Genomic DNA, 57,575 nt, shown 5'->3' with positions numbered 1-57,575 from the left:
TGAATAAATAAATAAAATCTTTAAAAAGTAAAAAAATAAAAAATAAAAAGGGTTACAGAACAGTGGAAGCAGGATGACCTTAATTTTATAAAACTACAATACACACAATATATATGTGCACGGGAAAGAAACTGGAAGAAAATATATCAAAGTTCCAGGTAGCTTTCTGGGTAATTTTTTTTTTTAAGATTTTATTTATTTATTCATGAGAGACACATGCAGAGAGAGGCAGAGACACTGGCAGAGGGAGAAGCAGGCTCCATGCAGGGAGCCCGACGTGGAACTCGATCCCGGTCCCCAGGATCACGCCCTGGGCTGAAGGCGGCGCTAAACCGCTGCGCCACCGGGGCTGCCCTTTCTGGGTAATTTTAATTTTCTCATTGTGTTTTTCTGAATGTTTAATGAATAAGCATGTATGGCGATCCTAAATGTTAAAAGACATTAAAAAAAAATACAGTAGTGGCTGGGGCTTCCCAAAGGGCCTGGTGTCATCCTAGGGCTTGTCACTGGTGCGTGACTGCCTGCGCTCCCTGAGCCCGCAGCATCCCAGGCGCCCGGGTACTCTCCTGGATTTGGGGGTGGCCTTCACAGCCGCTGCCCAGTCCCCTTTCCCCGCATTGGATCCTAGCTGCCTGCCATTTGGCTCCAGATGGTGGGCAAACCGGTTCCCTCCCCTCCCAGATTCCCGGGGACGAGTCCTCTGAAGCTCCCTTGGGCTTGGGCCAGCAGCCTTTGGACTTAAGGGATTTATTGGGCAACGGCTTTACACAATCTTCTCTCTGCACCATCGGAGACGCAGCCCGCCTGCAAGGTCCTACTTGGCCGACAGGCGGTGCTGCGGACACAGGCGCACTCGGCCCCAAGGACCCTAGATTGCAGGGACCCTAACAGTAATTGCCTTGCAGGGCTACGTGAGGGCATGGGGACAAATCGACCACCCGCCGCCACCACGGCCATCACCACTCAGGAATAACCGTTTCAATACCAAAAGGGTAGGAAGACAAAATCTCCGAATAAAGGCAGTCCTCGGACCTGATTACATTTTAAGAAAAACTCCTCTGTATTATTCTTATTCTTGCCATTTCAACTCAGACCCATGAAAACGTGCCCCCAGACCAGCACTGGCCTTTGGGAATCCCTGCTCTAGCCAGGGGTTCTAGGGGTTGGCGGTCCCTCCGTCCCCCAAGGTCAAATTTCCATAAAGATTAATTTGCTTCTAATTAAGAACACCGTTCGGTTCCCAGCGTGCAGCGAGACACACTTACTCCATCGCTCCTCACTCGAGGCAAAAGTGGAGCCGCTTGCCACGGTCACGCAGGGCTCTCGCTCGCTCTAAAAACATACATGGGCCGCGTCAGTCCCCTGCCCACCCCCAACCAGTCGGCACAATGTCACCTACTCCAGGAAGCCACCTCCTTTGCCCCCAAGGCTCCTGGCACAAAAGGATCTTAGAGTACTTGTTCCGCTGTCAGTCCTCTGGGCAGACTGTCCCTTCAGCTTGTGTTCCCTCTTCGGGACTTGACTAAGGTCCCCAGTGAATCCTTGATTGATTTTTAAAGATTTTATTTATTTATTCATGAGAGACGCAGAGACACAGGCAGAGGGAGAAGCAGGCTCCACGCAGGAAGCCCGACGTGGGACTCGATCCTCGGACCCCAGGACCAGGCCCTGGGCCGAAGGCAGGTGCTCAACCGCTGAGCCACCCAGGGATCCCCAAATCCTTGATTTATTGATTGGCCTTGTTAGCAAACAAGCCCGGACCAGCTTTTTCAAAATCCTCCTTTAAGATCTTTGCAATAGGGATCCCTGGGTGGCGCAGCGGTTTGGCGCCTGCCTTTGGCCCAGGGCGCGATCCTAGAGACCCGGGATCGAATCCCACGTCAGGCTCCCGGTGCATGGAGCCTGCTTCTCCCTCTGCCTGTGTCTCTGCCTCTCTCTCTCTCTCTCTCTCTCTCTCTCTCTCTCTCTCTCTCTCTGACTATCATAAATAAATAAAAAAAAAATTAAATCTTTAAAAAAAAAAAAAAAGATCTTTGCAATAAACCCCGGAGATGCTGGCAGGCTGGTTAGAGTGAAAAAAAACAGCAGGAAGCCCTCGGACTTAGGGAACTGGGTATCTGGCAAAACTACATTGGGTTTCCTGATACTCTGAGGAGCCCCTGCTCCTTTGCGGTCACTCTTGCAAAAGCTCCTTCTGAGATGTACTAGCTCTGCCGCTGTTTACCAACAAACATTTTTTAAAAATGGACTTGAACATGTCCACGACCTATAAAAAGGAATGACTCTGTCGCCAAAGAAGACATTATTTTAAAAAAATTTTAAAAAAAGTGAAATTAAGGGGAAATGGAAAGAGAAGGCAAGTGTGCACAGAGCTGTGGTTGGTGAGTAATGCAAGCTGATTGATGCAAACAGCAGGGACGTGAAAAAATGTACAATGATTACGCTTTATTGGGCACTTGTCATGGGCTGTGTACCAAGCAGGATACTTGGCCTACACAAGCTCTTTTAATCCACACAACCGCCCTAAAAAGCAGGGATGACTAGCCTCCCAGTTTATAGGCTCCGAAATGTTAAGTAACTTTTCCAAAACCCATACAGCTGAGAACAGAATCCAGGTCTAACCGCAAAGCCCCAAATTAGCTTTATTTATTTATTCATGAGAGACACAGGGAGAGAGAGAGAGAGAGGCAGAGACACAGGCAGAGGGAGGAGCAGGCTCCATGCAGGGAGCCCTATGCAGGACTCCATCCCAGGAGCCCAGGGTCACACCCTGGGCCAAAGGCAGATGTCCATCCCGAGCCACCCAGACGTCCCTGGTGATATGTTGATTATACTTTCTAGGGGCTCCTGGGTGGCTCAGTCAGCCGGGCCTCCGACTTGGGCTCAGCTGCCCACCTGGGGTTCCTGGGATTGAGCCCTGAATCAGGGCTGAGCAGGGAGTCTGCTTCTTCCTCTGCACCCCCTACGCCCCCACCCCCCGCACCCGTGTTCTTAAACACACGCACGCTCTTCTAATAAGTAAAAACTTTAAAAATATTTATTTTTAATAATAGTATTATTTTTTTTTTAGATTTTATTTATTCATGAGAGGCAGAGACCCAGGCAGAGGGAGAAGCAGGCTCCCTGCGGGGAGCCTGACGTGGGACTCATCCCAGGACTCCAGGGTCACGCCCTGGGCCGAAGGTGGCCCTAAACCCCTGGGCCCCCGGGGCTGCCCAGTAATATTTTAATGCTGTTAACTAGAATTGAGCTCTTGACTTGGCACACAGGGTGCACAGAACAGGCCTGGATCTGAAGACTCCAGATCTCCCAGGCCCGAGGGCCCCGGCGGGCAGGCCTGGAGCGGAGACACACGGACCGCGCCCGGCTCCGTCCTAAATGGCCTTGGTGTTGTTTTTAGCAAACCTAAACCATCAGCTTCGTCTCTCAAGATCTGAGGAGGAGGGCAGCCCCCTCCAGGGCAGACCCTCTGGCTCTCCGGACACCGTCCTGCTCAGACGTGGTGAAGCTCCAAGGGCTGATTCCTTTGCTCCAGTCTTTTCCCAAGAACCAGTGACAGACTAATAATTTGCCTTTTAAACGGGCCGAGGGTGTTAAGAGGCAGCTCGCAGAAAAGGAAATGTAAACGGCCCGTGTCATTTTTTAGGCTTATTCACTCATTAGAGAAATTCAACTTAAAGCCAGGGAGACCTGCCTCGCGGGCGAAGCCCAGGAGGCTCCGTGAGCCGTGGGAGGCCCCGGTCGCTGCGGCTGCCCGAGACCGTGCTCCACTGGGGGGCCCAGCGAGCCCCGTGGTTGCTGCATGTGCTGCGACTGGGGGCTCCGCTCCCGGGAACCCATCACCCGTCCTCCAGGCTGGCTCCCGCGGGAAAGACAGCCGCCTGCCATCTGCTGCATCCAAGGACTGGGAAAAACTCAATGCCCTCGGTCCACGGGGTGACGAGGTACGTCCACGCGACCCCAAACGAGAACGGGGACGCTCGTTCAGTGGGACTATGAACTCTGCCGAACAGTCTAAGCGAAAAACCCAAGACACCGATGGTGCAGGAGGTCCCTAGGGAGGGGAGGTGGCTTCACTGCAGCCCCAACCCCCTCTGAATTCTGACCCATACGAAATACTCAGAAAAACAAAGCTAAGACACGCACTGAAGCTCTCCTTGTCTAGACGTTGACTTAGCTCCAGCTAAGTGAGCTGCTCCACCCACTCCGGCAGCAAGTCCTGCCCTCCGGAGCTCGGAGCAAGAACTTGGGGGCTGGGGGTGAGCCCCAAAGGGGAGAGCACCCTGAAGGTTACCCAGGCCGCACTTCCCCCCTCTGTCCACAGGGGGCGCCCCGAGGCCTGCTGCCGACTGATGCTGTCCGTCATTCCCCCCCCCCCCCCCCCCCCCCGGGACTTTGGGGACCTCAGGCTGTTGCCCGAGAGGCAAAGACACAGGCAGGCACAAGGAAGTAACATAAAATAGAAACTAGCTTTATTTCTCTGGAAGAAGCAGGGATCCATAGCCGGGGCAGCAACTTTGTTGGCAGATGCTGGCAGGAAAACACGGAACAGCACAGGGGAGGAGCTGGGTCAAAGAGGAAGCGCTGGTGTCCCTCCAGGGCAGCTGCCCCCTTGGTCTCCTTCCAACCCTGGGGCCTTGGGCCCTGGTCCCTGCCAAAGAACAATCTGGCACCCTTGCTCTGCTTCCTCAGCCACCTAGGGCTATTTCCAGGCACAAGATCCTAAGACCCGCCAAGTCCTATAACGTATCCATGGTGTGGCCACAAGTCACATTCTCTCCGACATCCCAATGCCCACCAGGAGATCCCTGGAAAAGGGCGCTGCCTTGGGGAGGGCCTGCTGGGTGCTGGCCCCCTTCTGTGGGGCCAGCACATCCTCCCGGCATGGGTCAAGCCTGGCTTCCCCGGCGGCAGACCCTGGGGACACTCTCCCGCCCCAGGCCCCCACCAGGGGCTGGCGCAGAGGCAGCTCGGCTGCAGGGCCCGCGGAGGCCGCCCCCAGGCCCACCTTCATAGGACTCCTTCCTACCCCTTGGCCAGGGGCACCAAGAGCTGATCCAAAGTTGCAGGGACAGCACTGGGTGAGGGGGGACGGCAAGGCGGGGCTCCCAGTCTCCTGCTGCCTTGGCCTTGCTCTGCCACTAGGAGCAGCAAGTGGCAGCAGGTCCTCCGGGCTGGGGGGAGACCTCCCCACCCTTGTCAGATGGACAGACTCAAGCGATTCCTTCAGGACAGACCCTCTGGCTCTCCAGACACCTCAGCGCCTACAGGAGGGGAAACAACCAGAAAGCCCCTCTGTCAAAGGTACAGAACGGCTAGTGCAGGTGGGCCTCCTGGTACCAGGCGAATCTAGCTATAGAGTCAGCAATAATTTTGGAATTTACCACCCTGGGATGTGTTCTATCTTAAAAAAAAAAAAAAAAAAAAAAAAGGACAGCAGTGCTGCTGCTGAGACGGCCAGAGGGCGGCGGGCACCCTAAAGCCTGAGGAAGCCCCCACGGGGCAGGGGCTCCTTGGACCCCCGAGTTCATCCGGACCAGGTGCTGAAACATCTAACTAAGCACGCTTAGAAGAAAGTGCTTTCACCCGGAACTGCCTGCCCCGCAGCGTGGGCCGCCTTCCCCCACCAGGCTGGGGACCCCCGGGGCCAGGAGGGGGGGTCTCACTCACTTGTGGTGGGCAGGGCCGCAGGAGCCCAGCAGGTGGCAGCCAGCCTGCTCCAAGTTCCAGTCGCACATCTCCAGCACTTTGTGGCACTCGCTTCGCGGCCGCAGACCCAACCCAAAGAGCTGCTCCACCTGAGGAGCAGAGGGTGGTGCCATGGGACACGCTGGGGCTGAAGGGCACCAGCCAGGGTGGGGGCAGAGGAGAGCCAGAGGCAGGATGGCAGGGAGGGGTCAAGGGAGGTGAGAGCGGCAGAGCCAGTCTTCAGGGTCCCTGAAAGCCAGAGTGGGTGGGAGGTGGGGGTACCTTCAGATACTGTGCAGCCCTCTGCACGCTCCAGCTGTGGCTCTGCAGGGCCGCCTGGCACTCCTCTGTGGTCACCCCATGCACCATGGCCTGCAGCTGGGCACACCCACCCACCTACCCGTCAGCACTGCCTGGGCCCATTCCTCTGGGGCCCTCGGGCCCCGCCCCTCCGCCCAGCAGCAGGGCCTGGTGCTCACCATCTGGACCTTGTCTGCCGGCCGTCCAGCCTCCGGCCCGTCCCCAGGGCAGCCCCTCTGTGGCAGCCGAGCAGAGGCCCGCAGGGCTGGTGGCCGGGGCCCCGGATTACTGTTGTTGGTGGAGAAGTTGGCCTTGGGGTCGGGGGCGGCCTGGGGCATCGGTCGAACGGTGGCAGTGGGGGCAGCAGGAGCCGGGGTGCTGGGCGGGGGCAGCAGCAGGGGCACGGGCAGGGGGGCCGGCTCTTCGGGGCTCTGAGCCTCACGCAGGAAGCGCTGATAGCGTTCCAGGTAGGGTGGGCGCTCGGGCAGCAGGTAGTAGTGGGTGCTGCTGACCTTCTTGCCGTCGCGGACAATGGGCAGGATGCAGGGACCAGCCCGCGGGCCGGGTGCCTGGATCACTTGGGGTGTGGCGTACTTGGGGTCTGAGGCGAAGCTCTGGGTGGTGGGCATGGTCTTCCCAGGTGAGCTGGAGAGCCGAGGTGGCAGCGGGGAGCCGCCGGGTAGAACCAGGGGGCTAGGGGTCCGTGAGCCTTGAGGGGATAGGGGCTCCCGGGGAGGCACCCGGGGAGGGGAGGCGGGTCCAGGCCACCGCCCTATCTCCTCCTCGCCTGAGGGGGCTGGAGACAGCTCGCCCCGTGGGCGGGTGGGCCTCGGGGGGATGGGCACGCGGGGGGGCACCTGGGGCTTGTCCTCACCCGCTGGGGCCGGGCCAGGAGGAGGGCTCAGGGAGCCAGCCGGGACCTGCAGCTGCCGCATGCACTCCTGCTGCAGCGCCTGGAAGATCTCTGCGGTCTGGGCCGAGTTGGGCGGCTTGCTCCCACCCTGGGGTGGGAGGAACAGATTGTCCTCCAGGGGAGGGAGCAGCTGTGCCTGCTCAGGCACAAAGGCGTAATTGGTTTCGCCCTGGCTGGGCCCAGCGCAGACCCCTGCACCCACCAGGGTGCTGTTGATGGAGCAGACCTCGAAGTCATCCTCGTCCTGGGCCACATCGTCGTAGGCAGGGGGCGGGGGCAGCGGGCGTGCGTCCCAGTCCACCACGGGTGTGGGGTGCAGGGGCCGGGGCAGGGCCCGCGTGGGGCTCTGCGGCGGGGTCTTGTCCAGTAAGGAACAGGCGTCCATGGCCAGCTGTGCCAGTGAGGGTGCGCAGGGCCGGGGGGTGGGAATGACGGGCTCTTCGCCAAAGTCTATGAGCGTGACCTCGCCCCCACCGCCACGACCCGCCTTGGTGCCGGGCACCCGAGCGGAGGGCTTCGCGAGCCACAGCCCACGGGTCAGGGCTGGTTTCCGGAGGCCCAGCCTCTTGAAGTCGCTGGACAGGGGGTCCTGGTCCTCACTCACAGGGTCGTAGGTTGGCTCTAGGAGAGAGAGGGAGACCCCACCGGGAAGGCAGTGTCAGGCAGGGGGATGGGGAGGAGAGACAAGTACCCTTCCCCGCCCCCCACTCCCAACGCCCCCAGAGATTAGCTCTCGGCTGCCAAATTCCTCCACGCACGCCAACCCTGTTCCAACAGGAGGACAGAACCTGCTCCAGACACTCAGTTCTCCACATGGGCTCATGGACCCCTGCCTCCATCTCAGCTAGAGCAAGCGGTACCTCACAGCCATATGATACCCCGACACACAAGGCCCTGAACACCCCAGGCTCCTGGGCCCCGGTTGGTAACCCCGTATCCCCACCCCATTACGGCACACCATTAGTGCAGGCGGGGGCCACAGGCAATCCCCCACCATCAAGGGCAACAGGAGCTGTCCTCGGAGAGCACAGAGCTCCTGACCAAGCGCCCTGAAGCCCCGACACGGCATCTGCAGGTCCCAGAGGGAGTGGGACCACGCCACGTGATGGTGGAGAGGCGGGAGCTGGGGCCACACACTTGCTCCAGAAGCCTGGGCTTTGGGGGGTCGGGGGAGAGGCAGGCATGCTGGGCCAGGTCAGCAGCCAAAGCTCACAGCACACACAGCACGTCCCCACCCCCCACCCCTGCCACCCCGCCAGCCCACCAGGGCGCTGTACCTTCCAGGAGAGGAGGAATGAGAGGAGAGAGGGGGCGGGGGCAGGGGCCAAGGCTTCGAGAGTGGCCCCACTTACTCTGAGCGAAGATGGCAGGCTGAGGTGGGCGAGGTGGAGGCTCCCCTGCAAGAAAGGCCATGCGGAGAGCAGAAGGGACAGAGCGGGCGAGACAGGGGAGAGAAGACAGCCGCCAGACAGGAGGGCAGCGTGGAGAGAGACAGAGAGAGGGCGGTGAACAGGGGCCGAGCCAACAGTACAAACCCAACAGCAATGGGAAGCAGTGGGGCGGCAGGATGGGGGGAGCCCGCGTTCCAGAACGACAGGCACAGGATCCGGGAGGTGGATGAGGCTCCTGGCCAGCGTGAAGCCAGCGGGGCGGTTTTGGCTCGGGAGAGGACAGCAGGCTTAGGGGGAGTGAGGAAAGGCAGGATCTGAGTGCGCAGGAGGAGAGAGGGGGACGCTGCGGCGGGCAGGCCAACACGGCCAGCCGGGGATGCCCACCTCAGCAGATGCAGCGGCCTCTCGTCTTGCACCCACAGCCAGCCGGAGCCAGGGCACAGCTGTCCCCCTGCAGCCCTGACCCCACTGTCCCAGAGCCAGGGCAGCCTGCTCCTGGGCAGCGGACGCATGAGGGGGCTCCGGGAGGGAGGCCGGGCTCTTACTTTTCAGCCTTCCTAGATGCTGGGTGGGCCGGGGGGTGCTCAGTTCCACGCTCAGCAGGTCAGGAGGGTCCATGGGGTTTCCCAGGTACAGTCTGTGGGAGGACGACCGGGTCAGACGGTGGGGCTGGGGGAGGCACGTGGAGTGGCCCCAGGGGGAGGAGATGCCCGGGGCCAGGCTGAGACCAGAACCCTGAGTGCACGCAGGGAACCAAGCCCTAAGCCAAGCCCCACCAAGAACCTGGGTCGGGAGCCCAGGACCCCCAACTCACGGCAGCTCCCTGAGGACCACACGGGCCGGGAGCCATGGGGAGGGCAGAGACGGAACTCCTGACCCCGACCCCTGCAACTGCCGTGGAACCCCAACCCACGCCTGGCCGTCACCTGCCCACACGTGCTCTTCTGACCCACCGGGCCCAGAGGCATCGGGCTGCACCACGCCGTCAGGGGCGCAGGAGGCCCCTCTCTCCCCCGCCAGGCGGAAGGGGGGCTGGGCCACCTGGCCTGCTCCCTGGTCACCCTCCCAGCCCTCGTGCGGACTGTCAGGCCCTGGCACTTAGGCCCGGGGCTGAGGAAAGCCTGGAGGACTGGGCCGGGCTGGCCGCAACATGCCAGGAGCGGGCCAGAGGGCGTCTACACAGCTCGCCCCTTCCCTCAGGCTCATGCTGGCTCCTGGGACGTAGGAGGCAGCAGCTGCTCTCCCAGGCTTCGCATTGTGGGGCGAGGGCGAGGGGGACGGCCTGCCTCCCTGTGCCCCAGAAGCCAGAGCAGAAAGGGTTGCCGGGAGCCCCCACGGCCAGCAAGGGGGCATGAAGCAGGCGCTCACTTGGGAGCTGCCGGGTGGCTCGCTGGGACAGGGCACCCGGGAAGGGACTACTTCTCTTCCTGTGTCCTCCGGATGCCCCCCAGGGACCTCCTCCTTTCACTTAAAGGACACTGAGCGCCCCCCGGGCCCCCCAAGTGCAGAGTGAGCAGGCAAGCAGGGCAGCTGCCAAACCTTCCCTCTGGAGTCTCCCCACAGGGAGCTCTTTGTCTACGCCCCCCCCCCCCCCCCGCCCGCCAGGACACAGCGGCATGACCCCTGGGCCTGTGCGCACCCCCAGGGCTTGACCCAGGAGGCTGGGTTTCCAGGACCGTGCGGGGTAAGCAGGGCCACTACCGCCCCAACGCCAGGGAGCGCGACACAGGCGTTCCTGCTGAAGCCCTTCCAAAGGTGGTTCCGAGACGGCACTCACTCATCAATCTTGTCGGGGAAGCCCCAGCAGTGGCGGGGGTCGCTGTCGCCATGTCCCGTGTGGATGAAGCTGTTCTGCAGCGGCTGACTGATGTCCTGGGCCGACAGGCCAGCCACGGAGGTCACCACGTTGCGAGGGAAAGGCCCCACACACAGCGTCCGCGTGTTCTGGCCGCGCCACCAGTAGTTCTCCGCCCTGCCCAACAGAGACCACGCGGTGAGCACCAGTGCGCTGGGGCGGCCCCAGGGCGTGGGACCCCTCTCCAAACCCAGCGGCCGCCTGGCCACCTCGGCACAAGGGGACCGGAGGGCGTACGGCCCGACACCAGGGTGGTCTGAGTGCAGGGCCCGGCTGGCCGCACACACCTTACCCTCAGATACCGAGGGGGGTCCCACAGCTTTTTCTACAGTTTACAGATCAGGAAACGGGTTCCAACAAGCAACGAGGCTTGCCCGGAGTTCCCAGACACATCGCAGCAGACCCAGGATCAAATTCTGTTGTTAGTCTGCAAGCCAGCTCCCTTCCTACCGAGCCCCTCACCTCCCTCCTCCTGGCAAGGCCTGGACCCCCAGCCTCTGGCCACCGGGCCTTGCTCCTCAGCCCAGGATCCAGGCATCCGGAGCTGGAGACGCCAAAGCAGCACGATGGCCTTGCACTAGTGGCCTCGCAGCCAAGCCCTCGGGCCACACTCGCCGTGGGCATGCAGCCGCTGGTGCATTTGGGAGCGCTCAGAGCAAGCCACGCCTTGCCATCACCACTTCTGTGTGTCCAGGGCCCTTCACAACCTTCGGGCAGGGGTGTGGGACGCCTGCCCTTACGCCTGTCCATCTCCCGGGGAACTCTCGTCTTAAATACGGGGTCTGGAAGAGGCCTAGCTTCCCAGTACAGCCGAACCACAGAAGCTCCTGCTCCTCACTTTGATCTCAGACACGAAAGCTCTGCTAATGTAGCCTAAGCCCGGGCCGGGGGTGGGGGCCGGGGCAGGAAGGGGCCCCCCAGACACTCCGAGGGGCAGGCTGCAGCTCCTGCGTCTGCGCTGGGGTCACCCACAGCTGACCACACGGGCAGGGTCTGACCGAGGCAGAGGCGGTACTGGCCTCATGCCGCCGTGGTGGGAGTGCACACACCCGGCCAACCCCCGGCCGCGCACCCTGAGCGCCGAGGGTCCCCTCCAAACTGCAGCCGGGCTGCAGGGGCCGAGGGGGGATGGAGGCCGAGCTCCTGGATCTTTGCCTGTGAGGGGACGAGGCCCCCGGGAGCGGCGTGACCTCCCACTGCCTGCCGTGGAGACCGCAAGTCAAGTGGAAGCCCACGAGCACAGCAGCGCTCGGGAAGCCAAGGGGGTGGGGGGTGAGCCAGGAGCCCAGCCTCCCCATACACAGAGCCGCTGACCAGCCCCCCGGGGTGGGAAGGGCGGGAGGCGAGGGAAGAAGGCAGGACGACACCCAGGGAGGGACAGCGCCCACCGCGAACGGCAGGGCCACTCCGAGGCGAGACGTCGGGCCCAGGGCTGGCTGGGGCTGCCGTGCTCCCCTGAAGCAGGACGAAGGCGGGCGCCCGCCGCCGGGGACCCTGCCCCTGCCCCCCCCGCCCCCCGTCCCCACTGGCTCCCTGGGTTCTGCGTGGCCCTCCGGGGACCCTCTCGGACACCCACTCGGGCCGGACGGCGGACTCTGCCCTCCACACCCCCTCCGACGTGCTCGCCAACCTGGCTGAGCGGCAGCGGAGGCGGCCGGCAGGTTCAGAGATCGGGCCCGCGTCCAAGGCCGGGGCTGCCCCGTGACCACGTCCTCCCTGTGGACCCTGAGCAAGGCCACATTGGCAGGTCACTGCCTCCACTCCTTCCCGAGCACAGCCGCAGTGTCACACTGGCTCCTCCAGACACGCTTCGGAGAGGACAGAGGCCAAACCACCTCCCTTTACTACAGGTGCAGCCGAGACAAGAGCCCCCGGGACTGCCTGCTGGGAGTCCCAACGTCACTTCCCACCAACACTTTGCTACTGGGGAGGGGGAATTGGGGGTTCAGGGCATGTGTAAGGGGGAGACACTCATGGGGTGTCCGGGGGCTCCGCAGTGGAGCGGCTGCCTTCAGCCCAGGGTGTCACCCCAGGGTCCTGGGATCGAATCCCACGTTGGGGTCCCTGCAGGGAGCCTGCATCTCCCTCTGCCTGGGTCTCTGCCTCTCTCTCTGCATCTCTCATGAATAAATAAATAAAATCTTTAAAAAAAAAAAGGGAGGGGAGACACTCTTGGGAATCACATCCCAAGCACACTCAGAAGCAGCATCCTCCCGACCAGGCTCAAACCTATCTCCTGAGACGGCCGATGCCGCCCTGAGCCACCCGCCTAGCCCCCAAGGTTGGGCGGGGGGACCAGGTGCCAGCGGCTCAGAAAGGCCTGAGGCCACCCTTGCCACCCGGCCTGCACTGGCCACACCCGCTCCCCCTCCACAAAAAGGCCAGAGTGTCCACAGCAAAGGGAGAGTCAGGCCCACCGTGGGCAGACACCACGACGCGGACAAGTCCCTGGGGGAAGAGAAAAGGACCCGCGTCTCCAGCACGGACTTTCTATTTCCTGCGGCCCCGTCAGTGGCCTGGGACAGGCAAGAGGTGGGTGGTACCTGGGAAACTGAGGTCTGGGCTGAGAATTGCCTAAGGCTGGCCCTGCTCTATCCGGGACCGGCTTCTGGAAATTTCAGCACTCTGTCCCCGTCCCGGCCCACGGCGGTCCAGTCCAGAAATGACTGGTAAATGTTGCTTAGACATTCTGCTCAAGACACTGCCCCACTCACTTCTGAGTGACCCAGGCGGCCCCTGGTTTTAAGGGACAACCTGGGCCCTTGCTTCCCCCCCACCTACCACCGGAAGCAGAGGCTCCGGGGACCAGGCCAGGCCAAGGCCCCGAGGAAGGATTTCAAATCCTCGGTCTCCTTTCTCTGGTTTTCTAAGAACAGAGCATGAAAATGCTGCCGGCTGCCCCAGCTTCCAAGTCAGACCCCCTGGAAAAGACCAGGTCATCATCCATCCCTCCATCTCGACGCCGCGTCACAAGCCCCAGGCAACATCTCTGCCTGGTGCCCGGCACCCTGAGAGGCACTGAGCCTCCAGAACCAGCCAGAGCTGGGGACCAGGGGGTCCCAGACTCGACCTGGAAACAACGCCAGCACCTCTGAAGCCAGAGGAGCACACGGCCGGTGGAGGAGCAGAAACGGAGCGGCGAGCCAGGCTGAGGAGACGGAGAAGCAGAGACGCACACACAGGAGCCAGACCCAAGAGACCGTGAACAGAGCCCGTCCACCGGAGGCGGGGAGACCGTGAGCCAACACGCACAGAGACGTCTGGGTGCTGAGGAAATAGGGGCCCCGCACCCAGGCCCACCCCCAAGGCCTCACCGGCCGCCGCGGCCTCTGGCCCCTCAGCTCCCCGCTCCGAGCAGCTCCAGGCACGCAAGCGGGCCCTGGCCGCCGAGGAGGAGCCCAGCGAGCCCACACTGGCAAGGCGGCCGTGGAGCCGGCAGCTGGGGCCAACGGGAGCCCGGGACGCCGGGGCGGGGCACGGTGCCTCCAGAGGAGTGGCTCCCCCGGGGCCCCACCTGCACCCAGGCCACCAGCTCCAGACACGCCCCCGAACCAAGAAGCAACTGAGTCACTCCCTGGGGAACCCTGGGGCCCCACTGACAGCAAGGGACGGGTGGAGGTAAAAATCTGGGGCCACGGGGCATGAGCGGGGAGGCGCAGAGCTCGGGCTCCTGGCGGTGGGCAAGGACACAGGCCCAGCCTCGGGCTTACAGGCCCGCGTGCGCTCCCCTCCAGACGGGCCTCCGCTCTCATCTTCTTTCCAGAAGGCTCCCGAGAGCCATGCCTACGGTCCCATCTGGCGCCTCAGCCCCAGACCCACAGACTATCTTCCTCCCTGACCCCTGCGCCTCTCTCCTCCTGGAAGCCGTTGGCTTCTGTCCCCCACCACTAACTCCCCAAACCGCTACCCCCACACCCGACCGAGATGCCATTTGCGCTCCCAGATCCGTGGCCCAGAGTCTAGGGGGCCCCGTGCTGGGGCCACAGCGAGGGCAGGTCACGTGTCTGCAGGACCGCCGGGGCTCCGGGCCGCCCCCATCACCCCGACTCACCCAGAAGCTCCCCAACCAACGCCCGTGAGGCAGAGGATTTCACTAAAAGCCCCAGGGCCCTCGAACCTGAGGTCTAAGCACAACGGGCCGTGTGGGAAGTGACCCCCAGCCCCAGCCCCCACCCCGCCCGGCTCTGAGTCACAGGAGCAGGGGCACCGGGGATTTCCTCCCCCTTGCGCCTCTTCCTGGTCCTCTGGGCTCACCCCTACCCCAAAGGCACCTCAAGCCTGCCCTGCCCCAACCAGTTCCTCAGCCGCCCTGGGGATCAGATAACAGAGGGTGGGGTGGGGGTGGTGGACCTCCTCGGCAGAAGGCCCTGAGCAGGGGCCCCAGGTGGGAGCCATGAGTCAGGAGATGCTGCCAGAGGCAGAGACAGACACCCAGGTGTTGGCGGGGGGAGGAGTCAGGAACAGAGGGCCCCCCCGCATGGGGACGGGGCGGAGGAGCCCAGGGGGGCACCCCAGCGGAGGGCGGAGCGGGGAGGGGGCCCCGGGATGGGGACGGGGGGGGGGGGGGGGGCTCGGAGGGAGGGCAGAAGCTACTTTGGGGGCTACTGCTAGGTACGGGGGTGGGGGGGCAGTCAGGGCCCCTGTCCTGGGAGGAGGGGGAGGGGGAGGGGAAGGGGAAGGGAAGGGGAGAAGAGGAGAGGAATGTTCAGGAGCTCCAGAGTCCCTGGTGGTGGCCCTGGGGCCAAGCCGAGCCACTTCCTACGCCTCACCCCAACAGCAGTTTGGCTCCGACCCACACAGCCAGAGCCGAGCCGAGTGGGAAAAGGGTGAAGGAGGTGGTGCTGTGCAGGGAAACTCCCTCTGAGCCGGTCAGTGAGGCCGGCCCGTCCTTCCCCCCGCCGCCCAGCGCTGTGAGCCACGGCCCTCCACCCCCAGCCCGCACCCCTTAAGGCCCTGCAGGCCCGGCCCTGTGCTCCCTACCTTCCCTCAATGACGGTGATGACGTCGTTCATCTGGATGTGCAGCTTGTCCGGTTCCTCAAAGTCCTGAAGGGCACGCATGTCGGTGGGCTGGGCCTGGGGGCAGAGCGGGGTCACTGCCCACCCTGGGACTGAGCCCCCGCGTGGGCACCCCAGCCCCGGGCACAGACCTGCCCTCACCTCTAGCAGGAAGTCCCGCAGGGCCACGAACGTGGGTCTGTCCTCTGGCTTGTGGGCCCAGCACTGGACCATGACGTTGTAGACATCCTGGGGGCAGTCCTCCGGCCGCGGCAGCCGCTCCCCCTCCTTGTCAATCTTATGCAGAATCTGGCGGTGGGGCGGTGGGGCGGTGCAGTTGGAGCACCAGCGGGGCACCCAGCTCATCACTCCCCACCTTCCCTCCGGCCCATGGAGCAACGGGAGCTGGAGCTGTGGGCCGCCGTGCCTGCACCCCGAAGAAAAGCTGTGTCGGGGAGCCCAGCCCCGGGCCTCCGGTGGGGGCCTCTGGAGAGGTGGCCACGGCAAGGGAGCAGAGTGCAAACGAGCCTCGGACGGCCCCGGCCAGAGCACTGCGGGGCCCCTCTCTTGGCTCAGGGGCTTGAGAGGTCATGAGACGTGGGGCATGGGGTCCGGGGATTCCAGCCAACGGGAGCCAGTTCCAACGGGCCGGATGGGAGCCAGGAAGCGAGTCATTCCCCGCCCGGCACATCAGGAGCACATCTCCAGCCCCTCACCTGACTGCCATTGAGTCCGATCCAGGGCTCCTGGCCGTAGGTGAACATCTCCCACAACGTCACTCCAAACATCCAGGTGTCACTGGCGTGGGAGAAGGTGCGCGTCTTCAGGCTCTCAGGGGCACACCTGGCAAAGGCAGGGGTCAAACAGAAGGCCTCTCAGGGCATAGCCACCCCCATCAGCTCGAGAGACAGCAGCCGCTCAGCACGTCGCGGCCCTGTTCGCCAGGCTCAACAGTAGGTCTTGGTGACACACGTGAACAGGGATAGGACTTACTGACTATGGGATGCACAGACTCGGAGGACATCATCTACGCTCATGTCTTTATTCCCATGGAGCCCGGGAGGGAGGAGGGTGACGTGTACAGGTCAGGGAAGCAGTTGGGGGAGAGGTCAGAGGCTCCAGAAATTGGTGAGGGGGAGGAGAGGGGATAACATCTCAGGCTGTTTTAAAATTGTGGTGGGAGGATGACGATTTCCGGATTTGGGGCAGGATCCTGGGATTTGGGTCATTTCAGCAGGAAGGTGTGGGTGGGAGATTTGGACAGGGTTTGGGGAAGAACTGACATGGATGTAAACCGTTACACTGGCTTCACCCAAATACCCCACACTCCCTGTGGGACCCTCTTTTGGGTGAGCCAGAGAAATGCCCCCAGTGCAGCGGAGCCGGCAAAGGGGCGTCCCTGGGTGGGCCAAGGTGCGGAGTGACGGGGAAGCTGACCTAACCGAGAACCAGACTCTCTCCTGGGACTGGAGAGCCGGCCTGGCCACTCAGGTGGGGGGCGAGGGGGAGACGCTGCCCAGGGACTCAAGACCCGCAAGCCCGGTGCTCCTCATCTGGGAAACCTAACAACGATCTGCTCGCTTCATGCTGCCGTAAGGGGACTCTATGGTTTACCACTCAAACCAGGATGCTTGGGTATGAAGGGGGTGCTATTAATGACCCCAGAACAACCAACACAATCCGGAACGTGTAGTCACCCTACGTAGACGATCGGCTGTTAGTGAGCGGGGCTGTGTATCCTGGGTTAGGAGGATTTTCAGACAAGAACATGACCTACTCGTTGCACCCCAGAGCGAGGAGACCACACACCCCCTCAGGTGCCTCCAGAACCAGTGGACCGTGACGGCCTCACACCGGGGCTAGGGCAGGGCCAGGTACCACCCTGGTGAGCAGGTGAATGTCCCTGGTCAGCCTACAGGGCCTGACGTGGTCTGGCCCTGCCCGCAGCTAGCTCTACCTGGAACATACTTGCCCACCAGTGTGCCTGGCTAACTTCTGATAAAGTCTGGTATTTGGGGAGCTGACTATGACAGGGTCCTCTAGGCGGTCTTTCTGGGCCCCCATGGCACTCATCCCTGTGCATCTCAGTACCTGGCACCCAGGCCCAGAGAATTCCCAGGCGGATGAGTGAATGGACTACACACAAGAAGGGTCCCCGGGCCCAGGAAAGACAGAGGCTACTATGGGAACAGAAGCCCCGGAAACTCTGAGGCTGGGTGTGCAGGGACCGGGGCGGGGGGGGGGGGGGCAGGCCCCGTGAGCCAGCAGCACCTGTCCCTCACCAGGCAAAGGGCACCTTGCGATGCTCTTGCATGACATAGTGGTCGTCATTCTGGGGTAGCGCACGCATCAAACCGAAGTCCCCGATCTTGACCAGGTCACGGGTGGCCAACAGCAGATTTCGGGCAGCCAGGTCACGATGAATAAAGCGCTTGGACTCCAGGTAGCCCATGCCCTCCGCCACCTGCACAGCGTAGCGGCTCAGAGTGCCCAGGAGGAAGTGGCCCTGGTGCTTGCGCAGCCGGTCCAACAACGATCCTAGCGGCGCCAGCTCCGTCACCTGGGGGCATGGAGGAGGCAGGAGGAGTAAGTGCACTGAGCCCTGCCCCTCCCTCAGTGCCCCATGCTGGGCTCCCAGTCCCTCTCCTGAAGGCCTGAGACTGCCCTCTGGGGACCTCTAGGACTTCTACAGCCTTCCCCAGCCTCTCCCCCTCCAGGTCGCACGGGAACCCGAGGCTCAGAGAGAAGCAACCCACAGAGGCTCAGATTAGAAATTCTAAAAACGAAACTCTAGGGCCGGCCCCTCCTATGAGTGCAACCCTCCGGCAAGGAGCACAAACAAAACCCAAAGATGGACTTGGGCTCCGGAGGACAGAGCACCAGGTTAGGTCCCGAGGCGCCGCTTTGCCACAGCAGGTGGAGGACCAGGGCCCCCTTCATCAGGACAGAGCGCGAACACAGCACCCCGACAGGGGGACGGCCCCTCTGGGGGCGCAGAGACCCCGCCTGAGCACCCATCCGCTGCCCGCGGCGCTCACCATCTTCATGGGCGGCGTGAGCACCACCCCATAGAGGCGAATGAGGTTGCGATGGTCAAGCGAGTGCATGGCGTTGACCTCCCGGATGAAGTCGTCCATGGCCTCTGGCTGGCTCAGCACATCAGGCTTCAGGCACTTCACAGCCACACTCATCTGCCCGCCACAGGGATGGGGATGGGGTTGGGGATGGGGGGGAGGAGTCAGGACAGGCCTCAGGCCCCAACACTCTGAGCCCTCCTGCTCCCCCTCCAACTCAGTCCTAACAGCCCTGCCCTGGGGCTGCTGGTCTGGGCGGGTGAACGTGTCCCGGGGGCCTGAGGCCTGGCCTGGGCCCCCCTTCCGGGTGGGTGGGGAACACCCAGGTTAAACAGCAGCCATACAAGAAGACGATCACTGTGATGACAGACATTCAAATGTCGTCGTAAAAGTGGAATACTGAAAATGTTGTAAATATAACGCCAAAAAGAACGTAGGGCGGCAGAAATCCCCGGAGTGCTTCCCTCGGAGGAAAAGGAGACTTGGCGGAAGGGGCAAGAGCTCCCTCCTGGGGATGTGGGCCGGTCCTGCCTCCCATCGCTGCTTACACTGCTCCGCGCGGGTGTAAAAATGCACGAAGCCGAAATACTAACTGTGCTTCCTCTGAGTCGTGGGATTACAGACACTTTTTCCTTATTTTTAAAAACAATTTCCAAACTTTTGTAATAATTATTTGTATAACTGAAAAGAGAGAGTCAGACCCGTCTAGTTAACCCGAGCGTGGCGTCCAGAGCAAGCCCCCCTCGAACTGCGTCCAGCCCCGTCCACATCCCAGCAGAGGGGGGCACCTGCCAGAGTCCCTGAAGAGGCCTGTCCCTCTGCCACACCCCACAGGACCAGGAAAGCTCACCGTCTTCCCTGAGGGGGCATCCCACTCGCCCCTGCGCACCACGCCAAAGGAGCCATCTCCTAGCTTCTCGAATAGATGCAGGTCCTTTTCCCCAATGAGGCAGGTGAGGCTCTGTAGGGGCCCCTCCCCTGCTGGGCCCCCCGGGGTGGGTGAGGTCTTCCGGAAGGTGCTCTGAGAGTGATGAGGGGGGAACTCAGCCTCCAGTCGCTTTCCACTGAAGACCTGTTTGAAGGCAGCCAGGGGCTAGATGGAAGCCAGAGGCCCCGAGGCCGGTCCTCAGTCCTGCCCCACAGGGTCATCCGCTAGGCCTCCAGAGAGCTCCTGGCTTGGCCAAACTGCCAGGGTGCAGACTAGCTGGAGGTCCACTCCTCCCCCAGACCACACCCTCAAACGGCAACCCCCAGTCTCAGTGTGGCCTCGGGGTGTGGGCCAGAAATGGCCTGACAGCCGTGCAGCTTGTGACGCCTGTGACCCCACGCCCAGCTGTGGGGCTAGGGGGAGCCCAAAGCCACTCCAGACCCATCCTCTGCACCACCTGTCCCCCCGTCCCCCTGCCCAGCACAGACTCTGGCCCCCAACCCAAGCAGATGGGCAGGAGCCCGAGGGGCCCTCCGCAAACACCTCCCTTTCCATATTTAGCCCTGGCCCCTTCTCTGGGTTGCCCATTTGGCGCTGTCCGTCTCCACCCTCCCTGGGGAGCTGACTGCCCTTCATCCTGCCAGGGGGAGAGGATAATTTGAGCCTGAGGTTGGACTGTGAATGTGTGTGCTGGCGGGGCTGGCGGGGGGGGGGGGGGGGGCGGTGTGTGTGCCAATGAAGCAAGGCCTTGCTGGGCCAGGGCCTGGGAAGACAGCTGGGCGGCTGGAGGGGCGCTGAGAACTGTGAAAGGAAGCCTGGAGGGGACTCTGCAGCCCAGGCTGTGGAGGGAAGGGGCCCAAGGCCAGGGGACAGGAGGAAGGAGGCCCTCAGGAGTGGAGGTGGTCCCACGGGTCGGACTCAGCCACCCCCACTGGGGCATCCGGGCCTTGGCCTCAGGCCGCAGACTCCGTCCGCTTGGGCCTCTGCCCCGCACAGGTTGGCAGAGCTGATCTGCACAGGGCAGGGGGTGTCTCCAAGCCAAGGGCCCCTTCTAGCCACCGCTCTGCCCTCCTCCCCGTAACTGAGCTCCCTTATGTCTGCAAGCAGTGCTCGGCCAACAAGGCCCTCACAGTCTTTATCTCAAGGGACCCTCTCCACTGCCCGGTGAGGTGAGCTGGCCAAGTGCCCCCCCGCCTTCTACCTGAAGACAGGCCTCAGGTCTGGAGAGGTTCACTGACCGACCCCAAGGCCTCCTGGGTGGTGGATCCGCGATCCCTGAATCCCAGTGCAACCCCTGAATCCCGGGGCGCTGCACGGCTCTTCCCTCCTGCCTTCACCCCCCCAACAAACCCATCCTTCCTAAAACCTGGGCAAGGGACCAGGACAGTGTCCCCAGAAAAGGCCACAGGCTCCCAAGAGACAGCCCCTTTGCCAGATCACAGCCAGGAAATCTCGGCTGCCCAATCCCAGTCCAGCTGTTCTGCCGTAACGCACCCTCACCCCAGCCTTGAGGCCAGGAGTGGGGAGGGAAGGCCCTGGCTGGTTCACTTCCTCTTGCATTGTCTTCCAGACAATGGGCAAAGTTCCACTGAGTCAGACCAGGGACTCACCACTCCATGGACCCAAATTAGGGCAAAGGGGGGTGGGCAGGGCAGGCTTGGGGAAGGAAGCTGTCAGCAGGCCAGAGGACCAGAGAAACCCCCTGTGGACCAGGGATTGGGCGGGGAGGGGGGGTGGGGAGTGAGGCAAAGATGTCCTGGGTCCAGACAGTCTGCACCACGCTGCCCTGGACACTGGCCCCACCAGTCAGGCAGGGCACGGGCTCAAGTTACGGTGCACTTGTCAAAGAGTGCCTGTTCCATGCCCAGCGCCGCTGCACCGCGGGAGGGGACACGAAGCCATCGTGGCACACGGGCTACTCACGTGCCATCTCTGGTGGGTACAAGAACCGGGCGGTTCTACAAGCACCCTGCCCAGGGAGACCCCCGGAGGAGGGAGGTCTGTACCAGGTACAGATGACACCCGCCTGGGAATGGAGGAGTTTCCTAGGCCTGACCTCAGAGGGAGGCCTGTGAGGCTGCCCGCCCCACTTGCTCCTCGTCCACGCACCTTGCTCATCCAAGACTTGCGTTTGCACATGGCCTTTCTCCTCTTCACAGCCTCCCACAACCGCCGCTGACCTGTGGGGAAAGAAGGGGTTCCGATGTTGTTAAGGCAGCTCACATCCCCCAGAGAAGCCACCTGCCTGCATGCTTCCTTGGTCCCCCGGGGTGGGTCCAGCACTAAATACTGCCCAGCACAATGACACCAAGGAAACACCATTCCAATCAACCAGGGGCCATAGCTAACAGTCATGGCATTCCACTTCTAGGCAGTGGTTCTTGAACTAGGTGGAGGTGTTTAACCACCAAAACTGAACAGCAGTGATCTTTTTCCAACTCTCAAAAAAAAAAAAAAAAAAATCAAGGTAATGGGTAGAATTTGCTCAACTGTGAGGTTTTTTTTTTTTTTCTCCCATAAAATTCTATTACGTGCCTGGCATCAGATACCAACTATCCAAGCCCAACTAGTGTATGTCGATGTCTGATTTAGCAGGTTATTACTTATTTACCTATTTTAAGCTGACTGTGTAAACAAGTTTCTAACGCTCTACATGGAATACCATGGCTTCTAGATGTTACGATCAGTACTTTTAGGATAAATACGTGGAAAAGAAAGGAGTTCAGCTTCTACGGCAGACCTTGGTGCATGGGGAACAGAATGAGTTCAGTTTACGGCAGATCTTTGTGAGAAAGAGACAGATGAAGGGCAAATTGGCAAACCATCCGAGGGTGTTCATACAGATCTCTGGACGCTGACCCCCTGGTGTTGAGAATGGTGAACAGAGCAAACTCACTTCCAGTTTATGGCAGAGGAGAGATGGAGGAAACCCATCCTACAAATGTCTGAACAAACCAAAAAGGGGTGTGTGTTTAATCCTGAGTATCCAGAGCTCGAAGACTTCACTCTCCTTAAACTCCAGTTCACCTTTACAACTGCCAGCTGTTCTCATGCACTCACTGTGTGCAGCATGTACTGATGCCCCTCCACCCCACCTTGGGGGTTCCTGGACAGGCAGCGAGAGTTCTCAGCTGTGCCACCCCATGGAATGAGGAGGAGGGCTCTTCTATGCGGTGGGCAATCCTGAGGATAGAGGAGGTAGACGGTCAGTGGGGAAGCAACAAGTACAGCCAACGTCCCCACCTACCAGGCCGGCCCATGCCAATCTTCTCCAGGTCCTCATTCTTGACATACTCAAAGTGGGACAGGCGGGTAACATTGAGGTCATCGCGGAGCCGCAGGAAGTACTGTTGCAGCTGCACCTCGGACAGCAGCTCCAGCAGCCAGCCTGTGCCCTCCTCCGGCTGCATGCTGCTGCTGCCCAGCCTCTGTGGGGAGGAAGAAAGGCTCAGGGACTAAGGGGTGCAGGCAGGTAGTGAGGGACTCTGCCCTGAGTGCCCTGGCCTCACCACCCATCCTACTAAGCTGCTTCAACGAACCCAAATCACCTTCTTGTTTCCCCCCAAACAGCTGTAGAGGATGGCCTGTACCCCTGTGCCCCTCTTCCCACCAGGAACGACAACAGAACTCAGGCAGTTGGAAATCAGCCTGGGCTCTGGAGTCGGGGTCTAAAGTCCAAACTGTGGCCGACTGACTGGAGATCAACCTCTCTGTTCTCAGAAGGTCAACAAGCCATTTGAGAAGCATCAAAACTATCGGTTGTGTCTCCAGGAAAATATACACATTCTTAAAGTTTTCATTTAAAAATTGGGGAGGGGCACCTGGCTGGTTCAGTAAGTAGGACTAGTGACTCTTGATCTCAGGGTTGTGAGTTCGAGCCCCACACTGGGCCTCATGGTAGCTGTGAAGCTTACTCGAAATATATATATATATATAACTACTTTATATACATATACATGTTTTTAAAGATTTTATTTATTTATTCATGAGAGACAGAGAGAGGGAGGCAGAGACACAGGCAGAGGGAGAAGCAGGCTCCCTGCGGGGAGCCTGATTCGAAACTTGATCCCAGGACCCCAGGATCATGACCTGAGCCAAAGGCAGACACTCAACCCACTGAGACCCAGGTGTCCCTATATATGTATATATAATCTTAATTGGGGGGGGGGAGGGTGCAGGGTCCCTTGAAACCCATCCATAGGTTCCACAGACCTGATGGGCCCCAGAGAAAGCACTGTGGACCAGATGAGCTCTAAGTCCCACCCAACACCTGACATCACCAGAGCATCGCTCCCCAAATCCAAAGACCATCCCGCAGGAGACCACTCAAGTTCCGGGCTGTCAGGACCACAGTGAGTGGAAGAAAAAAGAGGGGCAGAGGCTGGGGTGGGCTTTCCGATGCCGGCTCAAAGAGGCAGCGCTACTTAGCTCCATCAACGGCTGTCACCAGACTGCAGCCCAGGGTTGTCAAAGCTTTTCATTTTTTCAAGAAATATTGGAAATCTGGGAATCCCTGGGTGGCTTAGCAGTTTAGCACCTGCCTTAGGCCTAGGGCGTGATCCTGGAGACCCGGGATCGAGTCCCGCATCAGGTTTCCTGCAGGGAGCCTGCTTCTCCCTCTGCCTGTGTCTCTCATGAATAAATAAATAAAATCTTTTTAAAAATATTGGAAATCTGAATCTATATATGAAATCTCACCATTAAAATCCTTTTTGAAGAGGTAATATATGCACATGGTAAAATATTCAAAAAGGCGTTCTTAAACAGAGATGGATGAATGAAGTCTTATTCCCTGGGCTTCTGCACAGCAAGTCACCTAGCCCCCTGTCCCCAAAGCCACCTGCCATAAATGACTTCTACATATCCTTCCAGACTGTTTTGCCCCCACACAAATATTCACCCATCAACCACACCATTCTGTTCCTTATTTTCATTTCACATTACATCTTTCTCCTGACCTTTTTCTAAAGATTTTATTTATTTATTCATGAGAGGCAGAGAAAGAGGCAGAGACATAGACAGAGGGAGAAGCAGGCTCCATGCAGGGAGCCCAATGTGGGGCTCGATCCCGGGACCCCAGGATCACGCCCTGAGCCGAAGGCAGAGGCTCAACCACTGAGCCACCCAGGGATCCTATCCCCTGAGTTTTTAATTATGTCAACGAATTCAAGTTTGCGGTACACATGCACGTGTGTGCACACACATGTTCTGTGCTGGCCAAGCAAAACACATGTGCAGGCAAGAATCAGCCAACGGGGCCATGGGTGAGTGAACCCTGAGCTACACACTCTGCAGCCCAGAGAGACAGGAACGGGCACCCTTGAAAGGAAGCAGCCTGACCCACTGGACCCAAACCCATCCCTGTCCAAGTCATACACCTCAAAGCTGAAGGCTTGCCCAGGGCAGCCCCTGACCCGCATTCCGTCCCCAGCTGAGGATGACTAGCTGCGCCTCAGCCTCCCACCGAGTCCGAGGTGGCCGTGGGCCCCAGCTCCCATCACAGGGCACGGTAAGGGAAGCAGACACTTGCAGCTCAGGCCTAGCATGAGCCTCCTGCCTCCACAGTTCCCAGCGGTGCTGAGAGCCCAGTGCCAGGACTTCAGACCCTCCCAGGCAGCTCAGGCAGTACAAAGAGCGACAAACGTGATGAGAAGCCTCAGTTCAAACACTGGCTTAAAAAACAAAAAACAAAAAACAAAAAACAAAACAAAACAAAACAAAAAAAACCCTGGCTCCTCCACCAAGGCAGCTGGGCAACGGGGAGGGTTTTTTTTTTTCCAAACTTCAAGCAGTGACCCTTTACCCAGATGGTGCTCATGAGGGCTGTACGGCCCCCTAGGGGACATTCTTGGTTGTCATCATTTTGGGGGCCAGTAGTGGCACTTAGTGGGTGATCAAGGGACAAGAACACGAGTTATCCTACAACGTGCAGGGCAATCTCACTGTCCCAAGTCCTGCACAATGTAATTCATGCAGGTGGGAAACTGGCTTATAAGCATCCGAACCTAGAACCAAATTCCATTTCACGTGCGAACAAAACCGGATTTTGCAGTTTCAATACGCACCGAGAACGAACACGTAAACGGGGGGGGGGGGGGGGGGGGGACGACTGGCCTTTTTTTTATCCAGAACTTACCAAAAGTTGTTCGCTACTTAGAAAAACATCACTGAAGGCAACCCAACTTTATTGTTTCAAAACTCCCCTGTGGGTCAGCACTTGTAGACGCTGCCTCCCCGGTGGTTCTACTGGAGATCCTAGCGCTGACCACCCCATCAGGTCAGAGGGCCCTGACGCATCAGGAAATGCTATCATCGCCGTCCTTTCACTTCTCCTTTCAACTACAGGTGACATCCCAGTGACTGACAATATACACACACGGCAAGAAGGTTATATTTCTATTAATTTTACTCGAGAAGAAAAACAATCGCCCTAAGGCTTCGACTGTATTTACCATATGCCAGGCACGAGTCTAAGCAGTTAGCTGTAGTCACTCACTTATCCTCAACGACAGTAGCTGTCACACACAAAGGATTGTGGACGGAAGAGGGCAGGACGTCGCTGCTTTCCAGAAGGCGGCCCCAAAGGTACACCGTGAAAATCACCGGCCCAGGCTGTGCGTCTGCGGCCGCGGGCAGGACCCGCCACCACGGCACTACCGTGGGGAGCAGGTGATGGCACCCCCTGTGTGCCCAGGGCGCGGCCTGCCAGCAGGGCCAGCAGCCTAGAGACCCCCTCCTCTTCCTGCCCCCCTCCTCTTCCTGCCCCGTGTCCAAGTCTCAGGGCGCCAGGCTCCCCACTCCCACCCCCGAGTGCTCCTAACAAGAGCCAAGGGCCATGCCCTGGGTGCGGGGACTGCGCGGACCCCAGACACGGAGCCCTTCCCCTGACGCCGCTCAGAAAGCACAGAGTGGCCTGGTTCTTTTCGCTGGGACACCGGGAACAGCCCTGCCTGCCCAGCTGGACACTCCCCCCAGCCCCAGGGACAGGGCTGCTCTGCGTGGGGGTGTGCGGGGAACTGGGAACACTGGGACCCCAGCGAGGAGAAGCCACCAGGCCCTCAGTCCTGCCCTCCGCCAGTCCCAGGGTGACCCTGGACAAGCCCCCGCCCCCCCACTCCCTGTCCCCTCCTCACCAGGCCTCGCTGGCCGGGAAGCACAGGGCACGCACGGCATGCCCCTCCACTCAGTCTCCGGCTGGGGGGCCCCGGCCGGGGTCCCCACCTGTGTCTGCAGCGGCGCCCTCCCAGCACCCACGCTTCCCGCGGACGGCGTTCCCGTCCGCGCTCACCAACCAGGCTGCATCAGTCCAGGGGAGAGGCCCAGAGCCCAGCGCCCCCTCACACCCTCAGCCCCTCCCAGTCCCACACTCTGCCCCCCAGTGACCCGCTGGCTCCAGGGGCCGACCCCACCCCCAGCCAGTCCTACCCGCACCCCAGCCTCACTCACTGTGTACAGGCGGCGCCGCAGTCTGGCCAGGAGAGGGAAGGAGAGCTCTAGGCCAGGGAAGCGCCGAGCTGCGGGCATCTCCACGGAGATGGACCCCCGGCCCAGGCGCTGGGGCTCTGGCCCAAGTGGGGGGAGCAGGGGCTTTAGCTCCTGAGCTCAGGGTCCTGCCCAGAATGGAAGCTGACCAGAGGTCGGCCCCAGGAGTCCCCCAAATCCCACACGGGGGTGCGGAGTGGGGCAGGAAAACAGGGTGGGCCCCTTTCCTCGGCTGCACAGCTGTTTCCCCAGCTGGTTCGTCTGGCAGGAGCAGGTCAGCTCCTCTCCGGCTGGCTGCGGCCCGGGTCCTCAGTCCTGCTGCTCTGACTGCTCTTCAGCGCAGTGGTCACAGCTCAGCCCTACTCCCTGGCTCCCCCGCCTGACCGCCTGCCCGCCCTCCTCCCTCCCTCCCCAGCTGAGCAGCTCTGACACTGGCTGAAAAAGGACCTTTCTGAATCACTGCCAAGAGGGTGGCGGGAATAGGGGGACTCTTCCTCCCAGCCACCCGCGCTGGCCTCCCTGTCTCCCCATACACAAGGCCCCCTGTCTCGGGCTTCCACCCCAGCCCCCATAGCTGCAGACAACTCCTGGGATTTTAGGGTGGGGGCTATGGGAATCGAGCAGCACCGTACAAAGAGGGGTACAGACTCCCATATGGGCTTGTCTGGGGCCATGGGGGCCAGAACACAGCCTGAGTTGGGGGCCTCGGCCCCAGTCAGTCATTCCTGGGCCCCGTAGGCAGACCCTTCAGAGACCCTCCCCCATCTCCAAGTCCCAGCCTTGGCTGGGCGTCTCCTGGCTCAGGCCCTAATGTGGCCCTGTTACCCTGGTGCCCGACGGAAATAGGAGGCCGGCAGCCTGCCAGAGTGGGACAGTCCAGCCAAGAGCGAGGGGGGTTGGGGGGGTGAGGAATCTCCACCCCCTCCCCTGGGGTTGCCTCGCACTGCCCTCAACATCCAGGGTGCCTCCTTCCCCAGACCAGCTGGCTAAGATCCAAAGCCCCCTCAAAACAAACAAATATGCCCCTACACTCTGCTGGGATGCCCCACCTCCAGGCTATATAGGAGGTTTCTCGTATAGCACCCCCACCCACAGACAACAGCCTCAGCTAAAGGAACTAGAGACACTCCATCAAGCCCCCATAAACCCCCCATGTTCCTGCAGCTGACAAATGATCCCTCTGCCCCTCCTCAAGAGTGCCAGCTGCTCTTACACCCTCCTCACTGCGGCCCCCAGACACACCTGACAGCTGCAGGAAGTCCTCGCAGTCTCCCTCGGCAACCCCTCCCCCCTCCGCAGCCATGCCCGGGGAGCCCGTGTCTCGTACACTGCTCTCTTGTCCCTATCCAGCTGGCTACTGGCTCTGGGAACCCCAGCTGGCGGGGGTGGGGCGGTGGGGGGGCAGGCAGCTGGGTGAGAGTTTGGGGAGCCAGCATCTTAGGCTCTCTTTCCAGGACCTCTGTTAGTGCTCGAACTTCCTAGCAGAGAGGTGGTCACCTGAAAGGTCAGCCATTTCCTGCTCTGACCCCACGGCCCCCTGGCAGGGGGAGGGAGCGGGATGACACTCCCAGCCCGGTGTCATCCACCGCCCAAAGCCTGTGGCGCCCGCCAGGTACTGCCTCCTGTTGGTCCAGTGAATCACGGTCTGAGGCTGGGGTCAGAGCTAATGGACAAGATGAAGTCAGGCTGAGGTCACCCTGGAAGTGACTCTTCCCCCAAACACTGCCAGACAATGCCCATGGCTCAGGGAAACCTACTGCCTATTTCCCACCAGGCCCCACCCTCTAAGGAGCCCCAGGGACCCGACTCTAGGGAACAATTTAAGGAAAAATTACTTCCTCTGCTGTAAGACGGGGGCTGCTGGATCGGAACGGCCAAATTAAAAATTCTGGCTGCCCCCAAAAGAGGAGCCCCAAGTCCATCAAAACCCTATGCCGGACTCTTCCCCTAAGACGTCGCATAGGAACAAGCCTCAGCAGCTTGCTCAGCAATCCAGGAAAAGCAAAGCCCGGTCAGACGTGGGAGCTCAGGCCAGTTCTAGGACCCCTTCTGCTCGCCCTAGAAAACAGCCTCCACCTTTTCTGCCCCCCTTTGCCCTGTCAGCGGCCGCCCTCTGCTGACCAAGAGAGAAAGTGCTCGATCTCCAAGAAGGGAAGCGGCCCCATGAATGCAGGGATTTTTCTCTAAAGCAAACAAGGACATTTAGGTTAATGTGCACATTCTCAAGTGAGCAAGAACGCCAGGAGGCCGAGGCCGCAGCGCCCCTAAAACACCAAAGCAAATCCTGGCGCCACTCCTGGGGGCTCCCCCGGAGGGCTGCAGTGTAAGTGGGTCCCAGGGAACCCAGGGACACCGAGGCAGGTGGCACCGCTGACTGGCCGCGCACCCGGCACACGCACACACAAGCAGCCCTCCGCCCCCCAGATCTCCCCCCCGGGTCTGCCCGGGGCCCAGGGGCGGGCACCCCTCACCCCGGGAGGCCTGGGGCTCTGCGGGCTGGGCCTCTGCTCCTGGGCAGGTGATGGGTGTGGGGTCCGGGCGCCTGCACCGCCCCCCAGCTCCTCCCGTTACCTGCAGAGTGGGACAGTCCAGCCAAGAGCGAGGGGGGTTGGGGGGGTGAGGAATCTCCACCCCCTCCCCTGGGGTTGCCTCGCACTGCCCTCAACATCCAGGGTGCCTCCTTCCCCAGACCAGCTGGCTAAGATCCAAAGCCCCCTCAAAACAAACAAATATGCCCCTACACTCTGCTGGGATGCCCCACCTCCAGGCTATATAGGAGGTTTCTCGTATAGCACCCCCACCCACAGACAACAGCCTCAGCTAAAGGAACTAGAGACACTCCATCAAGCCCCCATAAACCCCCCATGTTCCTGCAGCTGACAAATGATCCCTCTGCACAGGCGCTGCTGTGCCGATCTCGCCCCCGGGGCACCCAAACCCCCGAGCCTCAGCCTGGCAGGGGCAGGGGCAGGGGCAGGGCCCTCTCGCGCCCCCTCCCGCGCCCCGCGGCGTCACCGCCCTGCGTCCTGGGAGGCCCGGCCTCCAGCATCCTGGGGGGAGGGGGAGGCAGGGGCTGCTGGGCGCCCCCCCCCCCAGGGTCAGCCCGGGGGTCCCCGGGGCCTGCGCCGAGGATGGGGTCCCCCGGGGCCTCCCCTTCCGCCCGCTGACCCCCGGGGAGGCCCGGGCCGCTGCACCTCCACGACCGCGGGGCCAGGGCTCCCCTCGGCCCCCGGGCCACCCCCCGGACCCCACCGCCCCCAGTTAGGCCCCGGACTCAGCAGGGCCCCCTCGTCCCGGAGGAGGTCCACGGAGATCGCCTAAGACGCACCGCATCCATCCCGCCTGGGCCGAGACCCCTCCCCACCCCACGGGGCCTGGAGCCTCCGCCCCCACCCGGCCCACCCGGCCCACCTGCCCGCACCTGGCCGGCCTCCGCTCCGTTCGGCAGCGAGCCCGCGCCCCCCGCCGCGCCCCCGCCGGCCGCCCACCTGCCGGGCTCCCCGCGGCTCGCCCCGCCCTCCTCGGCCCGGGGACAGGCCCCGCCCCGCGCGGAAGCCCCGCCCCGCGCGGAAGCCCCGCCCCGCAGCCCTAGCCCCGCCCCCGGCGCCCCAGCCCGACCTCGACAGCGGCCTCCCCCGCATCCCCAGGGCTGCCCGGGCTAGCTGCGGGGGGGCTCAGGGCGGGGCTGACCTCCGGCTCCCGGGGGAGGTGCCCCAACACGTGCCCACGCGGGGCCCTGCGCGCAGCTCCGGCCTGCGCTCCGGCCGAGGAAGCCCCACCGCAGGGGCTCCTCGTCTCCTCCAGCCCTGAGGGCCCCACGGGGCCCCCCACACCCGTTCATTCTGCTGGCATCTGAAGCATCCTCGGACTCCTCAGTACCAGGTATTTAGGGCTGAGCTCAGGGAACCCTCCCCTTCCGGGGCTGAGGCAGAGGAGGACAGTGATGCTGCGGGGACACCTGCCCCCCCACCATCCCCCCAAAAAAACTCAACCTCAAGACAGAGGAAGGAGCCCCCAGGAGGCTATAGGTGAGTTTCTCTAAGGCTCACGCTCCTCACGGGCTCCTCCTCCATCCTGAAGCATGCTTGGGGGGGGCTGACCGCCGGGGAGGGGGGCTGACCCTGCCAGGCAGGGCATCTATTCCCGGCAGAAGTTCCTAGACATCTTACCGCAGCTAGAGCAGAAACTAGTTTTGTGGGAGGCTGCAAGAACCCAAAGTCAGGAGGCTATACTAACCCAAAGTTAGAGGGAAAAAAAAGCTGAAAATATCAGGCCCATCCATTCTTCCCCTGGCTGGATGAAGGGTGTGATCAAACCATTCCTCCCTGGGCTTTCCTCTTCCCTCCCCCACCCATAACCCCCCTGCTTCCTAATGCCATCCTGCTGTAAGATAGCTGCAGGATCCAGACTGCCTCTGGGATTCGGAGGGAACCTGCCCTCCATGTGTACCCCTCTGATCTAGAACAACCCCCATCTCTACAGGGAGCTGGGAGTGGCCAGGAACCAGCTCCTCTCGGCTGTCCACTCCCCTCCCCCAGCCTCTCCGGCAGCATCAGTGAAGTGACAAATCCACACTGAGGAGCAGACATGACATGTAATTTCCGGCCAAGAGATTTTTCCAAAACAATCTACCGTATTCTTGGGAGTATATGCCAACCTCACCTCCAAGCCTGCCCCCTCCCATGCAGCCCCCTCCCATCCCTGCTGTCCCCTCTTTTGTAAGCCCTGGAGGGAAAACAACACACTGTGGAAGGGGGGGGGGGCTTAAAGTTCCTCCCCCGGCCAGAGGATTATCTTGCCTCCACATGCCAGCCCTGCCAAGCCCACACAGCCTCAACTCACCCCTCTGTACGCAAGCCCCAAGCTTCTGGACCAAAGCCAGGCTGCTTCCCCTTGGGACCTCATCGCAGAGGGAACTGCACCAGGTAACCCCACGCCTTCAGGTCAGTCCAGGTCTGACATCACACTGGTCTGGGGAGGAGGCTGGCCTGGGGCCAACAGAGACAGGGGTGATTCAGACGTGCAGCATGGCTGTCCACACCCTCTCCATCTCCAGGACACAGGGGCCCAACCCCTTCCAGGAGAGTTGGGCAAGCTGCAGTTCTGAGGAGAGGCAAAGCTGAGGCGGACTGGCTCAGTGGTGCCAGGCCCACAGGCCCCAAGTCCAGCCCCGCAGCCTCTTCTCCCTTCGCCGTAACTGCGGATATTTTCCGAAGACTTCTAACTCTCCCTTCCTTCTCTTCCCAGTGGATGCTCTGCTGAGTGTCCCTTCCTCTCCTCGCAGGGCTCCAATTATCACGTGCCATCTGTCACCATCTCTGACCTCCTGAAGCTCTAGGCCCACGTTTGCAGACATTTCCAGGACAGTTCCACCAGGAGGATGCATGGGTACCACAAATTCTGTTATATCCAAACTGAGCTTGTCATCATCCCCTTAAAGCTAGCTCACACAGGCTCCTAGATCCTGACCGAAAATATCACAAGCCAACACGGGCCACCCAGGCTAGAAACCTCACCCCAGGGCCTCCCCCCAACTGTAACTTCCTACCTTCCCCACTGGGCAGGCCACAAAATCTTGTTTCTGCCTCCTCATCATTCCTCCCATCAATACCAATGGGATCAAGAATCAGACAGATGTAAAGTCTTAAAAAAAAGAAAAGAAAAGAAAAAGGAAAAAGAAAAAGAAAGCCTGGGTGGCTCAGCAGTTGAGCGCCTGCCTTCGGCCCAGGGCATGAACTTGGATCCCTGGGATCCAGTCCTACATCAGGCTCCCTGCAGGGAGCCTGCTTCTCCCTGCTGCTCCCAGTGCCTGTGTCTCTGCCTCTCTCTGTGTCTCTCATGAGTAAATAAATATAAACAAACAAACAAAAAAAAGAATCAGACCTGAGCTGAAATCTTGGCTTTGACACTTCCTAGTTGGGCAACTTTTGGGCAAATGACTTAACTTCTATGACACAATTTCCTTATCTGTAAAATGGGAATAAACAGCACCTCCTTCACAGAGTGCAGATTCAATGAGATCATGAACGGCACACTTAGCACAGCACCCTGCCCACAGCCCCCTATTGCTATTATTGTATCCGAAGTCGCTCCCCTGCTTATATCCTGTAACTCCTCAATAAGCCAAATACAAGGCCCTTCAGGACCCACTCCTTGCCTATTTGTCCACCTCCACACCTTATCATTTTCTTAAAATGTCTCCATGTTCCAACCAAATCAGATACTTGCCCTTCCCTAAATATACTCCCTTCTTTAGTTTTAATGTCTCTGAGCGATCCCCTTTGTGATGGTCCTTCTTTTGTTCTACATGATGAAAACTCTACACATTCAAGACCCATGTCATCTCCTCTGTAAACTGCCATTTCCTACCCCTAAATGGTTATTTTTGACATGCTTCCCATGTTATTGTTAAAATAATATTTGAAAACAGGAATGGTATAAAACATAATACAGCGAACCCTTGGGTTTGAATAGTACAGGTCCACTTATACATGGATTTTTTTCAGTAAACACTGTATGGTACTGGAAATGTATTTTCTTTTCTCCAGTTTAGAGTTGTAAGACTACAGTATATAATACATATATAAAATATGTGCTAAGTGATTGCACATATTTATGTTAAGTTGGTTAAGTTTTCCGGTCAATAGAGGCCATCAGTAGTTAAAGTTTTCAGGGAGTCAAAAGTTATATGCAGATTTTTCAACTGTGTGAGAAGGGTCAGCACCTATAACCCCAATGTTGTTCAAGAGTCAGCTACAGGGGTGCTGGGTGGCTCAGTCAGTTAAGCATCTGCCTTCGACTCAGGTCATGATCCCAGGGTCCTGCGATCGAGCATGTTGGGCTCTCTGCTCAGTGAGGAGCCTGCTTCTCCCTCTCCCTCTGCCCTTTCCCCCTGCTTGTTCTCTCTCAGATAAATAAATAAAATATTTTTTAAAAAGAGTCAACCATAGGGGCACCTGGTGGCTCAGTTAAGCATCAGCCTTTGGCTCAGGTCGATTGTATCCCAGGGTCTGGGGATCAAGCCCTGAATCGGGCTCTCTGCTCAGTGGAGAGCCTGCTTCTCCCTCTCCCTCTGCCATTCCCCCTGCTTGTGCTCACTGGCTCTCACTATCTGTCAAATAAGTAAATAAAATCTTAAAAAAAAAAAAAAAGTCAACTACAGTATAGTGTATGTGGAAAATAGCCAAATGAATTTTTTTAAGATTTTATTTATTTATTCATGATAGACACACAGAGAGAAAGAGAGGCAGAGACACAGGCAGAGGGAGAAGCAGGCTCCATGCCGGGAGCCCGATGTGGGACTCGATCCCGGGATTCCAGGATTGCACCCTGGGCCAATGGCAGGCATTAAACCACTGAGCCACCCAGGGATCCCAGCCAAATGAATTTAAAAATTAATTATCCATCACGATCTGATCCATAAAGGGTCACTATTCTTATAACAATCCGTATTAATATAGAACTCTACGGAGAGAGTTTTATATGCAAACCTCTACTCTACGGAGAGAGTTTTATATGCAAACCTCTACTGTGGTTTGTATCTTGTAACTATCTGTTTTTATCTGCCAGTTTGAAGCTAGAAGCTGGCAAGGTAGTTTGTCAAGAGAGTTTGCTAACAGGACTTCAAACCCATCAGACGGACACTGGAGAAAGGAGGGTTTCCTTACTCCCAGCGGACACCAGGAATAAGCTCACTGCCTCCCTGCCTCCACCAGCCCGGGCTTTGCTCCCTCCCAGTATTTCTAATCCAGAAAGCAAGCACCTTTGTGGAAAGAGGGGCTGCCAATCTCATTACAGCCACTCCAGTCCCAGAGCCACTAAGTTACTTTGTCCGCACAAAGCCGTTTCAGCACCTGGGAGGACACGGCCAGTCCCTGAGACGGATGGAGCCCCGGAGGCCGGCTTCTGCCGGCTTCTGCAGAGGCTGCGTCTCACTGGACCCCGCAGGGAGAGCTGGAGGACAGACACCAGAGCTTTGATGCGAAGGAAGTCCAGTTTTGTCAGGCATCCCAGCCTCACCAAGAGGCGTGAGGGAGGGACAGGGTGGGGAAGGCCGGGCACAGAAGCAGGGGACCAGGTCAGATATGGGACCTGCTATGCCTCATCTTCTTCGACTCCAGCGGAGGAGGTGTGACTTCAGAGAAGAGAGGCAAGAATCTGACGAAACACCACTACGCAGACCCACACTGAACTCCACACCGCCCCACATGCACCAAGCTGGTCCTGAAAATATTCTGTTGCCATTTCATGATCCAGCAGCTCAAGACTGGCATGCCAACCCTGACACCCAGAGACAGGACGCCAAGAGCCCCAACACATTCCCGGGCATTCCTCCCACCAACAAAACACCACTCGTGTGTGGCTGAGGATAAATTCCAGCAGCTGTCTGGGTTTTGTGCACACGCGCACCAGGCATGCCTTGGTGCCAGGCCTGGGATGCAGGGCACTGCGGAGAGCTGCCTCTTGCCAATCCTCTGGCCCAGGCATCATCACAGCACTCAGTGATGCAGAGCCTCCCGGGAAGGGAGGAAGGAGGCAGCCCAGCTCCCCTACCAGCCACTCCCAGAGCTCTTCCAGGGCTGGGCAGGGGCTGCCTGGCTGGTCTCCTGCCTGCTGGCTCAGGCCTCACCCCACCCCCACCCCTTCAGCAAGAACCTAGAGCTGAAGGGGCCTATTGTTGAGGCTGGTGGTGGGGTGGGGAGAGAAGCCAGAGCTGTGACTGGTGGAGCACTGATTCTGCAAGAGGGACTGCTCATCCCCTCTAGACTATGTCTACACCAGACCCCAGGAGCTAGCAACTTCCGCGGCAGGACAGGCTGCAGGGCCCAGGAGAGGAAGGGTCTGAAACTGGAGTGAAAGAAATGTTGGACCACTCGCCACCCACTATATCCTGCCTATCCATTTTAGCAATAAAGAAACTGAAACCCTAAAAGGGGAAGGGACTTGCCTGGCGCAACACACTTACAGAGCTCCTGTCCGGAACTGGAGGAGACCGACAGTTCAGAGGGGCAGTGATCCTCTTCCAGCCAGAGCAGGGCAGCCATGCCAAGGTCAGGACGAGCAAAAGGTAAGGGGCCAGAGAGCAGGCACAGTACATGGGCCACAAGCAGAGACAGGAAGGACCCAGGGCTCTCACGCCCAGCCGCAGCCCTCGGCTCTGGGGCTCCCAGAAGGCCCCGCTGCTGAAGGAAGAGACAAGGCCAAAACTCTCGCGCCAACCCCGTCCCCAGTCACTCACCACGTACCTACGATGTGCTCCCCCTGTGCTGCGGTTCTGGGGACATAGAAGGGAGAACTTATAGTCTGGGTCCTCAAGAAGACACTATGGGTAAGTTCTTTTTTCTTCTTTTTTTAGTAGAAAGCAACGGGTTTTTAAAAATTCATTCATTGGTTCATTTTTAGTGAGCTCTACACCCAATATGGGGCTCAGACTCAAGACCTCAAGATCAAGCATCACATGCTCTACTGACTGAGCCAGCCGGGTTCTTTAAAAGCTTTATTAGGGCGGGGAGGAAAGGGAGATGGGGGAGGTGCCTGGGCAGCTCAGTGGGTTAAGCATCAGACTCTTGATCTCAGCTCAGGTCTTGATCTCAGGGTCATGGGTTCAAGCCCTGAGATGGGCTCCACGCTAGGTGTGGAGCCTACTTCAAAAAAAAAAAAAGCTTGGGATGCCTGGGTGGCTCAGCGGTTGAGTGTCTGCCTTTGGCTCAGGTCCTGGAGCCCCCAGGAGTCCTCCGGTGATCCTGGAGTCCCGGGATGGAGTCCCACATTGGGCTCCCTGCATGGAGCCTGCTTCTCCCTCTGCCTACATCTCTGTCTCTGTGTGTGTCTCTCATGAATAAATTTTTTAAAAATCTTTTAAAAAAATAAATAAAAATAAATAAATATAACAGCTTTATCTTCATTGACTGATTAAAAACCTCCCCTTACTTATCCCCGTTTTACAGGTGAGAAAACTGAAGTTTGGAAAGGTGACCAGGGTCCTGCAGAGAGTAAGAAAGAAAGCCAGGACTCAGCCTGTATACAACTGCACATTGAATTTCTTGGCTCATATATGCAGGTCCACGGAGGGCAGAGCTGGGGTCTTATCATTAAATGCATACTGAATGACTTCAGGGATTCTGTGAGGAAGTTTAAAGAAAGGATAGAGGTTCCCGGAAAAGACAGCAGATTGCACAAACACATACACAGTTCCACTCCTTCCCGAAACTCCACCAAACTACAATATTAAAAAGAAAAAAAAATTAAGAGAAATTTTTTGTTTTGTTTTTAAAAGAGTTTTATTTATTTATTTATTCATTCATTCATTCATTCATGAGAGACAGAGAGAGAGAGCGAGCTGTAGAGGCCCAGGCAGAGGGAGAAGGAGGCTCCATGCAGGGAGCCCGACGACGTGGGACTCTGGGATCACACCCTGAGTCAAAGGCAAACGCTCACACGCTGAGCCACCCAGGCATTCCTAAGAGAAATTTTTTGAATGGCAGAAGTCTCTAGGATGGGAAGAAGAACTACAACAAAACTTTGGAAGTTGGAAAGCAGATGGGCCAGTGACAAGAAGGGGCAGACCTGAGAAAAATCATTAACTCCCAAGGGGAGAAGCAGCTGACTGACCCCAGAGAATCCTCAAATGGCGTGGGAAATGGAAGCCCCAAAAATCTATACAAGAAGTGGTGGCAGAGAAGTGCTAAAAATATAGAGTATTACTTAAAAGCTATTTAAGAAGCCATAAGACCCCCTTAGACTCCTTCCCTATTGGGTGGCTATCCCTCTACCACCCTGCAAAAGCCAGGGATTTCCCTAGAAGGGATAAATGGGACCTCTCAACTGGACTGTGGGTTTGGTGGAGAATGGGGGGCAGGGAATGCTGGGGGAGGAGGGACGTGTGTGCTCTATCCTAAACAAAGAAAGCACACCTAGATGTTGACATCCCAATTCCCTTCTCTACTTGCTCCTGGAACATGAAGCCAAGCTTCTACCTCTTGGTAGGAGATAAGACTATCATGTCTGATGACTGACCAGGCCAAGAAAGATATAAAGATACCGACACCAGGAGTTCCCAACAAATGGCCCATCCCAGGTCACCACACAAAGAAGCTCCATCGACAAGTCTATCCAGTACTGTAGTTTCTTACCCTTTGGCTACAAACAGATAACACAAAATTACCAGACACCCAAGGCAAGCCTCTAACATGGAAGAGAGAATGCAAAATACAAAGAAAAAAGCAACCAAGGGGAAACCGACTATGAGGGAAACTTAAGACAAAAGATACTCATTAATATATACTCCGAGAGATAAGATTTTGTATCCACAAAATAAGCACAAGACATTATTAGGGAGAAAGATCACAAACACAGTAGGTGACAGACAAAATTCAACAGATCCATCCCCACCCCACCCAGCAGAGTCTGGCCCACAGCATGTCTCATTCATAAATATGTTAATGGGTAGATGAGGTAGTGATTCTCAAGCTTTAATGCACATACAGATCACTTGGGATCTTGTTAAAATGCAGATTCAGATTCCACGGACATGGGGTAGGGCCTAAGATTCTCCATTTCTAACAAGCCCCCAAGTGACACATGTTGGTCCCGTAGACCTTTATAAAGCAAGGACCTTCAGGAGGTGCACTGGCGATGCATTAAAATCCCTCGGAGCTAGGGGAGTGTCAACGTGTAGGCCCCACCAGCTGAGGTTCTAATCAACTTGGCCCAGGTGAGACACGTCATATCTTTAAAGCCTCTTCAGATGAATCCAGACTGGAGTTGAGAACCACTGCTCTGGAGAAAGCCTGGAATCATGCCAATCACTTGACCTGGCCAAAACAGTCCTGTTCTCACATATTCTCTCCCACTGTTGACACTGACCCCTTTGCAGAAGGCCCTTCTCATCATGAACATCAGTCTCTGGGACTACTTATACTCACGATGCCTCTCAATTCTAAGTCCCATTAATGTCAGTGGATGGAGAAATCATTCCACTGAATTCCCAAGCAATTCATTCTGAGAATATTCTCCTTATTAGATGCTCACACTTATCTCAACCTTCCTAATTTCTTTTTTACTCCGGACCTTAAAACTATCAGGTTAAGCCCTTTTAGAGAGGAGTTTTTTGGTTTTTTTTTCATTTGTTTTAGTGAAATGTGGGTATTTCCCTATCAAAAGTCCTAATTAATTTTCCCAATGTTTATATTACTAAAGCTGAATTTAGGAGTTTTGTGTCTATTTCATCCTTGCCACACATGGGACACAAAATCACATCAATAGAGAGGTGCCTGGGTGGCTCATTCGGCTAAGCATCTGCCTTTGGATCAGGGTCATGATCTCAGGGTCCTGAGTTTGAGCCCCACATTTGGGTTCCCTGCTCAGCCAGAAGCCTGCTTCTCTTTCTCTCTCTCTCTCTCTCTCTCTCTCTCTCTCTCTCCTGCTCCGCTTTCCCTGCTTGTGCTGTCAAATAAAGAAACAAAATCTTTAAAAATAAAATAATATTGGGCAGCCCGGGTGGCTCAGCGGTTTAGCGCTGCCTTCAGCCCAGGGCGTGATCCTGGAGTCCCAAGATGGAGTCTGTCCCACATCAGGCTCCCTGCATGGAGCCTGCTTCTCCCTTTGCCTGTGTCTCTGCCTCTCTGCCCGTCCCCTTTGTGTCTCTCATGAATAAATTAAAATAATAATAATAATAATAATAATAATATCATTAGAAATTTACTGCTATCAAAATTGCTAAAATTACAATAGAAGGGATGGAGCATAAAGTCCAGGTCTTCCAAAATAAAGAGCAAAAGACAAAAGATGGCAAACAGGAGAGAAAAAAAAAAAGAAAAGAAAACCAGATGATCAGTGGAAGAAGGTCCAATATCTAAACAAAAGGAGCTTGGGGGGGGGGGGGGAGGGAGGAAAATGACCAAAATAATACAAGAAAACTTCCCAGACCTGAACTACAAGTTTCCTAACTAAAAAAGTTCACTGAGCATACAGCACAATATAAAAACAGACCCACAGTGAGCCAAATAATTAGGAAATCACTAGGAAACAGAATACTGGAGAGAAAGAGAAGATCTTACACACTCCAGAGCAAGGTAGAGGGTATCGCACAGATCCCACACAGGATATGGAGTGACTTCAGGCTTCAGTGTTAACTCTAGAACCTAAAAGCAATAGCTTCAAGATGCCAAAGGAAAGCAATTTCCAACCTAGATCTTTATATTCAGCTGATTGAGTATCAGGGTGGCAAGGTCTCCAAATAATCTCCCATCCATATGCCCTTCGTTCTCAGGAAGCTACTAAAGGACAGACTCTACCAAAACCAAAGAGTAAACCAACAAAGGGGAAGACATACACACAGGAGATCCAACACAGAAGAGCAGTGAAGGAGATGCTCAAAATGCTGAAAGGAGGTGCCGAGAGGACAGCTAAGCATCTGTGATAGAAAGCAACCAGACCATATTGCTGCAGGGCACAAGGCTCTGAAGGAGACTTCTTCAGAAAAATACGTTTGATAGAACACCTAATGGAATTGACATCTTGAGAAATGTAGACAGCTACTGGAATTTGGCTAATTGAAAGATGCGCAGAAAACTAAGCAAACAAAAGCAACTCCAGGGAGAACAAAAAGTTGTGCAGGACAAGAAAAGTCATTACAGTTTACTACACCATAACAATGTAAACATAGAGAGTAGAAAGAAAGGAAAATGAGACACTTCTAGAGTGGACAGACTGAAAAATCAGAAGGGTGGCAATGAGGGAAATAAACTCAAATTCTCATCTTTGGCCAAGATGGAATAACGAGGATCAGATTTACTCTCCTGACTCCAAAAACAACAACAGAAAATGGACAAAATATACAAAATGGTTTTGAAGACACAAGATATCAGGGAACAAAAGACAGTGACACCTATCACAAGAAGTCAGCCCTATGGTTGAGTTTCCAAGCTACAGCACAGAAAAGGGAACCAGTCAGACCCCAGAAGACTCCACAAATTGAGAAGATAGAGCCGAGAGTCTGGGGAGTCTCAAGGGGGCAGAGTTCACAGAACAGAGCATCAGAGAAAAGAGAGTACCACAGTCTGTAAAGGGACTCCTCAAGTATTTTTTTTTTCAAGTATTTAACTAATCAGTAATCATCAAGTGAATGTGCAGAAATTACCCAACGCTGGGGAAAATAACTATCCGGATTAGCAGTAACAATGCCTGGTGCTCACAGGGCTGTGAAAAATGCCTGTTTCCACCAGTCAAATGGGAAAAGCTAGGCACTGGGTAGAATTCAGAGATGGGTCTTGCTTCGGCAGGAGAATTAGTAGCCCTACATTGAGCATAGTTCTGGTACTACCTAACAAGTCCTAAAAACAAAGCCTAAGATAATGAAACTGTTTCCAACTCACTGCATCCTAGAATAAAGCTCAGAAATAGTTACAGAAATACAAAATGCACCTAGCAAAAAAAATCAGGTAAAATTTACACTGTCTGGCATCCACTAAAAAATTATTAAGCATGCAAAATAGCCAGGAACTGTGACCCATAATGAGGAGATAAAGCAATTAATCAAAACCAACCTAGACCTGACACAAATGTCAGAATTAGCAGACAAGGACATTAAAATAATTAAACATTTAAAAATCACTAAAATTATTACTATAAAACTATATTACTATTAAAAAATAGGTGTGTCTGTATATATGTTTTTTTTTCCTTTTTAAAGTTGGCTCCATGCCCAGTGGGGAATCCAATGCAGGGCTTAAATTCATGACCCAGAGATCAAGACCTGAGCTGAGATCAAGAGTCCAATGCTTAACTGACTAAGCCACCCAGGCACACCTAAAAACATACTTTTAAAAAGAGTGTAATTGGGACGTCAGGGTGGCCCAGCAGTGGAGCGTCTGCTTTTGATTCAGGGCGTGATCCTAGGGATCCCAGAGTTCCAGCATCGAGTCCCACATCGGGCTCCCTGCGGGAAGCCTTCTTCTCCCTCTCCTGTGTCTCTGCTCCCCTCCCCCCTCTATGTGTGTCTATCATTAATATTTTATTTTTTTTATTTTTTTATTTTTTAAAGATTTTATTTATTTATTCATGAGAGACATAGAGAGTGAGAGGTAGAGACACAGGCAGAGGGAGAAGCAGGCTCCATGCAGGGAGCTCGATGTGGGACTCGATCCCAGGACTCCAGGATCACGCCCTAGGCCGAAGGCAGGCACTAAACCACTGAGCCACCCAGGGATCCCGAATAAATAAATTAAAAAAAAAAAAAAAAAGAAATGAAGCACTAGAAATAATTATATGGGTAAATAGTTAAGATGTTTTTATTATTTAGATTTTTTTAAATATTTTATTTACTTTTGCATGAGAGACATAGAGAGAGAGAGAGAGAGGCAGAGACACAGGCAGAGGGAGAAGCAGGCTCCATGCAGGGAGCCCGACGTGGGACTCGATCCCGGGCCTCCAGGGTCAGGCCCTGGGCTGAAGGCGGCGCTAAACCACTGAGCCACCAGGCTGCCCTATTTAGATTATTTTAAAAGATAAATTGACTGTTTAAACAACAACAACAAAAAAGATCAGTATAGTGTAGGTTTACAACACGTATAAGAGTAATTTTTGACAAGAATAGCAAAAACAGTGAAGAGAAATAAAAATATAGGTTTTTATACCATTACCTATTTATACTACTATTACTATTAAAGGATAGATATTTATATTTGAAGGCAGACTATAAGTTAAAGAAGTATATTACGAATCCTATAGACAGTATAAGAAAACTGTCCTCATAAACATAGATGCACTGTTAACTATAGGAAACAAACTGGGAGTTGCTGGAGAGGCGGTGGGAGAGTGGACATTAAAGAGAGCGCATGCTATAAGGAGCCCTGGGTGTTTTATGCAACTGATAAATTACTGAACTCTACACCTGAAACTAATGATACATCATATGTTAACTAATTGAATTTTTTTAATTTTTTTTTAATTTTTTTATTTATTTATGATAGTCACACAGAGAGAGAGAGAGAGAGAGAGAGAGGCAGAGACACAGGCAGAGGGAGAAGCAGGCTCCATGCACCGGGAGCCCGACGTGGGACTCGATCCCGGGCCTCCAGGATCGCGCCCCGGGACAAAGGCAGGCGCTAAACCGCTGCGCCACCCAGGGATCCCAACTAACTGAATTTAAATAAAATAAATAAGTGCAACATTCTTAAAAAATTCTCTAGCAAAGAGAATCCAACAATGCATTTAAAAAATAATACATCACGACAAAGTGGAATTTGTAAAAGAAAATCCTAGAATCACAGAAAAAAAAAAACATTTTACAAAAGCAAAATAGGAATAGAGGGAGCTTCTTCAACCTGATAAAGATCACATATGAGGGATCCCTGGGTGGCGCAGCGGTTTGGCGCCTGCCTTTGGCCCAGGGCGCGATCCTGGAGACCCGGGATCGAATCCCACGTCAGGCTCCCGGTGCATGGAGCCTGCTTCTCCTTCTGCCTGTGTCTCTGCCTCTCTCTCTCTCTCTCTCTCTCTCTCTCTCTCTCTCTCTCTCTCTCTCTCTATCATAAATAAATAAAAATTTAAAAAAAAATCACATATGAAAAATCTACAGGGACGCCTGGGTGGCTCAGTGGTTGAGCATCTGCCTTCGGCTCAGGCCGTGATCCCGGAGTTCCAGGATCGAGTCCCACATCAGGCTCCTCACGGGGAGCCTGCTTCTCCCTCTGCCATGTCTCTGCCTGTCTCTCTGTGTCTCTCATGAATAAATAAAATCTTTAAAAAAATTAATTAAAAACCTACAGCTAACATCATGCATAATGGTGAAAGACTAAATGTTTTCCCCTGAAGATCAGGAACAAGTAATCTTATCTTCTATTCAACCTTATACCAGAGGATATAGCCAGTCCAATTAGACAAGAAAAAGAAAGAATTATCAGGCATAAGGATCAGAAAGGAAGGGGCACCTGGGTGGCTCAGTCGTTGAGCGTCTCCCTTTGGCTCAGGTCATGATCCCAGAGTCCTGGGGTCTATTCCTGCATCGGGCTTCCTCTGGGGAGCCTGCTTCTCCCTCTGCCTATGACTCTGCCTCTGTGTCTCTCATGAATAAATAAATAAAATCTTTAAAAAATCAGAAAGGAAGAAGGAAGAAGTAAAACTGTCTTTATAGCAAATGACAAGGCAGTCTATGTATAAAATCCAATGGAAACTACAAAAAAGCTACTAGAATACATTTAGAAGGTGGTAGGATTCAAAGTCAATATACAAAAATCAGTTGTGTTGGGCAGCCCCGGTGGCGCAGCGGTTTAGCGCTGCCTGCAGCCCAGGGCGTGATCCTGGAGACCCTGGATCGAGTCCCACATCAGGCTCTCTGGTGCCTGCTTCTCCCTCTGCCTGTGTCTCTGCCTCTCTCTCTCTCTGTCTCTATGAATAAATAAATAAAATCTTTAAAAAAAAATCAGTTGTGTTTATATATATACTAACAGCAAACAACAGGAGATTGAAATTTTTAAAAAAGACCATTTTATAGCAGCATTACTGACAATAGCTAAAAGGTAAAAGCAACCACCACCAGATGAACAGAAAACAAAATGTGGTATATTAGTCTAAAATGGGTTTTACAATGGGTTATTAGCCTAAAAAAGAAGGAAATTCTAATACATGCCACAAAATGAATGAAACTTGAATACATTATGTATGGTAAATGAAAAAAGCCAGTCACCAAAGGACAAATACTGTATGATTCTATTCCTATGAGGTATTTAGAATTCATAAAGTCAAATTCATAAAGACAAAATAGAGTGTGGTTCCAAGGGCTGGGGTGGAGAGGGATTGGAGAGCTACTGTTTAATAGGTACAGAGTTGGGACGCCTGGGTGGATCAGCGGTTGAGCATTTGCCTTTGGCTCAGGGCGTGATCCCAGCGTCCTGGGATGGGGCTCCCTGCATGGAGCCTGCTTCTCCCCCTGCCTGTGTCTCTGCCTCTGTCTCTCATGAATAAATAAATAAAATCTTTAAAAATAAATAAAATTAAAGAGACTGATCATATCAAGTGTTTACAGAGTGGATGAACTAGAACTTTTTTTTAAGATTTTATTTTATTTATTTATTTATTTATTTATTTATTTTTATTTATTTATTTAAGAGAGCGAGACAGCACAAGCAGGGGGAGCAGCAAAAGGAGAGGGAGAAGCATGCCATTGTGGAACAGGGAGCCCGACTCAGGCCCCAGCCCACGACCCTGGAATCATGACCTGATCTGAAGGCAGACGGAGCTTAACCGACTGAGCCACCCAGGCGCCCCTGAACTAGAGCTTACTTTCTTTTTTAAAAAAGATTTTATTTATTTGACAGAGAGAGAGAGTGAGGGAGCACAAAGAGGAGGAGTGGCAGAAGGAGAGAGAGAAGCAGGTTCCCCTCCCAGCAGGGAGCCCAATGGGGACCCAATCCCAGGACCCCGCGATCATGACCTGACCCAAGGGCAGATGCTTAACCAACTGAGCCACCCAGGTGCCCCCCTGAACTAGAACTTTCATACACAACTGGCAGGTATGGTAAAACAGTACAACCACCTTGGAAAACAGCCTGGCAATTTCTTTAAAAGTTAAATGTATCCCTACTGCATGACTCACAATTCCAGTCCTAAGGATTTACCCAGGAGAAATTAAACATGTCCATAGAAAAACTTACACATAGGTTCACAGTAATAATTCTTTGTTCGCAATAATTCTTTGTAATAACGAAACACTTAAAACAACCCATCAACAGGAAAATGGACCGACTGCGGTATACACATATAATGGAATGCTACTCAGCAATAAAGAAGAATGAGCTGTTGAAATACATAACACGAATGAATCTCAAAATGACTATGCTGAGTGAAAAAAAGCAAGGCAGAAAAAGAGCCACACGCTGTCTGATTCCATTTACATAAAATTCCAGGTAATCTGAACTAATGTAGAGTGACAGAAAGCAGACCAGTCTGTTGTCTGGGGAAAAGGGACAGCAAAGGAGAGACACAAAAAACTTGGGGTGGGGGTGGGGGATAATAGGTATATTCACTATGTTGATTGTGGTGGTGGTTTCCGAGATATGTACATCGATTAAAACTTATTAAACATTTTCTAATCACTGTATGTCACCTCAATAAAGCTGTTATTAAAAACAGAAAGAATAAACACTTCGTTTTCCAGAATAAAGCACAAGGCAGAGGACACTCGTGGACTTGGGGAGCAGAGGGCAAGGTCTGGGAGCACCGACACCTCCTCCCTGAGGTGTGCGGCCAGGGCTCCTGGGAAGGCGGGTACCCGATGCCCCAATGGGTCTGAGCCCTCTGCACTCAGGGCACCGCAGGAAAGACCAGGAGTCACTGCACAGAAACTGAAGCCCAGAGTCATTCTCTTGCCCCAGGAGGTTACACGCTAGCAAGTGGTTTAAACTCGGATCTGTGCTTCTCTTCCTCCACCACAAATTCAAAAAAGTTGATGTGCAAAAGGATCAAGACATACACCGCGGGTTTAGAACAGGCCATTCTCTCGGCTGGAGCCAGAGAGCCAGAACCTGTCTGGCCCTCCCAGAGGAGCCAGGCATCGCGGACACAGCAGCTGAACTTCCGGCAGGAGTGTTTGGGGTGGCAGTGTGACAGGCAGGCGTGGGACGACGCTGACAGTCGGTCTGGGGTTTGCATGAAGGAGCGGACTAACCGGCTCCTCCAGCACAGCACAGCAGCTGCAGGCCTAGGGCTCCGCTGCCACCGCCCCAGCCCCGACAGGAGGGGGCTATTCCCACCACACAGGCTCAGACAGGGGTCCGGAGGCCAGGGACTCAGGGACCACACCCGCAGCTGGGTCAAAGACAGGACCCAGTGGAGGCTGAGGTGGGCAGGCGCTGGGCACCCACCCCAAGCTGGTGCCAGGTAAGGGCTGAGCGCCCCTAAGAGGTCGGGTCCATATCTGGCCAACCAAGCCCGCAGGGCCAAGCACGAGCAGGCCTGGCACCCAGGCCTGGCGGGGGGGTGGGGGGGGGGTGTCAGCAAGAAGCCAGGTCATCCCCAGCCCTGCACGCCCCACCTCTAGGCTGGGCTGGGGCTGGCCCGCACTGGCACAGAAGTCATGATGCCACAGCTGCCCAGCCGTGGGCCCACCTCCTCTGGGCCACGCAGGATGCCCAGAGCCCAGCAGCACAGACACCCCATGCTCAGCTGCCGCTTTCAGGGTGGGGGCCCAGAGCCGCAGCAGCAGGACGGCGTCACCAGTACTTTTGCCCTCTGCCCTTTGCCCCTCACCACCCTTGGCCCTAGATCCTGTGCTATTAAGCAGCTGGGACCAGAAGGTGTGCCTGGAGCAGGTCAGGCTCAAGTGCTCAGGCCACCCTCCTGTCACCCCGGGTCACGTGGCTAATAGGGCTACTAGATAAGGTCCCCGCGGAGCAAGGCCGCCCCTTCCCTTTTACGGAATTTGTTTTGAAGACCTGAGGAGACCTGTGCTGGTTGCACCAGCCCAGCCCGGGCCTGGAGGCGCCCCACCGACAGGGGCAGGCGGCTGGGGGGGGCACTGCCTCCTCTGCGGCCTCCCGCCCAGGCCCGGCAGCCACCCAGCAAGTCTCATCTCCAGTCTAGACTCCAGGAAATGCCCCATCACTCCGGTGGGCACTGCCCGCTGTTGGGGGAGGGGTCCTGTCTGGCTGTTGGAAACCGCACCCCTCCCTCCCTCCCTCCCTCGCCAGGTGCAAACCGGAGCGCGGGCCACCCTCTCCTGCAACAGCTGCAGCCCCCGCTTCCGCACACCCCACGTCTCGCGCCGAGGACCACGGGCTCTCCTTACCTGCTGCGCTGGGCCGCCTCCCTGCAGACGCAGCTTCGCTGGGGTCCGGGCCGCGGCGGCCGCCGACGATCCCGGGCAGCGGCTCCCGCGCTCCGACCCCCGCGCCCCTACATCGCGCGCCCGCCGCGGCCCTGGGAGCGCCTCCCGCGCGGGGCAGCGGGCCTGGGCGTCACCACCTCCTCCTCCGCCGGCGCCTCCGCGGCCTGAGCCCCTCAGGGGGGCCCCCTCCGCGCCGGGCCCCCGCCTCCTCCCCCAGGTGCGTCTCCTGCACGGCGCGCACCGCCTGCCCCTCCTGCACCCCGGGCAGCCAGTTTGCTTCCTGCACCCCCAGGCGCCCCTCCCCCTCGGGCCCCCGGGGCCCCACGGGCCGGGCCCTGCCCGCGACCTCGAGCCCCCCGCGGCGAGCCGGGGCCGCCCCCCGCCGCAGGGGCCCGCAGCGCTCCCAAGACGGCGCCCCGCGCTCCGCGGAACTTTCGGGCCCCTCCGCGCGCGCCCACGGGCGGTCTCCGAGCTCGGCGAGCGGCCCGGGCTGCTGCGGCCGCCGACGGCCGCCCTCCCCCTGCTCCTGCACCCCGGCGCGGGCCTCCCCGCGCTCCTGCACTGCGGGGCTGCCCCCGCCCTCCTCCTGGTGCTGCCCGCGGGGCCCCAGCCCCTCCTCCTGCGCCACCGGCCAGCCCGCCGAGCCGGCCCACCGCGCCGGGCGCCCGCAGCCCGCGCCGTCCGACGGGCCCCACCCGCCCCCCGGGCTGGGCTCGCGGCCGCGGCCGCCCCGCTCCTGCACCCCAGGGCCCACCCCGCCCTCCTCCTGCACGGCCGGCCCCGCGCCCCCCTGCTCCTCCACGCCGAGCCGCAGCCCGCGGAGCTGCTGCGGGCCCCAGCTCAGGCGCCCGACCCGCTGCGGCCGCTGCTCCGGCAGCGCGGGGCTCAGCCCGCCGCGCTCCTCCTGCGCCGCCCCGCGCGCTCGCCTGCCCCCGAGAGGCCGCGCGGTCCCGCCCCTCCAGATGGTGCCGCCCCCGCCGCCCCCCGCCCAGCCCCGCCGAGCCCCGCCGAGGCCGCCGCGGGCCGGCGCCCCCGCTCCTCCGCCCCCGCCGCGCCCCGCGCCCCGCGCCCGGCGCCCCGCAGGTGCAGCGGCCCCGCGCGCCCGCCCGTGTTCCTGGAGCCCGCCTGCGCCTGCGCCGTCCGGGGGCGTGGCCCGCGGGTGGCCCCGCCCATTCGGGGGCCGGGCCTCGCTGGCTTCTCCCCTCGCCTCTCGCGGGTGGAGGGGAGAGCGGAGGGGAGGGCGAGGGGCCGCCACCTACCCCCTGCTTCACCGGGGGGCTCCCCACCCCAGGCCCACCTTGAGAGGAGAGATGGAGCCGACGGCAGGGGGGTCACCCTGAGGCCGTGCCCTCGCCCCGGCTCCGTGAAGGAGCACTGAAACAGGAGTCTCCAACTCTCAGCAGCAGCAGCAGCAGCAGCAGCTCCACCGCGCTGACCTCCCATGGGACACTGTAAAGAGCCCCTTCCAGCTGGTCTCAGCTGCTGTGTTTCTGAAACGGAGAGGTTGGTTGGAAAGTTTCCAAGGCCACAGTCAGGGGAGTGTTTGTTTGCAGACAGGGACTCAAGTCCTCAATCTCTCCGCGAGAGCCCCCCCCCCCCCAGGCCTGGGAACCTGGGACACCTCCATCCTTTCCCTGGGATCAAAGGAGGACATTTCAGCCCGGGACAGGTGGTTTTAGGCCGCTGACACTTCCTTCTGGGAACGCAGGTGGAAAAACGTCCCTTCCTCCCTCTTGGGTGCTCTCCCCCCTGCACCCACAAGGAAGGAGAGAATTCAGAGCTCCCAGGGACCCCACAGCCCTCAGACCCAGATCCTAGCTAGTTGAAGGCAGCCTTAGCCACGGCGCCTAGAACCCTGTTACCAACTACCTCATCCATATAATGGGCACAATAATAAAACAAGTCCAGAGAGAACTGTCCCAAGGATAGGACATCAAAGAACTGTGTAAGGATGGCGCTTAGAGTACCCCTGCTGTCCAGCATTGGGCCCAAGGGCCCTGGCCAGAAGGCAGTAGGACAGTGAAAAGAGAATGGGTTCCAGGCACCTGTGGGGGTCGGGACTGGTGGATTTGGGTCATGGTGTCTTGCCCTGTGAGGTAGGCAGGGCCACTTTCCACTAAATCGCTTTTTTTTTTTTTTAAGATTTTTTTATTTATTTATTTTTGAGACAGAACAGAGCATGCCCATAGGGAGGGGCGAAAGGAGAGGGAGAGAATCTCAGGCCCACTCCCGGCTGAGCCCACTCCCGGCTGAGCGCACAGCCCAAGGCAAGGCTCAATCGCATGATGCCGAGATCCTGACCTGAGCTGAAATCAAGGGTTGGACAGTTAACCGACTAAGCCCCCCAAGTGCCCCTCCACTGAATTATTTGATAATAGTATGTGGAGCAGCTTTCCTTAGTCAGGAAGCGGAAGCCACCAAGCAGGGGGTGAACATGCCCTGCCTGACCCAGCAGAGGGTCCAGGGCAGCCAGGACGGACTCCACCTCTGGGTACAGCCTCCTTCCCCCTGTTGCCTGCTCTCAGGGGAGAAAGCCAGCAGGAGGGCATCCCAGAGAGTCCCCTCCCAAGCTCCTTGACACTCCCTCAGTGACGCCCATTGCTAAGGTTTACGGAACCTTCCTGTGGGTAAGGGCCTGCTTGGCATGTATTCTCATCTAACTGCCACCACAATCGAATGAGGTACACATCACCATCCTCATTTTAAAGATGGTCTTGACATTGTTAAGTAACTTGCTCAGGGTCATACAGCTGGTGGTATTAAAGCCAGGATTCAGATCCAGTTTTTGACTCCAATGTCTGCTCTGAACCATGAACACACAGGAAAGCAATGCCAAACCCAGGAGCCTCACCTTGGGATGCATCGGGTCTGACTAGATTTGGGGGGTCAAGAGATGCAAACAACTGATTTGGAGCAAGCTTTCTGCCTGTAAATCCAGCTCCAAATCAAACAAAGCAAGAGGTCAAAGCACTTGTATCCTGGTTGGTCCCGCCAGGTGTTTTTCTTAGGGAGGCCAACTCTGATTCCTCTGCCTCCCGTCCAGGCGCCCACAAGAGCCAGAGCCATGCCTATTACAACCCTAGTGCAAGGTAATCTGGAGCTTTAGTTTCACAGAAAAGAGGTCTGCTCCCTTCCCCCATCCTGCCCCACCTCCTAGACCTGTCTCCACCGGCGCTCTGAGCAAGGGGGGGGGGGGGTGGCTGTGCTGAGAGGTCTCTAAGGCCATCTGTCTCCTCCTCTGCATTGCCCTTCGAATCCAGTAAGGGTAGCCTGGAGCCCCCGAGGCTGCTCTGCCCCTAGGGAGCTGCCAGCACGGGGGAGGAAATGAGACACAGGCCTGAGCATAAAGCCCAGGAGCTCCAGCAGGTGCCATGGGGATAAGCCCCAACCCGTTAACGTGCCTGTACCAGTCTCTTCCCAGATCTGGAACTTGAGGAGAGTTGCCCACAGCAGACTGACTGCAGGGAGCAGGCCTTGCCAGGTCTAGTTCTAAGTGGGGGCGGACCAAGCTGCTTGAGGGAGGCTGGTGGGTGCCCTCAAGAATCTCCACTGTGGGTAGCCCAGGTGGCGCAGCGGTTTAGTGCCTGCCTTCCGCCCAGGGCCTGATCCTGGAGACCTGGGATCGAGTCTCATGTCAGGCTCCCTGCATGGAGCCTGCTTCTCCCTCTGCCTGTGTCTTTTCCTCTCTCTGTCTCTCATGAATAAATAAAATCTTAAAAAAAAAAAAAAGCCTCAGTCTGGTGACCTGGCCCAATGGATGCCTTAAAAAAAAGAATCTCCATGTGAGATGGCTGCACTGCAGGGTATATGGGAGGGCAAGGAAGCAAATGTGGGGTGCTGAGGGCCACCTGGCTCATACCTGCAAACAGGTGCTCAGCCAAGAGTGGTGGATGCCGCTGAGTGCGCTGAAGGGTTTTTGTTCTTTAAATAGAGCAATATTGGGATCCCTGGGTGGCGCAGTGGTTTGGCGCCTGCCTTTGGCCCAGGACGCGATCCTGGAGACCTGGAATCGAATCCCATATCGGGCTCCCGGTGCATGGAGCCTGCTTCTCCCTCTGCCTGTGTCTCTGCCTCTCTCTCTCTGTGACTATCATAAAATAAAAATAAAATTAAAAAAATAAATAAATAGAGCAATATTATTTTAAGATTTTTATTTTTTTATTCATGAGAGACAGAGACACAGGCAGAGGGAGAAGCAGGCTCCATGCAGGGAGCCCGATGTAGGACGCGATCCCGAGACCCCAGGATCATGCCCTGGGCCGAAGGCAGATCTCAACCGCTGAGCCACCCAGGCGTCCCAACTTCCTACAGTTTCTATGCTCAGCTTCCCCCTACCTGGGTCTTCTACATTTTGAATAGCAAGGCTTTGGACTCAGATTGTTGATAATGCCGCACACAGAAATCACATGAAAAGCTTTTATTTATTTTTTTTAAAGATTTTATTTATTTATTCATGAAAGACACAGAGAGAGGCAGAGACACGGGCAGAGGGAGAAGCAGGCTCCCTGTGGGGAGCATCATGGGACTCCCGGGGACGGGGATCCCACCCTGGGCCCGAGGCAGGCGCTCCACCCCTGAGCCACCGGGCGCCTGAGAAGCTTTTCAAAACACTGATGCCCATGGGCGCCTGGCTGGCTGCAGCACTGAGCATGTGACTCTTGATCACAGGGTCAAGAATTCTAGCCCCACACTGGGTGTGGAGCCTACTTAAAATAAAAAACAAAAATAAAACTCTGATACCCAGGCTCCCCCCCTCTCCCGCCCCCGACCCGGAAAACTGCATTAGGATCCAGAGTGAGGCTCACACAGCTCCCCAGGTGACCCTCACAGGGAGGCCAGGCCAGGTCCCCTGTGCAGCCGCAGGGCCTGGAACAGCCCCAGCGAAGGGGAGCGGGGAGGGAGCTGGGGGGTCCCTGTCTGGCATCTGAGCAAAGGGTCCAGTTTAACATCTGTTAGTCCGAAGGGGCTGGCTGGTACAGGGGAGGTGGCGGGGGTCATTTCCAGGGGGCCCCCCGGGGCTGAGAGCACCCCACGCATATGCACCCCCCCTCCCCGGCTGCGCAGCTCCCAGGCCTCAGGGAAGCAGGGGCGCACGGGAATCTGCGGCACTAACCCCGGGCTCCCCTTAGCAGCGAGGTCTTACCCCCTCCGGTGCTCTCCTTCCCTTAGAATCTCCCCATGGAGCCCCTGGGGGCTCAGCGGTGCAGCGCCTGCCCCGCCCAGGGCATGACCCCGGGGTCAACGGTCTAGTCCCTCATTGTTCCTCCTGCTGCCCATCTCGGCCTCTCTCTCCATGTGCCTCAGGAGCAAATAAATAAAATCTTTTAAACATAAAAATAAAACCTCTCCCCACTGGTAGAATAGACCCAGCACAGTCCTTTGCCGCCTATTCCTTTCTGCCCCTCCCTGCACCTACGATGGCCATCCCAGAGAAGGCCCTTCTGCCCCCGAGACAGCCCCAGCTTGGCAAGTTCCTGTGCACTCACGCACACGCGTCACACGCGTCGGAGTGGCGAGGCCTGTGGTAGAGCCTCCTGCCTCGGTGCCTGGAGCCTTGGGAGCGCCCAGGGGTGCTCTCTGGCTCCCAGACACTGGGACTCGGCCCGCCCATCTGAGGAAGTGGCAAGGAGTCCAGCTCCGCGTCCCTTACTCCCCGGGCTCCTCCTGCGTGCCCAGAGGGCGGCCCCGGGTCTTTGGTCCCCCAGCACCCTCTGCAGACCCCAACCCCTGCAGGGGCCCACCCTCCTGCCTCCTCTCCTAGCTTCCACTCGCCACCCTGTCAGTGCCCTTATGAGGACCCGAGCCCAAGGCCACCTTCCCCACACCGTTTCTTCATTTATGACCAGGAACTTTGAAATGCTGCGTATGGAACTCTGCATTCATGTCCCTGTGGGCCGGAACAAACCCTTTCATCAGGCGGGCCTCTAGCCCCCTTCCTGGGAGACTGCGAGAACTGGACGCGATGATACTGTGATAGCTGGATCCCCTTGAATGGCGTTTTACCCTAAATGTCCTTTCACGACCTTACCCACTTCAGTCTCTTTGCCTCCCTGTTAATTCTTTGTTCATTTTTCTCAAACACCTGTTAATCACATTACTCCCTTACTCATGAACTTTTCATTGCTCCCCAGTTCCTCCTAAGTAGTCTGCAAATCACAGCAGGTGATTTTCATGTATATAGACATAGGACCTTGCTGGGTACACTGATTTTTTTTTAAGATTTTATTTATTCATGAGACAGAGAGAGAGAGAGAGAGAGAGAGAGAGAGAGAGAGGCAGAGACACAGGCAGAGGGAGAAGCAGGCCCCACCCAGGGAGCCCGACGCGGGACTCCATCCCTTATCTCCAGGATCAGGCCCTGGGCTGAAGGTGGTGCTAAACTGCTGAGCCACCCGGGCTGCCCCATACACTGATTTTATTAACCCTACATTCTTGGAATAAATCTTACTTGGTTATTCTTTTATACATTGTTGTTTTTGGTTTGCTAGCATTGTTGAGTATTTTTGCATCTATATTCATTATATTGTATTGTAACTATTGGTCTGTACTTTTTGTAATGTCTATTAGGCTTTGGTACATTGTATTAGCCTCAACGGTTTCCTTCCTGTTTTCTGAAAAAGTTTTAAGATCCGTGGTATTCCTTCCTTGAATGTTTGGTAGAATTTACCGGTGAAACAGAGTAATTTTGTTTTTGGAAAGTTTTGATACGTTTCTTTGGTATAGTCATTCAAATTTCCAGATTTTTGTGTTAGTTTTGGTAAGCGGAATTGTAAATAAATTTGTCAGCTTTGTGTAAGTGGTCTAATTTGTGGGCATAAAGTTGTTCATGGTATACCTTTATTCTCCTTTAATGTCCATAGGACTTGTGATAATTTCTTTTTCATTCCTGATGTTGGTGATTGTTTCATACATTTTTCTTGATCAGTCTAGGGGCTTTTTGGTTGTATTTTTCATTCCAAAAAATCAGATTTTTGGCTTTGTTACCTATTGTCTGATTTCTACTTTATTGATTTTTGCTATTATATTTCCTTTTTTTCCCTTTCATTTGGGCATCCTTTTTCTTTCTCTAACTTAACGTGAAAACTGAGGTCATTGATTTTAGATGCTTCTTTTCTAATATTAACTCTACATTTCTAAGCCATGACTAATAGGACTTTTTTTTTTAATCTTTATTTATTTATGATAGTCACACAGAGAGAGAGAGAGGCAGAGACACAGGCAGAGGGAGAAGCAGGCTCCATACACCGGGAGCCCAATGTGGGACTCGATCCCGGGTCTCCAGGATCGCACCCTGGGCCAAAGGCAGGCGCCAAACCACTGCGCCACCCCAGGGATCCCCTAATAGGACTTTTTACAGTGATGTAAATATTCTATTTTTTGCTGTACACTACAGTGGCCGCTAGCCATATGTGCCTACTGGGCACTTGAAATGTGCCCAGTCTAAAGAATTGGAACTTTTAACTCTAAATTTAATCACATGCCTAGTGGCTACTATATTAAGCAGTGCATCTTTAAGCACTGTTTTACCCGCATCCGCAAATTTTATATGATCATTAAATTCAAATTTGCCTAATTCCTCTTGTGATTTTCTTTGACCCATAAATTACTTACAAATACGTGACTTGATTTCATGATGTTCTGGGGTTTCCTGGATATCTTGTGACTGATTTTTCACTCCACTGTGGTCAGAGAATACAAGTGTATAATTTTAAAACCTTCATTAACACTTGCTTACAGCCCAGACTATGTTCTATCATGCATACCTGAAAAAAAATATCTTGCAGTTGTTGGAGGTAGTGTTCCATAAATGTAGATTGAGGTGGCTGATAAAGTGGTCTAAATCTTTTGTCTTGATTTGTCTAATAATTCTGTTGACTGCTAAGTGGGTGTTAAAAATCTACTATAGAGAATCCCTGGGTGGCTAAGCAGCTTTGTGCCTGCCTTCAGCCCAGGGCATGATCCTGGGGACCCGGGATCGAGTCTCACATCCAGCTCCCTGCATGGAGCCTGCTTCTCCCTCTGCCTGTGTCTTTGCTTCTCTGTCTCTCCTGAATAAATAAAATATTAAAAAAAAATCTACTATAGCAGGGTGCTAACTGGCTCAGTCAGTACAGCATGTGACTCGATCTTAGGGACATGAATTCAACCCCCACATTGGGTGTGGAGGCTATTTAAAAAAATTTTTTTTAATCTATAGCAAAATTGTCAGTTTCTTCCTTCAATTCTTTAAAATTTTTGTTCATGTATTTTAAGGCTGTTAGGCACATATTCATACTATCTTCCTGATGAACTGTCCGTTTTATCAATATGAAATGTTCCTAAGTTTTACCTATGGCAATAATCTTTGTATTGAAGTCTGTTTTTTTTTTTTTTTAAGATTTTATTTATTCATGAGAGACAGAGGCAGAGGAAGAGGTAGGCTCCACGCAGGGAGCCCGATGTGGGACTCGATCTCGGGTCCCTAGGATCAGGCCCTGGGCTGGAGGCAGTGGTAAACCACTGAACCACCCGGGCTGCCCCCTGAAGTTTGTTTTATCTGGGATGTAATATAGCCACTCCAGTCTAATGCTAATTTGCATGTTCTATTTTTTTCCATCTTTTGACTTCAGACTCATCTGTGTCTGTAAAGTTTCTTATAGGGGTCACCTGGGTGGCTCAGCCGTTGAGCCTCTGCCTTCAGCTCAGGTCATGATCCCATGGACCTGGGATCAAGTCCCACATCAGGCTCCCCGCCGGAGCCTGCTTCTCCCTCTAGGTTTCTACCTCTCTCTCATAAAATCTTTAAAAAAAAAGTTTCTTATAGGCAGCATATAAATGAGTTTCTACCTAACCCACTGTCAGTCTTTTAATGAAATGTTAATAGGTCAATGTGTTAATTATTGATATGGTTGGACTTTGGCATACCATTTTTCAATTGGTTTGTCTCCTCTTTTTGTTTCTGCCTAACACTTCAGGTTTTACTCCAGTGTTTGCCTTTGTTTTTAAAGCCCTTGAGTATTTTTTCCCCCTATTTTAACCAGTTTATCATTATAAGCAATGGCTGAGTTGGGTTGTAGGGCTTACATCGTGATAGTGGAACCAAACCACCCATGTGTGCTTTTATGAAGGTTTCATGGGCATTCTCACGAATGCATAGACTACTTTAAAAGTATACACAAGAAATTGGGGGTTGTGAATTCGGGGAGAAATTGTGAAAAACAAGAGGGAAAATTTACTTTTCAATACAGACCATCCCTCTGCACTTTAACCATTAGTATGTATGTATTTTCAAAAAAAAGGTATTAACTAGTCAAAGTAGTTCCATGTGGGATGGACTAAACAGTAGGTAAAGGACAGATGTAGCAAACAGCAAAAGGCTCTAACCTCATCACTTAAAAAAGTAAATCTACTGGCAGTCACAAGAAGGATAACAGTATCTGCAGTGTGATATCCCAAGTCTATCTTGCTGATAAGCGCATCTTTATTTTTTTATTTTTTTTTAATTTTTTTTTTTTATTTATGACAGTCACAGAAAGAGAGAGAGAGGCACAGACACAGGCAGAGGGAGAAGCAGGCTCCATGCACCGGGAGCCCGACGTGGGACTCGATCCCGGGTCTCCAGGATCGCGCCCTGGGCCAAAGGCAGGCGCCAAACCGCTGCGCCACCCAGGGATCCCTGATAAGCGCATCTTTAAATATTTGTTTAGGTCTGCCTCCTGGCCCACCGTTTTTCACATAGGCACCTTCCCCTGTAGAATCCAGCAGTTTAGCTTCTCCTTCTCCGCAAGGGTATGCATGCAGCTACTCATTCTCACAGGGGAAAATCTGGGCAATCAAAAAGCTTCCCTATTCTAGTGGGGGCAATTCCTGCAATCCTACTGAAGAGTCCTGGCTGGCACTTGTAGTGATGAGATTAAATCATATAATGGCTTTTTTGGTAGCTGTATAGTAGAAAGCCTGTATTAAAAAAAAAAAGCCAAAAACCTTAACAATCATGCCTTTGGCTATAGCAGCAGTGTCTGTTAAGTCACTACGGAGATCTTGAAATGTGGGTATTCCAAATTGAGCTGTAAGTACAATGGATTTTGAAGCCTTACCCTGAAAAGAGGAATATAAACTATTTTGACATTAATTTTTAATGGAT

The 57,575-nt window shown here is 55.9% G+C and overlaps 1 protein-coding gene across 15 annotated transcripts; it reads right to left on the bottom strand.

The window, feature by feature from the left end:
• Positions 1-4,450: 4,450 nt before the first annotated feature.
• On the bottom strand, positions 4,451-47,751 carry TNK2 (tyrosine kinase non receptor 2). 15 transcript variants are annotated; one of them, XM_055315928.1, is made up of 16 exons: positions 47,414-47,750; positions 22,394-22,574; positions 21,256-21,326; positions 19,069-19,290; positions 18,183-18,335; positions 17,427-17,704; positions 15,861-15,987; positions 15,307-15,453; positions 15,128-15,222; positions 10,070-10,264; positions 8,838-8,929; positions 8,179-8,298; positions 6,168-7,522; positions 5,971-6,066; positions 5,671-5,798; positions 4,451-5,264 (listed from the first exon to the last, which is right to left on the bottom strand). In XM_055315928.1, exons 2-16 carry the CDS (start codon positions 22,554-22,556, stop codon positions 5,258-5,260), a joined length of 3,249 nt encoding a protein of 1,082 aa, XP_055171903.1. In that variant the 5' UTR covers positions 22,557-22,574; positions 47,414-47,750; the 3' UTR covers positions 4,451-5,257. The 15 variants fall into 15 exon arrangements, with proteins under 15 accessions (XP_055171903.1, XP_055171905.1, XP_055171907.1 ...); XM_055315930.1 differs by having other exon boundaries at positions 8,254-8,298; positions 47,414-47,749; XM_055315932.1 differs by lacking the exon at positions 47,414-47,750 and adding an exon at positions 31,471-31,877.
• Positions 47,752-57,575: the final 9,824 nt, after the last annotated feature.

Source organism: Nyctereutes procyonoides, unplaced genomic scaffold (assembly GCF_905146905.1).
Source record: "Nyctereutes procyonoides isolate TBG_1078 unplaced genomic scaffold, NYPRO_anot_genome, whole genome shotgun sequence".
Lineage (NCBI taxonomy): Eukaryota > Metazoa > Chordata > Mammalia > Carnivora > Canidae > Nyctereutes > Nyctereutes procyonoides.
This window is presented reverse-complemented; position numbering and strand designations above follow the sequence as displayed.

Excerpts from the sequence above, each read along its gene's own strand:
- TNK2 (XM_055315929.1), bottom strand. The coding sequence starts at position 26,670 with ATGCCCGCAGCTCGGCGCTTCCCTGGCCTAGAGCTCTCCTTCCCTCTC. Across the intron at positions 10,265-15,127 it reads ATCACCGTCATTGAGGGAAG|GGCGGAGAACTACTGGTGGC; the intron begins GTAGGGAGCACA and ends TCTGTTGGGCAG. Across the intron at positions 6,067-6,167 it reads CGGCAGACAAGGTCCAGATG|CTGCAGGCCATGGTGCATGG; the intron begins GTGAGCACCAGG and ends GGGTGTGCCCAG.